Source organism: Spea bombifrons, chromosome 4, assembly GCF_027358695.1.
Source record: "Spea bombifrons isolate aSpeBom1 chromosome 4, aSpeBom1.2.pri, whole genome shotgun sequence".
Taxonomy (NCBI): Eukaryota; Metazoa; Chordata; class Amphibia; order Anura; family Pelobatidae; genus Spea; species Spea bombifrons.
This window is the reverse complement of record NC_071090.1, coordinates 111869081-111926081: the sequence shown is the minus strand read 5'-3', so window position 1 is coordinate 111926081 and position 57001 is coordinate 111869081. Positions and strand designations below refer to the sequence as shown.

At 49.2% G+C, this 57001-nt stretch overlaps 3 protein-coding genes across 3 annotated transcripts; 2 read left to right on the top strand and 1 right to left on the bottom strand.

The window, feature by feature from the left end:
• The first annotated feature begins 23258 nt into the window (after positions 1–23258).
• On the top strand, positions 23259–32136 carry NFAM1 (NFAT activating protein with ITAM motif 1). The gene is made up of 8 exons (XM_053464733.1): positions 23259–23359; positions 23745–24044; positions 24170–24303; positions 24763–24852; positions 25645–25719; positions 25872–25928; positions 30825–30887; positions 32009–32136. The coding sequence occupies exons 1-8, from the start codon at positions 23305–23307 to the stop codon at positions 32057–32059; spliced, it is 825 nt and encodes a 274-aa protein (XP_053320708.1). The 5' UTR covers positions 23259–23304; the 3' UTR covers positions 32060–32136.
• A 1808-nt stretch (positions 32137–33944) lies between these two features.
• Positions 33945–43551, top strand: RNF167 (ring finger protein 167). Its single transcript, XM_053464640.1, has 10 exons — positions 33945–34078; positions 35576–35677; positions 36127–36213; positions 36315–36437; positions 36654–36741; positions 36992–37082; positions 37939–38044; positions 40964–41057; positions 41608–41688; positions 41958–43551. Exons 2-10 carry the CDS (start codon positions 35588–35590, stop codon positions 42221–42223), a joined length of 1026 nt encoding a protein of 341 aa, XP_053320615.1. The 5' UTR covers positions 33945–34078; positions 35576–35587; the 3' UTR covers positions 42224–43551.
• A 3399-nt stretch (positions 43552–46950) lies between these two features.
• On the bottom strand, positions 46951–51822 carry LOC128490128 (profilin-2-like). The gene is made up of 3 exons (XM_053461869.1): positions 51588–51822; positions 47347–47536; positions 46951–47263 (listed from the first exon to the last, which is right to left on the bottom strand). The coding sequence occupies exons 1-3, from the start codon at positions 51711–51713 to the stop codon at positions 47166–47168; spliced, it is 414 nt and encodes a 137-aa protein (XP_053317844.1). The 5' UTR covers positions 51714–51822; the 3' UTR covers positions 46951–47165.
• Positions 51823–57001: the final 5179 nt, after the last annotated feature.

The following is a 57001-nucleotide window of genomic DNA, read 5'->3' as shown; positions in this document are numbered from 1 at the left end:
TAAGTTGATCGGCTTCACTGAAGAAGTGGGTATCAGGGAGACCTGGGAGAGTCGGATAAGCGGGGAAGGGCAGTCCAGAGGAGGGGGCAGCCATTGAGAATATATACTCGGCACATGCATTAATCACATTATACATCTACACGGTATATCCACGCAGAACACGCGTTACATGCACACACACCCCACGGCCTCAAACGCGCCCACATTCCACTTGTGTACCTGTTCCGGGCCCCAGCAGGACACACGCGGTCACTGAGTGAGGGGCCGGGAGGGACGACTGACAGCCGGACCAGGGTGGGGTCGGGGTATAAAATTACACATTCCAAAAACAACTGCCATTAACCCTTTCCAGCTACTAGTGTATAAATAAACACGTATGAGAACACGCAATCACACGGCACACGGGCAATGCGAGGGTATTCACTAACCCGGGAACCTGGAGGAGAGAACAGCATCTCCGGCCCCTGTATAATGTATAGATAAATCAGTGACCGGCCCTGTCACGGAGCTGGCTAGTCCGACCGACTACCTCCGCTGTCTTGTGCTCCCTTAGCCTGGGACACCACACTTTCCCCGGCTCCCCAGTCACTCGCCGAGACTCAGTGTAGGGTAAAACCAAACGAAGACTGATTTATTTCTCACACAGAGCTGAATATATCCAGCAAAACACACATTATATATATATACACACACACACACATATATATATATATACACACACACACATATATATATATATACACACACACACACACATATATATATATATACACACACACACACATATATATATATATATATATACACACACACAGACACACACACACATATATATCCAGCAAAACACACATTAACATAAAACAAGATATTGGGACACAAACCGCCCCCTTAATCTGCCTCCCAGAGACAACAGGGGCAGTAACGGGACTAACAATACAATAGAGGGGGGAAGACTTAAACTGAAACAATGGAGGCCTCTCCCTGGTGGCAGACCCTGGCTGTATGCTGGAGATAATCCCCTCAGCCAGTGATGAGATGATACTGCTGGGGGTAGCCACAGAAGTCTCTACAAACCCAGGGCCCATAGTCAATAGGGAGGAGGCTGGCATCAGGCTTCTCCAGTGGCCCCAGTGATGGAGGCTTCCGTCACAGGCCCCCTGTATAATGTATAGATAAATCAGTGACCGGCCCCTGTATAATGTATAGATAAATCAGTGACCGGCCCCCTGTATAATTTATAGATAAATCAGTGACCGGCCCCTGTATAATGTATAGATAAATCAGTGACCGGCCCCCTGTATAATGTATAGATAAATCAGTGAGCCGGCCCCTGTATAATGTATAGATAAATCAGTGACCGGCCCCTGTATAATGTATAGATAAATCAGTGACCGGCCCCTGTATAATGTATAGATAAATCAGTGAGCCGGCCCCCTGTATAATGTATAGATAAATCAGTGACCGGCCCCTGTATAATGTATAGATAAATCAGTGACCGGCCCCTGTATAATGTATAGATAAATCAGTGACCGGCCCCCTGTATAATGTATAGATAAATCAGTGACCGGCCCCTGTATAATGTATAGATAAATCAGTGACCGGCCCCCTGTATAATGTATAGATAAATCAGTGACCGGCCCCTGTATAATGTATAGATAAATCAGTGACCGGCCCCTGTATAATGTATAGATAAATCAGTGACCGGCCCCTGTATAATGTATAGATAAATCAGTGACCGGCCCCCTGTATAATGTATAGATAAATCAGTGACCGGCCCCTGTATAATGTATAGATAAATCAGTGACCGGCCCCCTGTATAATGTATAGATAAATCAGTGACCGGCCCCCTGTATAATGTATAGATAAATCAGTGACCGGCCCCTGTATAATGTATAGATAAATCAGTGACCGGCCCCTGTATAATGTATAGATAAATCAGTGACCGGCCCCTGTATAATGTATAGATAAATCAGTGACCGGCCCCTGTATAATGTATAGATAAATCAGTGACCGGCCCCCTGTATAATGTATAGTTAAATCAGTGACCGGCCCCCTGTATAATGTATAAATCAGTGACCGGCCCCCTGTATAATGTATAGGTAAAAGCACATGCGGGTGCTGTCTGCCCAGCGGGATTGAGAATACCAATATTTATGGTTATAAACTGTAAAAAGGAGAATAACCGGTTTATTCCGCCCCGTCTCACCCACTGGAAGGGGATTTTTTTTATTAGGAACTTCCTTGTTCCTCTGAACCTTCTTACTCCTCATGCCATTCCCTCATCCTTTACCCACCGGGGAGGGGGGGGGTCGCACGCACACACCCGAGGGGGGGGCTCACACACCGGAGGGGGGCTCGCACGCACACACCGGAGGGGGGCACCTGGCATTCACCGTTAATGGCATCATGAACACCTTGCACTTATTATACGGATTATACGGCATCATGGACAGCTAAACACATCTAACTGTTTAGACACCGCCCACATGTGGAACACACGCAGATACGCACACGCCTGCAGACATACACACGCCTGCACACGCAGACACGCGCACACACATAAACACACGCGTGCGCCCCGCAGGCAGCTCTTTTCCTGTAAAGGTTACTCATTGTATAATTATGAAGGAACTAACTCCCCCAACGCTCGGGACTTATGAGTAACAGGAACCGTCCGGGACGGGAATCATCGCCGCCCGTTTCTTTAGCGACGTTGCGAGGGCTGCAGTCCAGAGTAAATCTAGAAGCCCCTGCGCTATATATTCAACTCCCAGCATGCACAGTCCAGGAATATCGCTGACATATCATCCGCAAGGAGGCTCATAATACGATATGAGGCAGCACCCCCTACGTATACATCATTGCTCCTCCCCCACTATCCCACAGAGCCAATCAACAACCAGCAACTCAACAATAGGGAAGAGATAAGTAACTGGGGAGGAATAACCCTGCAGATCCTGAGAACAGGAAGTTAAGACGGCCGCTCCCACGGGATACACGAAGGGGGGGGCTCTTATACATATATACTCATTATAACCTGGTATTTAGCGCACCGACCCAGAGAACCCGGGGGGGGGGATAAGTTACCCCATGACATAAACTCCAATATCCAAAAGTATACTCACGAGGGGGGCAGGAGGGGGCTTCCAACGCCTTTTCCGCTTGCACCCCATTTCTTGCTGGGGTTTCCCCCCTCTCAGGTGGCGCCTTCTCCTCCTTGCACGAGAGCCCCGCTGGTTTGGGGGGTATGGCGGGGTGACACTCCTCTCCGAGCCTCGAGACATAATCCTTCTGGAAAAGGCCCACGATCTTCTTCACAGACACGGGGGGCACCGAGGGGTCGCCGGCTGAGGGTTCTGGGAGCTCCGAGCCGGTAGCCGCTGACAGACTCTGGGCACAGGGGAGCGGCTTCTGGGGTGGTTTGGGGGGCAGGTGGGGAGGAGGGCGTTTTGGGGGCTTCGCCTTGATGATACGCACGGGTTTTTGGGTTAGGGGGATAGGAGGGGGGAGCGCCTCGGTGGCCGACATCATGTTGGCGACGTCACAACGGCAGAGGTGGCATTATATGAAGTCCTGCAAGAAAGGAGGAAAGGGTTAATGATAAAAATGGGGGATTAGACCAATAATGAACACCTTCCGTCAGCGGGGTCACCCGGGGAGCTGGGAGTCTCAGGGATTCCACCCCAGTCTCAGGATTATGGGGCAGATTCTCAGTGTTTTACCCCAGTCACGGCGTAAGTCGGCAGATTCTGGGGTCACACAGTCTGGAGCCGACTGATATTCTCCTCTGATTTAGTGATATCCCAGCTGGAATCCCTGCTTGAATACAGGTGACTCCTTTCGGAATATCGTCACCTGACCAGTCACGGTTTCCATAACGACTGTTATTAGAGCCATTCGGCTGCCAGCGTCAGCGAGTCACTGCGGTGGGGTCTGTGTGACGGGGTATTAAAGGGTTAATATTTGGAGAGTCCCGGGGCATGGATACAGGACATCTATTGACTGGCTTGAAATCAGATACAGACAGATTCATTGAGGCACAGACATCCAATCTACCCCTAATGCCTCTCCCTCGGGGCAAATCAGTTGAGATCTTAAAGCTGTTATTTGCTGCCCTTTACACTGGAAACAGATAGAATAATATTCAAAATATTCAGGGGCAAAATTCCTGATGTGGAGCAATCACCACGGAAACCAGCAAGATGTTCGGAATCTTCCACAATAAGAACTTTGCACCACAATCGTTATAAAGACGGCACAATGTGTTTCCAGGAATATCCCTGACCCGCCACCAGACACACACGATTCCTCATATTATATATTATATATTATATACTCTCCCCCGTATAACTAATCCTGTCCTTATAACCCGTTATATCCCTGTATATTCCTCATATTATATATTATATACCCCCCCGTATAACTAATCCCGTCCTTATAACCCGTTATATCCCTGTATATTCCTCATATTATATATTATATACTCTCCGGCCGTATAACTAATCCCGTCCTTATAACCCGTTATATCCCTGTATATTCCTCATATTATATATTATATACTCTCCAGCAGTATAACTAATCCCGTCCTTATAACCTGTTATATCCTGTATATTCCTCATATTATATATTATATACTCTCCGGCCGTATAACTAATCCTGTCCTTATAACCCGTTATATCCCTGTATATTCCTCATATTATATATTATATACTCTCCGGCCGTATAACTAATCCTGTCCTTATAACCCGTTATATCCCTGTATATTCCTCATATTATATACTATATACTCTCCAGCCTGTATAACGAATCCCGTCCTTATAACCCGTTATATCCTGTATATTCCTCATGTTATATATTATATACTCTGTGGCCCGTATAACTAATCCCGTCCTTATAACCCGTTATATCCTGTATATTCCTCATATTATATATTATATACTCTCCGGCCTGTATAACTAATCCCGTCCTTATAACCCGTTATATCCTGTATATTCCTCATATTATATATTATATACTCTCCGGCCGTTTAACTAATCCCGTCCTTATAACCCGTTATATCCCTGTATATTCCTCATATTATATATTATATACTCTCCGGCCGTATAACTAATCCCGTCCTTATAACCCGTTATATCCTGTATATTCCTCATATTATATATTATATACACTCCCCCCGTATAACTAATCCCTTCCTTATAACCCGTTATATCCTGTATATTCCTCATATTATATATTATATACTCTCCTCCCCGTATAACTAATCCCGTCCTTATAACCTGTTATATCCTGTATATTCCTCATATTATATATTATATACTCTCCCCCGTATAACTAATCCCGTCCTTATAACCCGTTATATCCTGTATATTCCTCATATTATATATTATACACTCTCCGGCCGTATAACTAACCCCGTCCTTATAACCCGTTATATCAATGTATATTCCTCATATTATATATTATATACTCTCCGGCCGTATAACTAATCCCGTCCTTATAACCCGTTATATCCCTGTATATTCCTCATATTATATATTATACACTCTCCCCCCCGTATAACTAATCCCGTCCTTATAACCCGTTATATCCCTGTATATTCCTCATATTATATATTATATACTCTCCCCCCGTATAACTAATCCCGTCCTTATAACCCGTTATATCCTGTATATCCCTCATATTATATATTATATACTCTCCGGCCGTATAACTAATCCCGTCCTTATAACCCGTTATATCCCTGTATATTCCTCATATTATATATTATATACTCTCCGGCCATATAACTAATCCCGTCCTTATAACCCGTTATATCCTGTATATTCCTCATATTATATATTATATACTCTCCGGCCGTATAACTAATCCCGTCCTTATAACCCGTTATATCCCTGTATATTCCTCATATTATATATTATATACTCTCCGTCTGTATAACTAATCCCGTCCTTATAACCCGTTATATCCTGTATATTCCTCATATTATATATTATATACTCTCCCCAGTATAACTAATCCTGTCCTTATAACCCGTTATATCCCTGTATATTCCTCATATTATATATTATATACTCTCCGGCCGTATAACTAATCCCGTCCTTATAACCCGTTATATCCCTGTTTATTCCTCATATAATATATTATATGCTCTCCGGCCGTATAACTAATCCTGTCCTTATAACCCGTTATATCCCTGTATATTCCTTATATTATATATTATATACTCTCCGGCTGTATAACTAATCCCGTCCTTATAACCCGTTATATCCTGTATATTCCTCATATTATATATTATATACTCTCCGGCCGTATAACTAATCCCGTCCTTATAACCCGTTATATCCTGTATATTCCTCATATGATATATTATATACTCTCCCCCGTATAACTAATCGCGTCCTTATAACCCGTTATATCCTGTATATTCCTCATATTATATATTATTATACTCTCCGGCCGTATAACTAATCCCGTCCTTATAACCCGTTATATCCCTGTATATTCCTCATATTATATATTATTATACTCTCCGGCCGTATAACTAATCCCATCCTTATAACCCGTTATATCCTGTATATTCCTCATATTATATACTCTCCGGCCGTATAACTAATCCCGTCCTTATAACCCGTTATATCCCTGTATATTCCTCATATTATATATTATATACTCTCTGGCCGTATAACTAATCCCATCCTTATAACCCGTTATATCCTGTATATTCCTCATATTATATATTATATACTCTCTGCTGTGTAACTAATCCCGTCCTTTAACCCGTTATATCCTGTATATTCCTCATATTATATATTATATACTCTCGGGCCGTATAACTAATCCCGTCCTTATAACCCGTTATATCCCTGTATATTCCTCATATTATATATTATATACTCTCCGGCCGTATAACTAATCCCGTCCTTATAACCCGTTATATCCCTGTATATTCCTCATATTTTATTTATATACTCTCCGGCCGTATAACTAATCCCGTCCTTATAACCCGTTATACCCTGTATATTCCTCATATTATATATTATATACTCTCCGGCCGTATAACTAATCCCGTCCTTATAACCCGTTATATCCTGTATATTCCTCATATTATATACTCTCCGGCCGTATAACTAATCCTATCCTTATAACCCGTTATATCCTGTATATTCCTCATATTATATATTATATACTCTATGGCCGTATAACTAATCCCGTCCTTATAACCCGTTATATCCCTGTATATTCTGCACATTATATATTATATACTCTCCGGCCGTATAACTAATCCCGTCCTTATAACCCGTTATATCCTGTATATTACTCATATTATATATTATATACTCTCCCCAGTATAACTAATCCCGTCCTTATAATCCGTTATATCCCTGTATATTCCTCATATTATATATTATATACTCTCCGGCCGTATAACTAATCCCGTCCTTATAACCCGTTATATCCCTGTTTATTCCTCATATAATATATTATATACTCTCCGGCCGTATAACTAATCCCGTCCTTATAACCCGTTATATCCCTGTATATTCCTTATATTATATATTATATACTCTCCGGCTGTATAACTAATCCCGTCCTTATAACCCGTTATATCCTGTATATTCCTCATATTATATATTATATACTCTCTGGCCGTATAACTAATCCCGTCCTTATAACCCGTTATATCCTGCATTTTCTTCATATTATATATTATATACTCTCCGGCCGTATAACTAATCCCGTCCTTATAACCCGTTATATCCCTGTATATTCCTCATATTATATATTTTATATACTCTCCCCCGTATAACTAATCCCGTCCTTATAACCTGTTATATCCCTGTATATTCCTCATATTATATATTATATACTCTCCGGCCGTATAACTAATCCCATCCTTATAACCCGTTATATCCTGTATATTCCTCATATTATATTTTATATACTCTCCGGCCGTATAGCTAATCCCGTCCTTATAACCCGTTATATCCTGTATATTCCTCATATTATATATTATATACTCTCCCCCGTATAACTAATCCCGTCCTTATAACCCGTTATATCCTGTATATTCCTCATATTATATATTATTATACTCTCCGGCCGTATAACTAATCCCATCCTTATAACCCGTTATATCCTGTATATTCCTCATATTATATACTCTCCGGCCGTATAACTAATCCCGTCCTTATAACCCGTTATATCCTGTATTTTCCTCATATTATATACTCTCCGGCCGTATAACTAATCCCGTCCTTATAACCCGTTATATCCCTGTATATTCTGCATATTATATATTATATACTCTCCGGCCATATAACTAATCCCGTCCTTATAACCCGTTATATCCTGTATATTCCGCATATTATATATTATATACTCTCCGGCCGTATAACTAATCCCGTCCTTATAACCCGTTATATCCTGTATATTCCGCATATTATATATTATATACTCTCCGGCCGTATAACTAATCCCGTCCTTATAACCCGTTATATCCCTGTATATTCTGCATATTATATATTATATACTCTCCGGCCGTATAACTAATCCCGTCCTTATAACCCGTTATATCCTGTATATTACTCATATTATATATTATATACTCTCCGGCCGTATAACTAATCCCATCCTTATAACCCGTTATATCCCTGTATATTCTTCATATTATATTTTATATACTCTCCCCCCGTATAACTAATCCCGTCCTTATAACCCGTTATATCCCTGTATATTCCTCATATTATATATATTATATACTCTCCCCCCGTATAACTAATCCCATCCTTATAACCCGTTATATCCCTGTATATTCCTCATATTATATATTATATACTCTCCCCCCGTATAGCTAATCCCGTCCTTATAACCCGTTATATCCTGTATATTCCTCATATTATATATTATATACTCCCCCCCCGTATAACTAATCCCGTCCTTATAACCCATTATATCCCTGTATATTCCTCATATTTTATATTATATACTCTCCGGCCGTATAATTTATCCCGTTCTTATAATCCGTTATATCCTGTATATTCCTCATATTATATATTATATACTCTCCCCCGTATAACTAATCCCGTCCTTATAACCCGTTATATCCCTGTATATTCCTCATATTATATATTATATACTCTCCCCCCCGTATAACCCGTTATATCCTGTATATTCTTCATATTATATATTATATACTCTCCGGCCGTATAACAAATCCCGTCCTTATAACCCGTTATATCCCTGTATATTCCTCATATTATATACTACCCCCCCCCCCGTATAACTAATCCCGTCCTTATAACCCGTTATATCCTGTATATTCCTCATATTATATATTATATACTCTCCGGCCGTATAACTAATCCCGTCCTTATAACCCGTTATATCCCTGTATATTCCTCATATTATATATTATATACTCTCCGGCCGTATAACTAATCCCATCCTTATAACCCGTTATATCCCTGTATATTCCTCATATTATATATTATATACTCTCCGGCCATATAACTAATCCCGTCCTTACAACCCGTTATATCCCTGTATATTCCTCATATTATATATTATATACTCTCCGGCCGTATAACTAATCCCATCCTTATAACCCGTTATACCCTGTATATTCCTCATATTATATATTATATACTCTCCCCCGTATAACTAATCCCGTCCTTATAACCCGTCCCCGTCCCCTCACACACACACCATACACTGACAATCCCCTCACACACACCCTACACTGACAGTCTCCTCACACACACTGACACACACACCGTACACTGACAGTCCCCGCACACACACCCTACACTGACAGTCCCCTCACACACACACACATACTTACACTTGCCGTTGCAGCCACAAGCTTACTTGCACTTAGACACATTTTCCATAAAGTGCACACCCTTTCACAACCCTCTCTCTCTCTCTTCCCTTTTGAATTATCTATCCATTTCGTCACAATCTCGCCCCCTCTTTTCTGTCCCCACCCCTCTCCTTTCTCATTATCTCCTCTTTCTCCCCATCTCTCTCCTCTTCATTTTCTCTCTCGCCTCTCTTTATCTTTCTCTTTATCTCTCGTCCTCACTGTCTCTCCTCTTTCTCACTGACATCCCTCCCCATCTCTTACCTCTCTCTCTCCCCTTCTCATTGTGATTTTGTGTTGGGGGGGTGCAAGGTCTGTTCCCCCGCCGAGCTCCCCCAGCAGCGGGCAGCCGAGTCCGCCTCTGGGGAGAGCTGGCAGGGTGACGGGTGCTACGACGGGCCCTTCCTGGGTGCTGCGGCGTCCCGCTGATTACATCCCCCCAGGCAACCGGCCCCCGTGCAAGATCATCAATAAAGATAATAATAATAATAATAAGCGAGGAGAGCCCCCGCCGCACAGCACGGGATACCGCCTCTGCCTGCATGGCCAGCCCTGCTCGGAACTAAAAACCTGAAGCGTTGCCGGGAATCGTAGGCTCTGTTGTGAATTCGCAGCGTGATAGCAGTCAGACGCGTTCGTACCGGCATACCCTGGGTGTGACATAAACAAGACTGTATGAGGAATTTGCCCCATAATAAAGGCTTGGCGCCCCCTCCCTGACCCAAGCTTTGCCCCGTAGCGGTGGATGCGACGGAGACAGGAAAAGGTGAACTTCCTACGTCCAGGAAGGGAAAATCGTCCTAATCCCAGAGACGGCGGGGGAGGGGAGCACAAGCTGTACGCCAGTGACCTGCAGAGCTGACACTCTAATATACAGAGACAATGGATCAGTAACCCACAGAGCTGACACTCTAATATACAGAGAGAGGAGGGATCAGTAACCCACAGAGCGGACACTCTAATATACAGAGAGAGGAGGAATCAGTAACCGCCATAGAGCTGACACTCTAATATACAGAGACAAGGGATCAGTAACCCACAGAGCTGACACTCTAATATACAGAGAGAGGAGGGATCAGTAACCCACAGAGCGGACACTCTAATATACAGAGAGAGGAGGAATCAGTAACCGCCATAGAGCTGACACTCTAATATACAGAGACAAGGGATCAGTAACCCACAGAGCTGACACTCTAATATACAGAGAGAGGAGGGATCAGTTACCCACAGAGCTGACACTCTAATATAGAGAGAGAGGAGGAATCAGTTACCCACAGAGCCGACACTCTAATATACAGAGAGATGAGGGATCAGTAACCCGCAGAGCTGACACTCTAATATACAGAGAGAGGAGGGATCAGTTACCCACAGAGCTGACACTCTAATATACAGGGACAAGGGATCAGTAACCCGCAGAGCTGACACTCTAATATACAGGGACAAGGGATCAGTAACCCACAGAGCTGACACTCTAATATACAGAGAGAGGAGGGATCAGTTACCCACAGAGCTGACACTCTAATATACAGAGAGAGGAGGAATCAGTAACCGCCATAGAGCTGACACTCTAATATACAGAGACAAGGGATCAGTAACCCACAGAGCTGACAATCTAATATACAGAGACAAGGGATCAGTAACCCACAGAGCTGATGCTCTTATATACAGAGAGAGGAGGGATCAGTTACCCACAGAGCTGACAATATAATATACACATGGGATACAGTATGGAGAGGAGGAAGGATCATGACCTGCAGAGCTGACACTCTAATACATAGCAATGGGTTATTAGCACGCTATTGGGGTGCGGTTAATCCAGATATAGCGGCTGGTGACAGGGCTGGGGGTAGAAAGCACTGCCCTGCACATGTGTCACCCCAGGGGACTGTTACTGGGAAGTGCAATTAACCCCTACAGGGGTTTCCTATTGCAGTGTAGGTTTCGGTGGGGGCGCTTGATTTGGGACACCTGCCTCTGGCTCCTCTGATACCCCTGGCATGGGGGGCATTGGCATAAGGACAGGAGGACCCCAGTCTGGGATGATCTTCTTAGGGGCTGGCACTCACAGAGTTAAAACTAGACAGTGTCCCAATGATGTCACAGACCCAACCGATATCTGAATGACATCACCCAGGTCCTGCGCCTTAAATAAACCAGGTGTGATGGTCACATGACGCAGCCATACAGTCCCAAACATGTGACATCACACAGCGTCATTGCAGTGACATCACATAAAGGGTTTCTGGCAGCCAGGAATAAGGGCAACAACGTGTGGGTGGGGGAATTGCTGGGGGTCTTCAATGGCCCCCCCACACACACACAGCTGACACACAACGCCCCCCCCCCCCCCACAGCTGACACACAACTGCCCCCAGTCCTTACCTCTCCCTGGCTGGGTGCAGACTCCGGCTGCCTGGGGCTGGGGACACATCCTGCGTCTCATTCCCAGTATCCCTCCAGTATGACACTGCCAGTCCCAGTATCCCTCCAGTATGACACTGCCTGTCCCAGTATCCCTCCAGTATGACACTGCCAGTCCCAGTATCCCCAGTGCAGTGTGTGCTGGCTCAGTGCACAAGCTGGAGGGGGAGGAGAGCTGTATGTTGGGAGGGGCTGGCTGGGGTAAGGGAGGGCAGTCTATTGTTCTCTCATATGGACCTGGGAGAGGGAGGATACCAGTAACAGCAGCCGCTACACCCTGCCCCTATACACTGTGTATATACACAGTGTATATATATACCCTGCCCCTATACACTGTGTATATACACTATATATATACCCTGCCCCTATACACTGTGTATATACACTATATATATACCATACCCTGCCCCTATACACTGTGTGTATACACTATATATATACCCTGCCCATATACACTGTGTATATACACTATATATACCATACCCCTATACACTGTGTATATACACTATATATATACCCTGCCCCTATACACTGTGTATATACACTATATACCCTGCCCCTATACACTGTGTGTATACACTATATATATACCCTGCCCATATACACTGTGTATATACACTATATATACCCTGCCCCTATACACTGTGTATATACACTATATACCCTGCCCCTATACACTGTGTGTATACACTATATATACCATACCCCTATACACTGTGTATATACACTATATATATACCCTGCCCCTATACACTGTGTATATACACTATATACCCTGCCCCTATACACTGTGTGTATACACTATATATATACCCTGCCCCTATACACTGTGTATATACACTATATATATACCATACCCTGCCCCTATACACTGTGTGTATACACTATATATATACCCTGCCCATATACACTGTGTATATACACTATATATACCATACCCCTATACACTGTGTATATACACTATATATATACCCTGCCCCTATACACTGTGTATATACACTATATACCCTGCCCCTATACACTGTGTGTATACACTATATATATACCCTGCCCATATACACTGTGTATATACACTATATATACCCTGCCCCTATACACTGTGTATATACACTATATACCCTGCCCCTATACACTGTGTGTATACACTATATATACCATACCCCTATACACTGTGTATATACACTATATATATACCCTGCCCCTATACACTGTGTATATACACTATATACCCTGCCCCTATACACTGTGTGTATACACTATATATATACCCTGCCCCTATACACTGTGTATATACACAGTGTATATATATACCCTGCCCCTATACACTGTGTATATACACTATATATATACCCTGCCCCTATACACTGTGTATATACACTATATATATACCATACCCTGCCCCTATACACTGTGTGTATACACTATATATATACCCTGCCCATATACACTGTGTATATACACTATATATACCATACCCCTATACACTGTGTATATACACTATATATACCCTGCCCCTATACACTGTGTATATACACTATATACCCTGCCCCTATACACTGTGTGTATACACTATATATACCATACCCCTATACACTGTGTATATACACTATATATATACCCTGCCCCTATACACTGTGTATATACACTATATACCCTGCCCCTATACACTGTGTGTATACACTATATATATACCCTGCCCCTATACACTGTGTATATACACTATATATATATATACCCTGCCCCTATACACTGTGTGTATACACTATATATATACCATACCCCTATACACTGTGTATATACACTATATATATACCCTGCCCCTATACACTGTGTATATACACTATATATACCATGCCCCTATACACTGTGTGTATACACTATATATACCCTGCCCCTATACACTGTGTGTATACACTATATATATACCCTGCCCCTATACACTGTGTATATACACTATATATATACCATACCCCTATACACTGTGTATATACACTATATATATACCCTGCCCCTATACACTGTGTATATACACTATATATACCCTGTCCCTATACACTGTGTATATACACTATATATACCATACCCCTATACACTGTGTGTATACACTATATATACCCTGCCCCTATACACTGTGTGTATACACTATATATACCCTGCCCCTATACACTGCGTGTATACACTATATATACCCTGCCCCCATTCACTGTGTGTATACACTATATATACCCTGTCCCTATACACTGTGTGTATACACTATATATACCCTGCCCCTATACACTGTATATACCCTGCCCCTATAACTGTATATACACTATATATATATATATATACCCTGCCCCTATACACTGTGTATATACACTAAATATACCCTTCCCCCATACACTGTATATACACTATATACCCTGCCCCTATACACTGTGTGTATACACTATATAAACCCTGCCCCTATACACTGTATACACTATATACCCAGCACCTATACACTGTGTATATACACTATATATCCTGTGCCTACACACTGTACATATATACACTATATGTCCTGCACCTATACACTGTATATATATATTTATATATACATTATGTACCCTGCCCCTATACACTGTATGTATGCACTATATCCTCTGCCACTATATATACACTATGTACCCTGCGCCTATACACTGTATATTTATTTATGGATACACTATATACCCTGCGCCTATTCAATAAAAAGGCACTAACTCCGCCACCCTGCATACTGTATACATTTATAAACTGCCCTCATATACATGATGCATGCAGTTCCGGGCGCCGGGCGGGTGCTTTTTTTCTTTTTCATTTAGCAGGCTGAGGATCCAGATCCCTGCAGCACTGCTATATGTTATATGACATTCTGGTGCACCACCATAGAAGCCCCGGCGGAAGTGCCGGCAGCAGCGGAGGTTGTCTGAGTGCATCACACAGACTTCCCCAGGCTGCCAGAGATGAGGATCCCCCGCAGCGCTGCAGGGGACCTGTATCCTCCTCTCTGTCAGCCGGGGAACGTCTGCGTGATGCGCAAAGACAACTTCCGCTGCTGCCGGCACTTCCGCTGGGGCTTCTATGGTGGAGCGCCGGCATAGAAGCCCTGGCGGATGTGACAAGCAGCAGAAGAGGCTGTCTTCGCGCATCACGCAGACGTTCCCCAGCTGCCCCCACAAGCACCACTGGGGGTGCATTGGTAAGTCGGGGGGGTCAGAGTGGCATATGGGGGGAGCAGAGTGTCATATTAGGGGGGAGAAGAATATCAGTGGAGCAAAGTGTCATATCAGGGGGCATAAAGCATATCTGGGGGGCAGAGTGGCATATCTGGAGGCATAAAGCATATCTGGGGGGGCATAAAGCATATCAGGGGTTATAAAGCATATCGGGGGGCAGAGGGGCATATCTATGAGTAAGGTGCATTATGAATTAAGGGGGGACCTTAAAATAACTATGGGTTTTCTGTCTGTATAATAGATACCAAAAATATTAAAATACATGGATTCCTGTTCATGACATCGTTCCAAAAATAAATACTCTTTAAAATAACACCAAACTTTAAGGGTGCGGTTTATAATCCAGCCAATACGGTATAACGGTAATTAGCATGAATTCATTAATGGTAATTAAACGTATGCACTGGTGCATTTTAGATTATTGATTGGGATTTTTTTATGTGACAAATGCAACGGATCAAACATCAAAAGAGGCATCACAGATGTGTAAAAAATATATACTGAACAGCTTTAGCACATTTTTACAGTAAAGTTTACTTATTTATGTGTGACTGCCTGAGTCTGTGTGTGTGTGAGAGAGACTGCCTGAGTCTGTGTGTGTGAGAGACTGCCTGAGTCTGTGTGTGTGAGAGAGACTGCCTGAGTCTGTGTGTGTGAGAGAGACTGCCTGAGTCTGTGTGTGTGAGAGAGACTGCCTGAGTCTGTGTGTGTGAGAGAGACTGCCTGAGTCTGTGTGTGTGACTGCCTGAGTCTGTGTGTGTGAGAGAGACTGCCTGAGTCTGTGTGTGTGACACTGCCTGAGTCTGTGTGTGTGTGAGAGACTATCTGAGTCTGTGTGTGTGTGAGAGACTGCCTGAGTCTGTGTGTGTGTGAGAGACTGTCTGAGTCTGTGTGTGTGAGAGAGACTGCCTGAGTCCGTGTGTGTGTGAGAGACTGCCTGAGTCTGTGTGTGTGTGAGAGAGACTGCCCGAGTCTGTGTGTGTGAGAGAGACTGCCTGAGTCTGTGTGTGTGAGAGAGACTGCCTGAGTCTGTGTGTGAGAGACTGCCTGAGTCTGTGTGTGTGAGAGAGACTGCCTGAGTCTGTGTGTGAGAGACTGCCTGAGTCTCTGTACCTGTGAGACTGCCTGAGTCTGTGTGTGAGAGACTGTCTGTGTGTGAGAGACTGTCTGAGTCTGTGTGTGTGAGACTGCCTGAGTCTGTGTGTGAGAGACTGCCTGAGTCTGTGTGTGTGAGAGAGACTGCCTGAGTCTGTGTGTGAGAGACTGCCTGAGTCTCTGTACCTGTGAGACTGCCTGAGTCTGTGTGTGAGAGACTGTCTGTGTGTGAGAGACTGTCTGAGTCTGTGTGTGTGAGACTGCCTGAGTCTGTGTGTGAAAGACTCTCTGAGTCTGTGTGTGTGTGAGAGACTGCCTGAGTCTGTGTGTGTGTGAGAGACTGCCTGAGTCTCTGTACCTGTGAGACTGCCTGAGTCTGTGTGTGAGACTGCCTGAGTCTGTGTGTGTGAGACTGCATGAGTCTGTGTGTGAGAGACTGCCTGAGTCTGTGTGTGTGTGAGAGACTGCCTGAGTCTGTGTGTGTGAGAGAGACTGCCTGAGTCTGTGTGTGTGAGAGAGACTGCCTGAGTCTGTGTGTGTGTGTGAGAGACTGTCTGAGTCTGTGTGTGAGAGACTGCCTGAGTCTCTGTACCTGTGAGACTGCCTGAGTCTGAGTCTGTGTGTGTGAGACTGCATGAGTCTGTGTGTGAGAGACTGCATGAGTCTGTGTGTGAGAGACTGCCTGAGTCTGTGTGTGTGAGAGAGAGACTGTCTGAGTCTGTGTGTGTGTGAGAGACTGCCTGAGTCTGTGTGTGTGAGAGAGACTGCCTGAGTCTGTGTGTGTGTGTGTGTGAGACTGCATGAGTCTGAGTCTGTGTGTGTGAGAGAGAGACTGCCTGAGTCTGTGTGTGTGAGAGAGACTGCCTGAGTCTGTGTGTGTGAGAGAGACTGCCTGAGTCTGTGTGTGTGTGTGTGTGTGTGAGACTGCATGAGTCTGCGTCTGTGTGTGTGAGAGAGAGACTGCCTGAGTCTGTGTGTGTGAGAGAGAGACTGCCTGAGTCTGTGTGTGTGAGAGAGACTGCCTGAGTCTGAGTCTGTGTGTGTGAGAGAGAGACTGCATGAGTCTGTGTGTGTGTGAGAGAGACTGCCTGAGACTGCCTGAGTTTACTTATTTATGTGTGACTGCCTGAGTCTGTGTGTGTGTGAGAGAGACTGCCTGAGTCTGTGTGTGTGAGAGACTGCCTGAGTCTGTGTGTGTGAGAGAGACTGCCTGAGTCTGTGTGTGTGAGAGAGACTGCCTGAGTCTGTGTGTGTGAGAGAGGCTGCCTGAGTCTGTGTGTGTGAGAGAAAGACTGTCTGAATCTGTGTGTGAGAGACTGTCTGAGTCTGTGTGTGAGAGACTGCATGAGTCTGTGTGTGTGAGAGAGACTGCATGAGTCTGTGTGTGTGAGAGAGACTGTCTGAGTCTGTGTGTGTGAGAGAGACTGTCTGAGTCTGTGTGTGAGAGAGAGACTGTCTGAGTCTGTGTGTGTGACTGCCTGAGTCTCTCTGTGTGTGAGGTTTGTATTTTTTAGTAAGAAAGCTCAGAAGTGGTTACATAAAAAAAAAGAATCCCCTACAGTATATACCCCTCATACCCAGCAGGGGGCAGCAACATGCAAACACCACACCCAGAAATCACGTCTGGCATCACCCTCATGTATACGACATATAAACTATATACGGGCACCCAACACGTCACACGGACACAAGAGGCACTTTTATTTCAGGGTGTGGTTGGAGGTGTGGCCAGGGCGGGGCTATTAGAAGGAGAATAATGGGTTAATTTATGAAGCCGTTTCCTGCTGTTTCTATACACATTATCGGGGCTTTTATGGCTGTAGAACCCTGTGATCCCCTCATACCCAGCAAACATTCTCACCTCCTAGAAAAGAGGGGCATCGGGGGAGGGAAGGGCATCAGATTGTAGATTGTAAGCTCACGGGAGCCGGGCTCTCTTCTCCTTTTGTATCAGTTTATTATTGTTTGTGATCTGAAATTTATCCTTCTGCCTCTGATTGTACATCGCTACGGAATCTGCTGGCGATATATCAATAACTGTGATGTAATCAGGGGAGGAAAAAGAGGCATTGGGGACAAGATGCTGCTGTACACAGTGATGAGCACACTGCGGGCGGTGCCTGCACACTCTGTATGTTTTGTGACCCAGGGCAGGCAGCGCGCAGCTGGCAGTGATCTCCGGTACACACCCTGCGCTGTACACAACATTAACCCCTCTCATCCCAAACCAGCACCAGGGCATCACACGGAGACACGCCCCCTCCCTTTATATATCGCCGTCATACTCCGCAGCGCTGTACAATGTGTGTTATTATTATTTATATATCGCCGTCATACTCCGCAGCGCTGTACAATGTGTGTTATTATTATTATTTATATATCGCCGTCATACTCCGCAGCGCTGTACAATGTGTTATTATTATTTATATATCACCGTCATACTCCGCAGCGCTGTACAATGTGTTATTATTATTATTATTTATATATCACCGTCATACTCCGCAGCGCTGTACAATGTGTGTTATTATTATTTATATATCGCCGTCATACTCCGCAGCGCTGTACAATGTGTGTTATTATTATTTATATATCGCCGTCATACTCCGCAGCGCTGTACAATGTGTGTTATTATTATTTATATATCGCCGTCATACTCCGCAGCGCTGTACAATGTGTGTTATTATTATTTATATATCGCCGTCATACTCCGCAGCGCTGTACAATGTGTGTTATTATTATTATTTATATATCGCCGTCATACTCCGCAGCGCTGTACAATGTGTGTTATTATTATTTATATATCGCCGTCATACTCCGCAGCGCTGTACAATGTGTGTTATTATTATTATTATTTATATATCGCCGTCATACTCCCCAGCGCTGTACAATGTGTGTTATTATTATTTATATATCGCCGTCATACTCCGCAGCGCTGTACAATGTGTTATTATTATTATTTATATATCGCCGTCATACTCCGCAGCGCTGTACAATGTGTGTTATTATTATTTATATATCGCCGTCATACTCCGCAGCGCTGTACAATGTGTTATTATTATTATTATTTATATATCGCCGTCATACTCCGCAGCGCTGTACAATGTGTGTTATTATTATTATTTATATATTGCCGTCATACTCCGCAGCGCTGTACAATGTGTGTTATTATTATTATTTATATATCGCCGTCATACTCCGCAGCGCTGTACAATGTGTTATTATTATTATTTATATATCGCCGTCATACTCCGCAGCGCTGTACAATGTGTTATTATTATTTATATATCGCCGTCATACTCCGCAGCGCTGTACAATGTGTGTTATTATTATTTATATATCGCCGTCATACTCCGCAGCGCTGTACAATGTGTTATTATTATTATTTATATATCGCCGTCATACTCCGCAGCGCTGTACAATGTGTGTTATTATTATTATTTATATATCGCCGTCATACTCCGCAGCGCTGTACAATGTGTGTTATTATTATTTATATATCGCCGTCATACTCCGCAGCGCTGTACAATGTGTGTTATTATTATTATTATTTATATATCGCCGTCATACTCCCCAGCGCTGTACAATGTGTGTTATTATTATTATTTATATATCGCCGTCATACTCCGCAGCGCTGTACAATGTGTTATTATTATTATTTATATATCGCCGTCATACTCCGCAGCGCTGTACAATGTGTTATTATTATTATTTATATATCGCCGTCATACTCCGCAGCGCTGTACAATGTGTTATTATTATTATTTATATATCGCCGTCATACTCCGCAGCGCTGTACAATGTGTGTTATTATTATTATTTATATATCACCGTCATACTCCGCAGTGCTGTACAATGTGTGTTATTATTATTTATATATCGCCGTCATACTCCGCAGTGCTGTACAATGTGTGTTATTATTATTTATATATCGCCGTCATACTCCGCAGCGCTGTACAATGTGTGTTATTATTATTATTTATATATTGCCGTCATACTCCGCAACGCTGTACAATGTGTTATTATTATTATTTATATATCGCCGTCATACTCCGCAGCGCTGTACAATGTGTGTTATTATTATTTATATATCGCCGTCATACTCCGCAGCGCTGTACAATGTGTGTTATTATTATTATTTATATATCGCCCTCATACTCCGCAGCGCTGTACAATGTGTGTTATTATTATTTATATATCGCCGTCATACTCCGCAGCGCTGTACAATGTGTGTTATTATTATTATTTATATATCGCCGTCATACTCCGCAGCGCTGTACAATGTGTTGTTATTATTATTTATATATCGCCGTCATACTCCGCAGCGCTGTACAATGTGTTATTATTATTATTTATATATCGCCGTCATACTCCGCAGCGCTGTACAATGTGTTATTATTATTATTTATATATCGCCGTCATACTCCGCAGCGCTGTACAATGTGTTATTATTATTATTTATATATCGCCGTCATACTCCGCAGCGCTGTACAATGTGTGTTATTATTATTATTTATATATCGCCGTCATACTCTGCAGCGCTGTACAATGTGTTATTATTATTATTTATATATCGCCGTCATACTCCGCAGCGCTGTACAATGTGTGTTATTATTATTATTTATATATCGCCGTCATACTCCGCAGCGCTGTACAATGTGTTATTATTATTTATATATCGCCGTCATACTCCGCAGCGCTGTACAATGTGTGTTATTATTATTTATATATCGCCGTCATACTCCGCAGCGCTGTACAATGTGTTATTATTATTTATATATCGCCGTCATACTCCGCAGCGCTGTACAATGTGTGTTATTATTATTTATATATCGCCGTCATACTCCGCAGCGCTGTACAATGTGTGTTATTATTATTATTTATATATCGCCGTCATACTCCGCAGCGCTGTACAATGTGTGTTATTATTATTATTTATATATTGCCGTCATACTCCGCAGCGCTGTACAATGTGTGCTATTATTATTTATATATCGCAGCCCACGCCACGCTCTCCCCGGCACGGTTTTCTGTACACCCGTGTGTGATGTTAATGCGTGTCCGGTGTCCTGACGCACTTTGGAAAGTGATTCCATAGTTATTTAAAAAAAATGAACCAATCAGCAACTTAACAGTAGGGGAGAGATAACTTAATGGGGAGGAATAAGCCTACAGATCATAAAAAAAAAACAGGAAGTTAAGACGGCCGCTCCCATATGACACACAGAAGGGGGGGGTTTCCAATATCTAACTATTATACCCGGTATTCCTCTCTCGCTGCTAAATTGAACCCTTTCTGCAATATTAAAACTATCATTCAACGCTACAGAATATGATGGCGCTATATAAAACAATAAATAATAATAATAAGTCCAGCCGATTCACAAATATTTCCCAGAGATTTTTATTATTTTCCCAGAGATTTTTAATTTTTTCTGGCAACAAAAACCGTTGTTTTGATGCAATTTAACCGCCAAAGTTATGAATCAAACGACCGGGTTTATGCAGCTGAATGCACCGGAGAGGGCATTGTACATCTCACTGTCGTGTCTGAGTGGGACAGCAGCTTTAACGAGCGGTGCCCGGGGAGCAGCGCAGGAGGCTGCGGTTCCTCTGATTTATCACTAGATGGCGACAAAGTCCTACGGATGGACAAGAGAGAGGAATCAACCAATCAAAAGCTTTCTGTGTCCTGCAAGTCCACTAATTATGCAAATATTTAAAGGCACACTGCAGGGTCCCGGGGGGGGGGTACAGCTGAGTGGCTCCCTGGCACCTCCATTGCCCCCATCCAAGTCACATACACTCACTATAACACACGCTAACACTAACACACGCTAACACACACTCACACTAACACACGCTCACGCTAACACATGCTCACACATGTACGCTCTCTAAAATACACGAAAAGCTACTTGGTCACACCTCACCACCGTTAGCACAGGGTCACGGAACGTCACTTTACGTGACCCCGCTGCACTCCTGCCCTCCTCCAGTGGAGGAAAGAGGGGTATCTGGGGGGGGGCATGAAGAAGGACTGGGCACACCAAGCAGGAAGCGTCGTAGTGGAGTAGGTATTGGGGCAAATTGTTATGGACACCACCATAATTCAGGGGTATTTAAGGGACCCCCACAAGCTGAGGTCTGCATGAGTACCGAGAGCCAATCTAGAACCTTGTCTCATATCTCTGCCTTTACATTGTATCCTACCCTGACCTAGAACCTTGGCCCATATCTCTGCCTTTACATTGTATCCTACCCTGACCTAGAACCTTGGCTCATAGCCCCGTCTTTACATTGTATCCTACCCTGACCTAGAACCTTTTCTCATATGCCTATATTTATATTCCATTCTGCTCTAACCTAGAACCTTTGCTGAGACCCTTCTTTAAATTCCATCCTACCCTGACCTAGAACCTTTGCTGATACCCCTGCTGTTATCCTGACCCAAACCCTTGGCCTCAGAAGCCCTTGGTTGCTAACATTCACCCCCCCCCGTGTAATAGGTAGGGGCAGCTGTGTCCGTGTGCTTCACAGGAGGGGTAGGAACGTTCCCCCTCCGCCCCGAGAACCCCGCGCTGTTTTGCATCATCGCAGAACTCGCCCCGTGGCCACAATTTCCTGATTTTAGAAAAGGGGAAGCGTCCGGGAGAGCAGGGGCCGTCGGAACGCGCAGGACTCCGGGGGATGGCGCTCGCCCTGTGTACGCTGGGCTTCCTTCTGTGGGCCCCCACATCCCAAGGTAAGGGCGACTTCACCGGGGGCCACACCTGGGAGAGGCGCCAACGCAGGGGGGATTTTTCTGCGTCTTGGTCACAGCAGGACTTGTTCTCCGGTTCCGGGATGTTACGGAATCTTGGCGATCACATGATCCGGATCCCGCTGTAGATACGGCACAGTAAGGGCTCCGGGGTAAAACTGCACATGGCGGTCCGTGGGGGCCACATGTCTGACGGACAAAAGTGTTCCCTGCTGATCCATTATTAGGGGGTCCCTGGTTTTGGGGGGTCGGCCCCTTACTGAAGCTTCTTTTATACCAGTTAGAGCCCCGCGGGTGTATCCAGCCTGTCCCCCAGGGGCCACAAACACTCTGCTGACCCCCGCTGATACCGGTTTGTGCCCCGCAGGCTGCATCCAGTCCGTCACGCAGGGGCCGCCCGTCTCCGTGGCGCTCACTGGTGAAGTTGCCTCCATTACGTGTACTATAACCGTCTCCCCCGTTCCTGACGCAAAGTCGGTGAGCGTGTGCGTGCTGCGGGAGAACACGCCAGTGACATGCCAGCAAGTCACGCCCACTGCGCCGGCGGACAACATTATCAAGAAGAGGCTGATGTTTCAAGTGGACGGGCGGACCAACAAATACCTCTGCAACGCGTCATGTGACAGCACATGGGTGACAGGGGAAGGAACCTACATACATGTGAGAGGTAAGTGTCACCCCGCAGTGGGAGGGGCAGACTCCCAGCTCCCTGTGTCACCCTCAGTGGGAGGGGCAGGCTCCTGTGTGACCCCGCGGGGGAGGGGCAGGCTCACGGCTGTCATTATTTTTCAGACTCCGGATACGCTGACCCCAGTACAGACTCCTCCAGTCTCCTCTGCGGCCTCATCGTTCTGCTCGTGCTCCTGCTGCTCCTGTCCGGGGCCGGGACGCTGCTCCTGCTGCACCCGTTCATCTGGAAAAAACAGGTGACCCCGGGGCCCCCCTCCACACATAGGGTTAAAGGGCATGTTCCAGCCCCTCGTCACCCGATGCCTGCCGCTATAAGGTGGCTCTGTTACCCCCAAACTCCCACCCCCGCCTTTTTCTGCCTCCGCAGTATGGATTTTGGGCGAGATCTACAGGCCTATAATTGCCAGGACAGCCAGGACTTTGTGACTGTTGGCAGCTATGACAAGAATAAAACCCACGTATGGTGAAGCCCTACTGCCCTTAAACTATAGGGGTAACGTATAAGCGAAAGATCCTTACTGCCCCCCTCGTTACATCGGAATGGTGTAACGGGTAATGCCCCGGGCAGATTCCGAGGGGGGGGTACTGAGCACCCAACGCTCTTCTCGCCCTATCGCCGAGCCATGTGCCAAATCCGCGGGGCGAGGAGCCGACGGAGCTCGCGGTCTCACCATGTGCTTCTCTGTCTACCGCAGGGGGGACTGAGGGTCTTCAAAGCAGCCGGTAAACCCCCCAAAGCCCAGGGCGACCCCGGCGGCCAGGAGAACACCGGCTCTCTGTATGCTGTGAGTCCAGGGCACCACGCATCATACACACACACACACACCACACTCAGCCATGCACACACACACCACACTCAGCCATGCACACACACACACCACACTCAGCCATGCACACACACACACCACACTCAGCCATGCACACACACACACCACACTCAGCCATGCACACACACCACACTCAGCCATGCACACACACACACTCAGCCACACACACACCACACTCAGCCATGCACACACACACACCACACTCAGCCATGCACACACACACCACACTCAGCCATGCACACACACACACCACACTCAGCCATGCACACACACCACACTCAGCCATGCACACACACACACTCAGCCATACACACACACACACCACACTCAGCCATGCACACACACACACTCAGCCATGCACACACACACACTCAGCCATGCACACACACACACCACACTCAGCCATGCACACACACCACACTCAGCCATGCACACACACCACACTCAGCCATGCACACACACACCACACTCAGCCATGCACACACACACCACACTCAGCCATGCACACACACCTCACTCAACCATGCACACACACACACCACACTCGGCCACACACACCACACTTGGCCACACACACACACCACACTTGGCCACACACCATACTTGGACACGCACACACTACACTCGGACACACGCACACACACGCCATACTCTGCCACGAGCACACACCACACTCGGACACACACACCACACTCGGCCACGCGCACACCAGGCGTATCATACATCTCACTGAACCTCCGTCTCCCTCAGTCTCTGCAGCCGCAGCTGGACGACGTGTACCACGTGCTGGATGACGAGACGCCCCCCTCCAGAGCCCAGGACAAGGTGAGACCCCAATTACTACCCCAGGAGACCCCATAGCCAGACCCATACCCCCCCCCCGCTGTATAGTGATACAGAGTATCTAGCCCCATACCGGGGTATAACGATCACTGATACCCCACGACTCACTTCTCCTCCTACCCTGCTGCTTACAGAAACACCAGGTGCAAATCCACGAGAATCAGAGCCCAGCGAGGAGGCCGAAGCCAGCGGTAAGCAGAGCGCAGCGCCGTATAACGATACCGAGTATCTATACCCAACCCCCGCGCCGTATAACGATACCGAGTATCTATACCCAACCCCCGCGCCGTATAACGATACCGAGTATCTATACCCAACCCCCGCGCCGTATAATAATACCCAGTATCTATACCCAACCCCCACGCCGTATAATAATACCGAGTATCTATAACGAACCCCCGCGCCGTATAATAATACCGAGTATCTATACCCAACCCCCGCGCCGTATAATAATACCGAGTATCTATAACGAACCCCCGCGCCGTATAATAATACCGAGTATCTATACCCCCCGCGCCGTATAATAATACCGAGTATCTATACCCCCCGCGCTGTATAATAATACCGAGTATCTATACCCCCCGCGCTGTATAATAATACCGAGTATCTATACCCCCCCGCGCTGTATAACGATACCGAGTATCTATACCCCCCGCCCTGTATAATAATACCGAGTATCTATACCCAACCCCCGCGCTGTATAATAATACCGAGTATCTATACCCAACCCCCGCGCCGTATAATAATACCGAGTATCTATAACGAACCCCCGCGCCGTATAATAATACCGAGTATCTATACCCCCCGCGCCGTATAATAATACCGAGTATCTATACCCCCCGCGCTGTATAATAATACCGAGTACCTATACCCAACCCCGCGCCGTATAATAATACCGAGTATCTATACCCCCGCGCTGTATAATAATACCGAGTATCTATACCCCCGCGCCGTATAATAATACCGAGTATCTATACCCCCCGCGCTGTATAACGTTACCGAGTATCTATACCCAACCCCTGCGCCGTATAATAATACCGAGTATCTATACCCCCGCGCTGTATAATAATACCGAGCATCTATACCCCCCGCGCTGTATAATAATACCGAGTATCTATACCCCCGCGCTGTATAATAATACCGAGTATCTATACCCCCCGCGCTGTATAATAATACCGAGTATCTATACCCCCGCGCTGTATAATAATACCGAGTATCTACACCCCCCCGCGCTGTATAATAATACCGAGTATCTATACCCCCGCGCTGTATAATAATACCGAGTATCTATACCCCCCCGCGCTGTATAATAATACCGAGTATCTATACCCCCGCGCTGTATAATAATACCGAGTATCTATACCCCCCCGCGCTGTATAATAATACCGAGTATCTATACCCCCCGCGCTGTATAATAATACAGAGTATCTATACCCCCCGCGCTGTATAATAATACCGAGTATCTATACCCCCCCGCGCTGTATAACGATACCGAGTATCTATACCCCCCGCCCTGTATAATAATACCGAGTATCTATACCCAACCCCCGCGCTGTATAATAATACCAAGTATCTATACCCAACCCCCGCGCCGTATAATAATACCGAGTACCTATACCCAACCCCGCGCCGTATAATAATACCGAGTATCTATACCCCCCGCGCTGTATAATAATACCGAGTACCTATACCCCCGCGCTGTATAATAATACCGAGTATCTATACCCAACCCCCGCGCCGTATAATAATACCGAGTACCTATACCCCCGCGCTGTATAATAATGCCGAGTATCTATACCCAACCCCCGTGCCGTATAATAATACCCAGTATCTATACCCAACCCCCGCGCCGTATAATAATACCAAGTACCTATACCCCCGCGCTGTATAATAATACCGAGTATCTATACCCCCCGCGCTGTATAATAATACCGAGTATCTATACCCCCCGCGCTGTATAATAATACCGAGTATCTATACCCCCCGCGCTGTATAACGATACCGAGTATCTATACCCAACCCCCGCACCATATAACGATAACGAGTATCTATACCCAACCCCCGCGCCGTATAATAATACCGAGTATCTATACCCAACCCCCGCGCCGTATAATAATACCGAGTATCTATACCCAACCCCGCACCGTATAATAATACCGAGTATCTATACCCCACGCGCCGTATAACGATACCGAGTATCTATACCCAACCCCCACGCCGTATAATCATACCCAGTATCTATACCCCCCGCGCTGTATAATAATACCGAGTATCTATACCCCCCGCGCTGTATAATAATACCGAGTATCTATACCCCCGCGCTGTATAATAATACCGAGTATCTATACCCCCCGCGCCATATAATAATACCGAGTATCTATACCCCCCGCGCTGTATAATAATACCGAGTGTCTATACCCCCCGCGCTGTATAATAATACCGAGTATCTACACCCCCCGCGCTGTATAATAATACCGAGTATCTACACCCCCCGCGCTGTATAATAATACCGAGTATCTATACCCCCCGCGCTGTATAATAATACCGAGTATCTATACCCCCCGCGCTGTATAATAATACCGAGTATCTATACCCCCCCGCGCTGTATAATAATACCGAGTATCTATACCCCCCGCGCTGTATAATAATACCGAGTATCTATACCCCCCCGCGCTGTATAATAATACCGAGTATCTATACCCCCCGCGCTGTATAATAATACCGAGTATCTATACCCCCCCGCGCTGTATAATAATACCGAGTATCTATACCCCCCGCGCTGTATAATAATTCCGAGTATCTATACCCCCCCGCGCTGTATAATAATACCGAGTATCTATACCCCCCGCGCTGTATAATAATACCGAGTATCTATACCCCCCGCGCTGTATAATAATACCGAGTATCTATACCCCCCGCGCCATATAATAATACCGAGTATCTATACCCAACCCCCGCGCCGTATAATAATACCGAGTATCTATACCCCCCCGCGCTGTATAATAATACCGAGTATCTACACCCCCCCGCGCTGTATAATAATAACGAGTATCTATACCCCCGCGCTGTATAATAATACCGAGTATCTATACCCCCCGCGCCATATAATAATACCGAGTATCTATACCCCCCGCGCTGTATAATAATACCGAGTATCTATACCCCCCGCGCCATATAATAATACCGAGTATCTATACCCAACCCCCGCGCCGTATAACGATACCGAGTATCTATACCCAACCCCCGCTGTATAATAATATCGAGTATCTATACCCCCCCGCGCTGTATAATAATACCGAGTATCTATACCCCCGCACTGTATAATAATACCGAGTATCTATACCCAACCCCCGCGCCGTATAATAATACCAAGTATCTATACCCCCCGCGCCGTATAACGATACCGAGTATCTATACCCCCCGCGCTGTATAATAATACCGAGTATCTACACCCCCCGCGCTGTATAATAATACCGAGTATCTATACCCCCCGCGCTGTATAATAATACCGAGTATCTATACCCCCCGCGCTGTATAATAATACCGAGTATCTATACCCCCCGTGCTGTATAATAATACCGAGTATCTATACCCCCCGCGCTGTATAATAATACCGAGTATCTATACCCCCGCGCTGTATAATAATACTGAGTATCTATACCCCCCGCGCTGTATAATAATACCGAGTATCTATACCCCCCGCGCTGTATAATAATACCGAGTATCTATACCCCCCGCGCTGTATAATAATACCGAGTATCTATACCCCCCCCGCGCTGTATAATAATACCGAGTATCTATACCCCCCCGCGCTGTATAATAATACCGAGTATCTATACCCCCCCGCACTGTATAATAATACCGAGTATCTATACCCCCCGCGCTGTATAATAATACCGAGTATCTATACCCCCCGCGCTGTATAATAATACCGAGTATCTATACCCCCGCGCTGTATAATAATACCGAGTATCTATACCCCCCGCTCTGTATAATAATACCGAGTATCTATACCCCCCGCTCTGTATAATAATACCGAGTATCTATACCCCCCGCACTGTATAATAATACCGAGTATCTATACCCCCCGCGCTGTATAATAATACCGAGTATCTATACCCCCCGCGCTGTATAATAATACCGAGTATCTATACCCCCCCGCGCTGTATAATAATACCGAGTATCTATACCCCCCGCGCTGTATAATAATACCGAGTATCTATACCCCCCGCGCTGTATAATAATACCGAGTATCTATACCCCCCGCGCTGTATAATAATACCGAGTATCTATACCCCCCCGCACTGTATAATAATACCGAGTATCTATACCCCCCGCGCCGTATAATAATACCGAGTATCTATACCCCCCGCGCTGTATAATAATACCGAGTATCTATACCCCCCGCGCTGTATAATAATACCGAGTATCTATACCCCCCGCGCTGTATAATGATACCGAGTATCTATACCCCCCGCGCTGTATAATAATACCGAGTATCTACACCCCCCCGCGCTGTATAATAATACCGAGTATCTATACCCCCCCGCGCTGTATAATAATACCGAGTGTCTATACCCCCCGCGCTGTATAATAATACCGAGTGTCTATACCCCCCCGCGCTGTATAATAATACCGAGTATCTATACCCCCCCCGCTGTATAATAATACCGAGTATCTATACCCCCCGCGCTGTATAATGAATCGGGACATGCTGGGGGAGGGTCTAGATGAAGGGGGAATAATGGTCGGTGGGTGTAGAGATGGATAGGGTGATAATGATAAGAGATGGAATGATGGTGGGGAGGAATATGGTGGTTGGGAGACATGAATTATAATGTGGGTGGGTGTTATGATGGTCAAGGGCAGCTCTACACTTCCACACACACATTCTAACACACACATTCTAACACACACACACACATTCTAACACACACACACATTCTAACACACACACACATTCTAACACACACACACATTCTAACACACACACACATTCTAACACCATACACTTACACTTTTTATTAAGACTGTAACTGAGTATTAAGCCGGTGTTACAGGCATTTCCGGTGATCTTTTCTTCACAGATAAAACCCACCAGTTACCCAGAGAAGATCCAACAGAGGCCAGGAAAGCCCCCGCAGAAACAGGTGACAGCAGCTTAACGGGGGGGGGGACTGCCATGAGTGCGCCCTCCCCCACTCTCAACATTAAACTGCAGCCGCCGCGCTCTCCCCCATTCTTCTAACATTAAACTGCAGCCGCCGCGCTCTCCCCCATTCTTCTAACATTAAACTGCAGCTGCCGCGCTCTCCCCCATTCCTCTAACATTAAACTGCAGCCGCCGCGCTCTCCCCCATTCCTCTAACATTAAACTGCAGCCGCCACGCTCTCCCCCATTCTTCTAACATTAAACTGCAGCCGCCGCTCTCTCCCCCATTCTTCTAACATTAAACTGCAGCCGCCGCTCTCTCCCCCATTCCTCTAACATTAAACTGCAGCCGCCGCGCTCTCCCCCATTCTTATAACATTAAACTGCAGCCGCCGCGCTCTCCCCCATTCCTCTAACATTAAACTGCAGCCGCCACGCTCTCCCCCATTCTTCTAACATTAAACTGCAGCCGCCGCGCTCTCCCCCATTCTTCTAACATTAAACTGCAGCCGCCGTGCTCTCCCCCATTCTCCTAACATTAAACTGCAGCCGCCGCACTCTCCCCCATTCTTCTAACATTAAACTGCAGCCGCCGCGCTCTCCCCCATTCCTCTAACATTAAACTGCAGCCGCCACGCTCTCCCCCATTCTTCTAACATTAAACTGCAGCCGCCGCGCTCTCCCCCATTCCTCTAACATTAAACTGCAGCCGCCGCGCTCTCCCCCATTCTTCTAACATTACACTGCAGCCGCCGCGCTCTCCCCCATTCCTCTCACATTAAACTGCAGCCGCCGCGCTCTCCCCCATTCCTCTCACATTAAACTGCAGCCGCCGCGCTCTCCCCCATTCCTCTAACATTAAACTGCAGCCACCGCGCTCTCCCCCATTCCTCTCACATTCTAGCAGAGAGGCCGACCTTGGCATTAAAAACTTCTGTATTATAACAAAAAATATTTAAAAGTACGAGTCCTGAAACTCACCCCTGAATAAACCCCAATAACCCCAACCTTCTGCCCCCTGTCACTCAATGTGACAGATAGACCCTGCCTACATCCCCTCCCAGGGGTATCCGATTACTGATCCTCCCGTTGCTATAGTAACGTTCTATTATTTCGCAGGCAGCGCATACAGCCGACGACTTGTACGAGAATCTGTCTCTTGGACAGTGAGGATTCGCAGGATACGTCCCGCTCCATCCCCGCGCATGTTCTCCACCCCAGGACACTCCACCCACGCGCATGTTCTCCACCCCAGGACACTCCACCCACGCGCATGTTCTCCACCCCAGGACACTCCACCCACACGTATGTTCTCCACCCCAGGACGCTCCACCCACGCGTATGTTCTCCATCCCAGGACACTCCACCCACGCGCATGTTCTCCACCCCAGGACACTCAATCCCCGCGCATGTTCTCTACCCCAGGACACTCCATCCCCGCGCATGTTCTCCACCCCAGGACACTCCATCCCCGCGCATGTTCTCTACCCCAGGACACTCCATCCCCGCACATGTTCTCCACCCCAGGACACTCAATCCCCGCGCACGTTCTCCACCCCAGGACACTCCATCGCCGCGCATGTTCTTCACTGGGGAGGCGCTCCATCGCTACGCATGTTCTCCACCCCGGGACGCTCCACCGTCACGCATGTTCTCCACCCCAGGACACTCAATCCCTGCGCATGTTCTCCACCCCGGAACGCTCCATCGCCGTGCATGTTCTCCACCCGGGATACGAAGGCTTTATGTGTTATTTTCAAATAAACTATTACCAATAAATTGTAAAAAAATATATATTTCCTTTATGATTTTTTATTGCAATCGCTACAACTTCCGCTATGCTGCTTAGTGATGTAATTATAGATTATACAGGGGCCGGTCACTGATTTATCTATACATTATACAGGGGCCGGTCACTGATTTAACTATACATTATACAGGGGGCCGGTCACTGATTTATCTATACATTATACAGGGGCCGGTCACTGACTTATCTATACATTATACAGGGGGCCGGTCACTGATTTATCTATACATTATACAGGGGCCGGTCACTGATTTATCTATACATTATACAGGGGTCGGTCACCGACTTATCTATACATTATACAGGGGCCGGTCACTGATTTATCTATACATTATACAGGGGGCCGGTCACTGATTTATCTATACATTATACAGGAGGCCGGTCACTGATTTATCTATACATTATACAGGGGGCCGGCTCAGTGATTTATCTATACATTATACAGGGGGCCGGTCACTGATTTATCTATACATTATACAGGGGGCCAGTCACTGATTTAACTATACATTTTACAGGGGGCCGGGTCACTGATTTATCTATACATTATACAGGGGCCGGTCACTGATTTATCTATACATTATACAGGGGCCGGTCACTGATTTATCTATACATTATACAGGGGGCCGGTCACTGATTTATCTATACATTATACAGGGGGCCGGTCACTGATTTATCTATACATTATACAGGGGGCCAGTCACTGATTTAACTATACATTTTACAGGGGGCCGGGTCACTGATTTATCTATACATTTTACAGGGGGCCGGGTCACTGATTTATCTATACAGTGTACAGGGGGCCGGGTCACTGATTTATCTATACATTATACAGGGGGCCGGTCACTGATTTATCTATACATTATACAGGGGCCGGTCACTGATTTATCCATACATTATACAGGTGGCCGGTCACTGATTTATCTATACATTATACAGGGGGCCGGTCACTGATTTATCTATACATTATACAGGGGCCGGCTCGCTGATTTATCTATACATTATACAGAGGGCCGTGATAAATGGGGCTGTACGGTATAAATAAATACCCCGCAATACGGGGGTGGGGAATTTGCCCCCTTGGAAGTATGGGGGGGGGTTGATCATTATAAATATGCAGCATGAATGAGGGGAGAACGTGAGGGCAAAAGGAGGTTACATGGACACCGTGACGGTGCACAGACCCGGGTTCCGCTCCTGGTTCAGGGGTCAGATCAGAGACCGGAAGTAAACAACAGGAAGCGAAGGGGCGGGGCTACAGAGACAGACTGACTGACAAGACAGGAGCGCTGACAGAGTGATAGAGAAGAACCGGAGATACAGACAGACAGACAGACAGACGGCCTGGATCTGGATCCAGAATGTAAACAGAGCGGATAGACAGGGTGAGACAGCGGGCTATACATTATTTTATACCCTCCTGTATATACACTGTGCCCACCCCCTGTATATACACTGTGCCCACCCCCTGTATATACACTGTGCCCACCCCCTGTATCTACTCTGTGCCCACCCCCTGTATCTACTCTGTGCCCACCCCCTGTATCTACTCTGTGCCCACCCCCTGTATATACCCTGTGCCCACCCCCTGTATATACCCTGTGCCCACCCCCTGTATATACTCTGTGCCCACCCCCTGTATATACTCTGTGCCCACCCCCTGTATATACACTGTGCCCACCCCCTGTATATACTCTGTGCCCACCCCCTGTATATACTCTGTGCCCACCCCCTGTATATACTCTGTGCCCACCCCCTGTATATACACTGTGCCCACCCCCTGTATATACACTGTGCCCACCCCCTGTATATACACTGTGCCCACCCCCTGTATATACACTGTGCCCACCCCCTGTATATACTCTGTGCCCACCCCCTGTATATACTCTGTGCCCACCCCTGTATATACTCTGTGCCCACCCCCTGTACATACTCTGTGCCCACCCCCTGTACATACTCTGTGCCCACACACCCCCTATATGCACTGTGCCCACACACCCCCTATATGCACTGTGCCCACACCCCCTATATGCACTGTGCCCACACCCCCTATATACTCTGTGCCCACACTCCCTATATACACTGTGCCCACCCCCTCTATATACACTGTGCCCACACACCCTCTATATACACTGTGCCCACCCCTCTATACACTGTGCCCACCCCTCTATACACTGTGCCCACACACCCCCTATATACTCTGTGCCCACACACCCTCTATATACACTGTGCCTACCCCCTCTATATACACTGTGCCCACCCCCTCTATATACACTGTGCTCACCCCCTATATACACTGTGCCCACCCCCTTTATATACACTGTGCCCACCCCCTTTATATACACTGTGCCCACCCCCTGTATATACTCTGTGCCCACCCCTTCATATATACTGGACTCCACCCTGTATAGTGTGTATACGTATTATGACACGCTTGATGTCCTGCTGGCACCCGTGTCCGTGTTCTGTCCGCGTGACGTTGACGTGTTCCTGTGTCCGGCTTTATTCTGCTTTCTTTGCCAGTATTTTGTGTTTGAGAAACACCTGCGGCTGGGAATAGATTGTAAGCTCTTGTGTGCGCGGCCCTGGAATGTGTGTGAATGTAAAATGTTTTCATTTATGTGGCCCCCGAGTGATGCGGCCCCCGTTAATCTGCGGCCTCTCCTCCCGCTATCTGGGTCCGGCCCTCCCTGATAAGGCTGTTTGTTCCCACACCTTGTACCTCCCCCCCGTCTGTATTGTGAGCTGCGTGGAGTAGACCGGGCCCTCCCGGAGACATCTGCTGTGCCGTAGCAGGAGATCGCTTTACGGCTGCCGTAAAACCCCCTCATAATGAATAATTATTGATTGCCTGCCGGGTAAAAGCTTCCGTTCTGTTGAAGGGATTTCCGCTCATGATGGAGACGCAGCCCCCGCCGCACGCCGTGGGGACCCTCATTCTCCTCCTCTGCAGCCTGCCAGCCACTGACGCCATCATATGGGCGGTAAATATACACATTACAGGGTACTTCCTATACGTTATACGGGCAGTGACCCCCCTCTGATGGGGTGAGGGGGCATCTCATACACACAGGGGTACTTCCTATATGTTATACGGGCAGTGACCCCCCTCTGATGGGGTGAGGGGGCATCTCATACACGCAGGGGTACTTCATATACGTTCTAGGGGCAGTGACCCCCCCCTCGGATGTGGTGAGGGGGCATCTCATACACACAGGGGTACTTCCTATACGTTCTAGGGGCAGTGACCCCCCCTCTGATGGGGTGAGGGGGCATCTCATACACACAGGGGTACTTCCTATACGTTACACGGGCAGTGACCCCCCCTCTGATGGGGTGAGGGGGCATCTCATACACACAGGGGTACTTCCTATACGTTCTAGGGGCAGTGACCCCCCCTCGGGTCCGTTATGGGGTTGCTTTCTCGTTTCAGTACTCGGATCGGAACAGCACCCCCCCCCAGGTATTCGATGACCTCCCGGCCATGTTTGGGTCTCCGTTGCCAATCGATGGACTTCGGGTGAGTCTGACGCCGTGCTGTCACATAATGGTACCGAGTATCTCTATACGGACACGGAACGAGCTGCACTGTATACCGACACTGACTTTTTACCCCTGCAGGGGTATCTGGTTGAGGCCGAGCCGACCAATGCCTGCACCCCCATTCTTCCCCCTCCGGTGATGGACAACAAAACCGTGTTCTTCGCTCTCATCCGGAGGTTTAACTGTAACTTTGATGTCAAGGTAAGTGAGAGTTATCAGTTTCTGCCCGCCCCCTGCGGGGTAAAACAGGGAGCTATGGGTAAGCCCCTCCCCCTGCGGGGCAACACCAGTGGCTTAGTTTACTTCCCCCTGCGGGGTGACGCAGGAAGCTATGGGTAAGCCCCTCCCCCTGCAGGGTGACGCAGGAAGCTATAGGTCAGCCCCTCCCCCTGCGGGGTGACATCTCTCTCTCCGTAGGTGTTGCACGCCCAGCAGGCCGGTTTCCGAGCCGCCGTGGTGCACAATGTTAATTCCGAGAAGCTGCTGAACATGGTGTGGAATGACGGTGAGTTTGGGGCCGCTGCCGGGGTTTCTCCGTCTCTTACCCCTTTCCGCGCTCTCCTCGTGTGTCTGCCCCCCCGTGTCTGTCTGCCCGTCCTGTGTCTGTCTGTCCCCCCCCGTGTCTGTCTGTCCCCCCCATGTCTGTCTGTCCCCCCCGTGCCCCCCGCGTCTGTCTGTGCGTCCGCAGCCCTCCTCCCTTGTTACTCTCTTATTCCGTTCTCTGTGTCGCTCCTCCTCTCCATCTTTTATCGCAGACGATATCCGGAAGGAAGTCACCATCCCGTCCGTGTTCATCGGCGAGTCGTCTGGGAAAGCTCTGCAGAGCCATTTCTCCTACCATGACAAGTAAGAAGGGGCGGGGGGGTGAGGAGGGGCAGATACTCAGCCGTGGGGGCGTCCCCGATCCCGGCTCATTCACCCGTATTCAGCATTACGTTTTCATGTCTTTATTACTATAAATCGCCCGTCGCCCTGAGATATCTGTGATAATAGCGATACGGAGAACCTGCGCGGCCGGAAACAGTCTCTAGCGCTAGAGGCTCCTGCGCCGTCTGCTAAAACCACACTGGGAGAGAACAGGAAGCAGCTTCCAACTTCCTGCTCGGGCTGACGGAGGGAGAGAACAGGAAGTGGCTTACAACTTCCTGATCGGGCTGATGGGAGAGAACAGGAAGCGGCTTACAACTTCCTGCTCGGGCTGACGGAGGGAGAGAACAGGAAGCGGCTTACAACTTCCTGCTCAGTCTGGCGGAGAACAGGAAGCGGCTTACAACTTCCTGCTAGGGCTGACGGAGAAGAGAACAGGAAGCAGCTTACAACTTCCTGCTCAGTCTGACGGGAGAGAACAGGAAGTGGCTTCCAACTTCCTGCTTGGGCCGACGGAGGGAGAGAACAGGAAGCGGCTTCCAACTTCCTGCTCGGGCTGACGGGAGAGAATAGGAAGCGGCTTACAACTTCCTGCTCGGGCTGACGGGAGGGAACAGGAAGTGGCTTTCAACTTCCTGCTCGGGCTGACGGAGGGAGTGAACAGGAAGCGGCTTCCAGCTTCCTGCTCGGGCTGACAGGAGGGAGAGAACAGGAAGCGGCTTCCAACTTCCTGCTCGGGCTGATGGGGGTGATTCCGATACACTCGCTGCGCTGAGGGATGATGGGAATTGGAGGGGAATTTGTGTGAAAGCGGCTGTTTTTGGTGTCTCCGCAGCGCCGTCCTCTACCTGGTTCCGGAATACTACTTCCCGCTCGGATACTATCTCATTCCGTTCATCGTGGTTGTGGCCCTCGTCATCATCATCATGTGCATAGTGATGGTAAGTGGGTGCCGAGGGCCCTTGGCTCCTGGTAGTGGATGCCCGCTTCACTTTTTATCTTTAAAGGGCCGCTTGGCTTAGATTATTGGGAGTTTTTAAGACGTTTGCTGCGTAGATTCATCGTCTCTGTTTTAGTTTCTCAGCTTCTAAATTCCCCGGGGTATTCCGCTTCGTAAAGGGCCACAGAGGCCCCGGGGGGCCCGATCCTTCCCTGCCGGGGGTAGAATAACGAAATCATGCCCTGAGACGTTGTATATATACGTTTCTATACATCGTGCGCTGTTGATAAGCGTGTCTGCGTGTCTGTATATGTATGTAGGGTGTATGTATATATAGCGGGGCGTCCGGCCGAGGCTTTAATAATTCATGCTGATTGGTCGGTGCTCTGTGTACAGGGGGGTTTGGGGGTATGCTGGCCCCGCCTGCCGCTGGCACTCTGTATTTACTTCTATATATTTATACACATACACATACATACATGCGCACACGTGTATATAGAGACACCGCGTGAGACGCGCATCTCCGGGATTAGAAGGATCCAAATATTTTGTCGTAGAACGGGAAACGCGTGATATACGTTCCTCCCCGGCTCTGCTTATATTCCACTTTAACCCCTTCACTCCCAAGTATATAAATAGTCTACCAACTCCACACACGCACGCATTCTAACATTATATACCGGTATATATGTATACACACACTCTAACACTATATATATACGGTATATACATATACAGTATCTCCCAAAAGTGACCCCTCCTCCCACATTGTTGTAAATATGTTATTATATCTCATGTGATAACGCTGAAGAAATGACTCTCTGCTGCAATGTAACGCAGCGAGTGTACAGCCTGTATAACAAAGTAACTTTACTGCCCCTCAATATACCCCAACACACAGCCATTAACCCCTCAAATATAACCCAACACACAGCCATTAACCCCTCAAATATAACCCAACACACAGCCATTAACCCCTCAATATAACCCAACACACAGCCATTAACCCCTCAAATATACCCCAACACACAGCCATTAACCCCTCAAATATACCCCAACACACAGCCATTAACCCCTCAAATAACCCAACACACAGCCATTAACCCCTCAAATATAACCCAACACACAGCCATTAACCCCTCAAATATAACCCAACACACAGCCATTAATATCTAACACCTCGGCAACAAAAGTGAGTACACCCCTAAGTGGAAATGTCCAAACTGGGCCCAAAGTGTCAATATTTTGTGTGGCCACCATTATTTTCCAGCACTGCCTTAACCTCTTGGGCATGGAGTTCACCAGAGCTTCACAGGTTGCCGCCGGAGTCCTCTTCACTCCTCCATGACGACATCGCGGAGCTGGTGGATGTCAGAGGCCTTGCGCTCCCCACCTTCCGGTTGAGGAAGCCCCACAGATGCTAAATAGGGTTTAGGTCTGGAGACATGCTTGGCCAGTCCATCACCTTTACCCTCAGCTTCTTTAGCGAGGCAGTGGTGGTCTTGGAGCTGTGTTTGGGGTCATTCTGTTGGAATACTGCCCTGCGGCCCGGTCTCTGAAGGGAGGAGATCACGCTCTGCTTCAGTATGTCACGGTACATGTTGGCAGTCATGGTTCCCTCAATAAACCGTAGCCCCCCAGTGCCGGCAGTACTCATGCCGGCCCAGACCACGACATTCCCACCACCATGCCTGACTGTAGGGAAGACAGACTTGTCTTTGTTCTCCTCACCTGGTTGCCGCCGCACTCGCTTAACACCATCTGAACCAAATAAGTTTATCCTGGTCTCATCGAACCGCAGGACATGGTTCCAGTAAGATAGCCTCTGGATATGAGGCTGAGCGCGTGCACTCAACTTCTTTGGTGGACCATGGCGAGGCCTGTTCTGAGTGGAATCTGTCCTGTGAAACCGCTGGATGGTGTTGCCCGCCGTGCTGGAGCTCAGTTTCTGGGTCTTGGCGATCTTCTTATAGCCGCGGCCATCTTTACGTAGAGCAACAATTCTTCTTTTCAGATCCTCAGAGAGTTCTTTGCCATGAGGCGCCATGTTGGACTCCCAGTGACCGGTGTGAGAGAACCTGCTCCCCATTCACACCTGAGGTCTTGTAACACTAACGAGTCACATGACACCGGGGAGGGGAAATGGCTAATTGGGCCTAATTTGGACATTTCCACTTAGGGGTGCACTCACTTTTGGGAGATACTGTATATACACCCGCACATCCAAACAATATATATATCTCTACACGCACACTATACCGTCCCTCTCCGTCTTACTTCCTGTCCACCGCTGCCCCTCGGGGTCACTTGCCTCAGCATCCCCCCCATAGCTAAGCAGGGGGTCCCGGTCGGGCCTGATAGACCCGTACCAGGAGTACCTCCCAGGCCAACAAGTGATTTCTAGTTGCCATGGCGACCTGGCGTCCAGGATAGGTTATATATATATATATATTCATATATAATAATTTAGTGTGCGTAAAATATGGTTAAGAAGATTAAAAAAAAAATTTGTGTAGAATGTAAAACCTTATATTTTTTTTACACATTTTCTCTTGTTTTCTTAAAACGGGATCTTCTCTTTTCTACTTGTGCCCCCCCCCAAACCAACAAAAATTAAATACCCCCAGATTAAAAAAAAACAAAACAAAGCAGATGGACGAGACTCGATTTTTGTAAAATAGAGCTGAAGGAGTTAAAAGAATTGGGGAGTTTATTGAAGCCGTTTCAGGACTTTGCCCGGCGCGGTGTCCTCGTGATAAAGGGGTTAGGGGGCCGTCGCCGGTACTCCCGGTGTGTGCGGGGGGTGATCCATGCCTGTGCCGTGTATCCCGCTTTTGTCCGTTAACCCTCGCCTGGCCGAGTGTTGTCTGCCGGGGGCCGCGTGTTGTCTGACGGGGGCTGCGTATCTCTGTCCCGCCAGGTGGCGCGCTGCATGCAGCACCGGAAGCGGATGCGGCGGAATCGCTTATCCAAGGAGCAGCTGAAGAAGATCCCCGTCCACAAGTTTAAGAAAGGTGAGGAGCGAGGGGCGGGGTGAGGAGTGAGGGGAGGGGTGAGGAGCGAGGGGCGGGGTGAGGAACCGGGTGCAGTTACTGCTCCTCACCACCAGGTGTCACGTGACCTGTGCGCACACCAAATGGGGGAAAAAATTCTGCTTAACACGCAACACGTGTGGGATGGCGCACTTATACACACATGTTCACATATATATATGTAATCAGTGGTCGGAGCCGTATGCCTAACCCATGCGTGTTTAACTTCCCTCTACCGCTTCTGCTGGGAGGCTCTTCCACCTACCTACTGCCCCCTGTTATCGATTGTTTTGTGATTGGAGCTTTTGACCCGCAGAGGTTCCGCCCAATCTGTTACATTCTGGAATCTGAATTCAAATAATAACCCTTTGGTGGCCAGACTAGTGCAGAACCAGCACTGTTCAGATTATGGGGGAGGGGGTACGTGCGAAGCCCCCCGGCCTTCAGGATGTGTAAGCGTCAGAATGAATATATTGTAAATAAATGTCAACGGCGAGCGGCCGGAGCCTAACGAGTCCTCGCTTTCTCCTAGGGGACGATTATGACGTCTGCGCCATCTGCCTGGAGGAATACGAGGAAGGGGACAAGCTGAGGGTGCTGCCCTGCTCACATGGTAAGTTACCCAGCCCCCACCCGCCACCCTGTGTCACCCCATGGGGGGAGGAGCGGTCACCCATCCCCCTATGTCACCCCGCAGGGGGAGGAGCGGTCACCCAGCCCTCTATGTCACCCCGCAGGGGGAGGAGCGGTCACCCAGCCCATTGTGTCACCCTGCAGGCGGGAGGAGGGGTCACCCGGCCCCCTGTGTCACCCCGCAGGCTGTTCTGCCCGTATCGCCCGTCCCCCCCCCCCCCCGGTGACCCCGTGTCCCTCTCTCGGCAGGGTACCACTGCAGCTGCGTCGATCCCTGGTTGACGAAGACCAAGAAGAGCTGCCCCGTCTGCAAGCACCGCGTGCTGCGCTCACCGGACGACTCCGACTCGGAGAGCGGCGAAGGCGATGGCGGCGAAGGCGAGCACCGAGAGGAGAGCAGCGACAACGAGAACACCCCCCTCCTCCGACCCTCGCCCACTTTCGGCAGCATGGACGAGTCGCCCCCCCTCCGCCTGGATGAAGAGACGGGCGTCCCCCCGTCGGTTGCCGTGTGATCGCCGCCGCCTCCCGCCATCTGTGTTTCGTGTGGACTGTCGATCCCGGAATCCTTTGTGCCCCAATGGCCGACGCGCGGTGACAGATCGGCTCCCAGAATCCTCTGCGGCGAGGCGCTTAACCCTCCATGATTGCTTTGCTCTGTGATTTCATTCCGTAACCCTTTCTTTGCTGGGTCCTATTTTTTTTTCCCATAATCCCCTGTAAAATGTCATTGTTTCCCCGATGCGACGCTTACCATTCTCCTCTATGCTTTCGATCCTCAGAGGCGGGGACCCGGCCAGAGCCGGCCCTTTAAATTACCAGGCGGTGGGCGCCGGGGCAGAAACCCACCTTTAGGGCTCACGTGGGGGCGCAACCATGAGGGCGCCCCATGAGGGCAAATAACCCCACCCCGTACGCTGCTTTCTGTGACCTGTATCTAATTACCCTCACAGGTTCTGTATCAACCAGTTAACTAACTGCCCCGGGGGGGGGGGCCAGTCCTGCGACAGCAGCGGGAGGAGAGGGGTTTCCTTGGACGTCAGGGGCGGGGGGGCGCCATGGACTTGCAGAGGGTATGATAGCCGAGACCCCCAGCCTGGTGGGCATTTACACCAGTCCTAGATCCGACGCAGTGGCTGTATTGTCCTGGGGGGGTGCTTCAGGCTACGGGGCAGGTTTTTGTGGGGGGCTGCTGCCCCGGCTCGGACCCCCGCGTATGTCGGTATCACGGCGGTGACAGAACGCGGCCGGTGCTGACAGGGTGTGTGGGGGGGGCCTTCTAAATAACAAAAGTATTTCTAGCCAATGGGGGGGTCAGTTTGCCAAGTTTTACAATTAACCCAGTGTGTGCCTGCTGACGACGCAAAGCATTCGCGGTTTTCTCCCCGCTGCGGTGTGAAAAGGGTTAAATTTTTGGGAGGAATGGTTAATACACAAAAAAACACTAATATTCGAGATCCCCAAAAGCAGCTTTTCTGTTATTTTTACACCGAACGCTGCAGGCGCAAGGAACGTTCATGCGGAATGGGGGGGGATTGGCGACGCTTCCTATTGGCTAGAGCAAAACAACCAAAGCCGCCGCCTCCCCACCAATAGGAACTTCCCTGCTGAAAACGCTGATTTCACTGCTTTTCGTTAATTTTTGGGGGCTAAAAATGAAATGTTTTTTTTGCCAAAGGCGCCGATTGGTCTGTAACCTGCTAATTAACATATTAACCCCGCCTGGTTTTATATTCTGTTTCTACACGTTTAACGACTGTAAGTAAAGTCATTATTCCTAGAATTTCCTGATTTCATGTTTATTTCAGAAAAAGATCGTTTTAATAAAGAAATAAATTGTGAATTTCCAGATCCTGGGGAAAAAAAATAAAAATTAAAGGTACAGTCACTCAAAAAATCTACGGCGTTAAGGGGTTAATATTTCTTATTTATTTCCGGTATTCGTTATTCTGATTATTGCCGGAATTATGCTTTTTCTGACTTAGCGGTCGCCGTTTTGGTTCTCCTTGTCCCCTGATTGGCTGCTCTTTGTCATGGTAACCAATCACAATACAGAGTTCGGGATGTTTCTTTTCTTCTGCGTGTGTTTTTATTTTTAACCCCTTCGTGACAATTTATTTCTTCACCCCTGTTCACTTTATAACACTTAAAAAAATAAATACATTTTTTTTAATTTAAATATGAATAATATGACAAAAACAACAAACATTAAGAAAAAAAAAGGAGTTTGTTTTTTTCCAAATTTTATTTAGGATTTCTCCCCCAAACTAGGTGCCAGTGATTTAAAAAAAAAAAATTGATCCCCCCCCCCGTGGAATAATACCCCACATGCTTTTTTTGTGACTGGAGATCCCTTTCGGGGTCCTTCAAAACCTCAGGGGTCTCTTGGAACAGGATGGTACCCCTTATGATGTCATCGGGGCATCACCGGAGTCCATTTAATTTCATTTTTGTTTTTCCCTGTTGCTGCTGATCACAGCGCGATCAGTAAGCAGTCCTCCATTGCCCGGCATTGCTGATCACAGCGCGATCAGTAAGCAGTCCTCCATTGCCCGGCATTTCTGATCACAGCGCGATCAGTAAGCAGTCCACGTTGAGGTTCTGAAGACCGGAGGGTAAGTAAACCTTACTGCCCCAGGCAGGGGAGGGCTGTGATCAGGGGGTAGCTGGTTGGGGAGCCGGACGCCCGATCCCTCGGATGCTGATTGGAGGACGAGCTTCCCGTGAGAGCAGCTGTCAGGATCCGGTGACGTCTCCGGACCACAGTCTTGAACCTCCAGAGCTGCTGCCGGCCGGCCATGCGCGAGGACCGACCGGTGCTTTCATGGTCATCCTTAACCCTTTAATACCCCGTCACAGACCCCACCGCAGTGACTGACGCTGGCAGCCGAATGGTTCTAATAACGGTCGTTATGGAAACCGCGACTCGTCAGGAGCTCACAATATTCTGAACGGATTCACCTGTATTCAAGCAGGGACTCCAGCTGTGATGTAGTAGGGAGAAAAGAGCCAATCAGGATCCTCGGCTATCATTAAATCAGAGGAGAATACGAAGGAGTCAGCTCTGGACTGTGTTACCCCAGAATCTGCCCCTTCACCCCGAGACTGGGGTAAAACACTGAGAATCTGCCCCTCCACCCCGAGACTGGGGTAAAACACTGAGAATCTGCCCATTCCCCCCTGAAACTTGGGGTGAACCCAGGCACCTCCAATGCATAGTGATCGGGGTAACGGCCTCTCGGGTACAAGGTAACGCCTCTCACGGGTCCGCGGTCTGTGTTAATCCCCCCCCAGTACTCTCACATCCCGCAGCTTTACCGCACAGCAAAGAAAAACTGCAGGGGGATTTATTGAGGACACATTCCAGCAACAGCGAAGCAACGAAAACAGGAAACTTTTCTCCACCGCAAACCCCGCAGAGGAACAGGAAGTAGAACCTTATTATTTCTAGAACTTTCCTCCCCATAGAACGGCTCAACAATAAAAAAAAAAAAATGGCACAAAGTCCACTGGGAGCCGCAGACCCCCAACAGTCACACCCGGGCATCGAGCAGGACTCGCTTATATTGCGTATAAAGACGTTTTACTTCCCTGAGCAAGTGGTAGATAAGTGGAACAGCCTCCCAGTGGTAGAGGGTAATACAGTGAGGGAATTTAACCCCTTCGTGACCAGGGCAGTTTTACCACTTCTGTCATTTTCTCCTCACTCATTCACAGAAGCCGCGCAAATTATGTTTCTTTCAGGGCAATAAGTTTTTGTTTTAAGATCCCATTATTTTGATCAAATCGTCTCATTTACTAAAAAAAATATGGTGAAAAACTGGACAAAAGTCTTTTATATAGAAAATATATATACACACACACACACGCCAAGAGACTCCCCTAGCGTGCCCAGCGTTTCTTCGCACGGTGTCAGGCAGTAGTTAGTATACGGCCATTCCATAATATTTTGACATCATGGAGTTTTTTTCATTTTAAGTCTGATTTTATTTGTTAAGCTATTTGTTAAGCTGAGCGCAGTACCGGTGACCGGCCGGCAGGGGGAGCTCAGGGGTCCAACCAGACCCTTTTCGGTTCCGTCAGTTCCGACCAGCAGAACGGCGCCGCCATCTTGGTGCAGGCAGGGGGTTGCTGATCACTAAGCTCATTGAACCCCATTGCCTGACATGCGGTGCACCGGCCTCGGCTCCGTACAGGCAGCCGGTGAAACGCCGGCAGACTTAGAGTTACAGGGCAGTGTGGCACCTGAGCCGGGGTAATTATATCTGCCCCAGTCACCTCCACATCCATGCATCGAGACAGCAAGTCCCGGGCTGTGTCAGCAAGATGTTGTATACCCCAGCATGATGTGTACATCAATATCATCCCCAGCACACTGTATACATTAATACCCCCCCCCTCATTTTGCTCCAACAAACAATAGGACGATGGAAGAGCCAACAGCAGAAGCTTCTTAGCCATATTTCCTGCCACTGGCAGCCCTGTGCAGTGTATAAGTAAACTACTCCCATTTCATTATACACGACACAGGGCTGTTTGTCTCCAATAACTGTTAAAAATAAACTCCATTTGGCGTCGGATCCGTGGCTGAGAGTTATGAGAGCAGCCGGGCGCTGTTTGTAGGGAGTTCCCCAGACTTTGCCCCCAGCCTCTCTCCCGGTAACCCCTGGGGTATTATGGGAGAAGCCTTGGGATTTTTAGGGAAATTCACCCAGCCCCCCCCCAGGGATTGGTGCATCCACATCCCTGCACTTAAAGCGTCCTAGACGCGTGGCACAGTAGACCAGAGTCTGTTTAAGATTCTTGCCAAGCCCAGCCTCACGGCTCTGCTATTACTGTACAGGGCAGAACGCCGCGCATGATCTCAGTATGGTATCAGCCAGAGACTGATGCACACCTAGCTAGGCAACACCTGCCACTTACCCCAGGGTAAAAGTTCTTGCCCTGGGGTAGTTGGACATTCACACCTTTCTCCCCCCAGCGCAGTCTTCCACCCCCACCCATCACATGTAGCAGCAGCCACAAGGATGAAAGCCGCACACTCTGGCGTGTCCCAGATATGGAGTACTCTGCGCGCGGCACCGCCGACCCACCCACAAGGCAAACACCGCCGAGCACTGATAAGCAGGATAAAGACAGACGGGGCAGAGGTTGCGCGTCGTCACCGAGGACACGCATCACACCCATGAAGCCGAGCCGGCCAATCCGCACGCACGCAAACATGAAACACGGCCAATCAGCATACAGCGTACTTTTTTTTTATTCTTAAATCAGATATAAATTCTTTCCCTGAAAAAATTTACGTTCATTCCGATGAGCAGGGCAGCAAAAAAACATAAGTGATAAAAAAAGAACGGGGCGAAAAAAGGGGGCGACGGGAGGAAAACCGTGGATTGGTCCAATGTTGGCAGCTGGAACAGGCGACTGAATCAGTAGTAACGGAGGGGGGCCGGGGGGTCAGAAGTTTAAATCCCGCAGGTACTTGGCCATTTCATGCGCTTTAGTGTGGAGGGTGCCGCCGTGGACGCCTTCTGCCCCCACCACGATCACCAGAGCTGGGGGAACAAGACGAGATGTTAGATGGGGTACTAGGGGGGGCAACGGGTACCGAGATCCCATCCCCCGGCACACAACCTACCGGTCTTTGCCCTGCCGATGGCCACGTTGTAGGTGGGTCCGTCGGGGTTCTTGGTTTTCACGTCCATCACCATGATGTCGGGGATGTTGAACTGATCCCGGATGACGGAGCACTTCATGCCGCCCAGCGACAGGCCGTTCACCAGGAGCCCCGAGCGGTCGTCGGCGATCAGACTGGAGACCTCGGCGGGCTGTGGGGAGAGAGGGGGGGGGTGAATGCAAGATCATTAAAGGGTTAATTATCAGCCTGTCAGTGTCTGGCACCCCCTGGAGGGGCAGGGGGAGAAGTGCATGCAGCTACAGCCCGAGGGGGGGGGGCAGGTCCTAAAACCATGGGGCTTCACACCCACCCCCCCATAAAGTGCCACGAGCCGGAGCCACCTGCCCAAGATCTAACTAGAAGGGCATCTGCCACGGGCTGCAGGGGCTTCATGCCGATAGGGGGGGCATCGCAGTATTTAGCGGCCGTGTCTTCAGGCATGCGGAGGGATCCTGTCCAGTCACGTCCCTGGAATGCGAGGTATTTGGGGGCCCCCCCTGGGCTCCTGAAGACAAGACACGGCAGGGCCCCGCTAGGCAGCAGCGGCACATGACGTGGGAGGTCTGCGCAGGGATCTGCCTTACAGCTGCCTTCAACTGTGCCAGCAGCGGAGTCCCTGAACCACGTGTCAGCGAGACAGGGCTGAGCCGGCCCCGTGTAGTGTATAGTTAAATCAGACCACTTTCTAGCATTGGCACAGACCGGCAGCCGAGCCGGCCCTGCATAGTGTATAGTTAAATCAGACCACTTTCTAGCATTGGCACAGACCGGCAGCCCTGCATTGTGTATAGTTAAATCAGACCACTTTCTAGCATTGGCACAGACCGGCAGCCGAGCCGGCCCTGCATAGTGTATAGTTAAATCAGACCACTTTCTAGCATTGGCACACTAGCAGCCGAGCCGGCCCTGCATAGTGTATAGTTAAATCAGACCACTTTCTAGCATTGGCACAGACCGGCAGCCGAGCCGGCCCTGCATAGTGTATAGTTAAATCAGACCACTTTCTAGCATTGGCACAGACCAGCAGCCGAGCCGGCCCTGCGTAGTGTATAGTTAAATCAGACCACTTTCTAGCATTGGCACACACCGGCAGCCGAGCAGGCCCTGCATAGTGTATAGTTAAATCAGATCACGCCAGGAGCGTCTGCCGGCCATTTCCCCGCCGGTGCAAACTCCTCCGAGTACACAGGCGTGGCGCGGACGGCTGAGTCACCGCATGACCTCAGCACACGCAGCCGGGGCCCCCGGTCTCCACGGGGCAGGGGGGGCATGTGACTGGCGGCAGGGAGCTGCGCATGCCCCGGCCGCTCTTCTGCAATTCACTTCCCGCTGCAACAACCTGCAGACTTTACCAAAAATGGACATACTTCGCAGCCCCTCCCCCGCTTCCTCCCGGCAGAGCGAGACCACCCGGCACGCGCCGTCACCCCGGCAGCGAGTAACCCCTTCAGTACCTGCAGATGGAGGGTTAACCGGCCCCCAGTAAGGGGCAGAAATCTTCCTGGTTAAAGGGACAGCAGGCAGATTTACTGCAATTCACAGCCATGGACCTTTTAATGCCCCCCCTTAAAATACATTAACCCTTACAGAGCCGAACTGCATGGAATGTTGGAACAGAGCCCCCCACACACCACCCCCTGCCCATAGGAGGTTGGACTGTATTGTGGGGCAGAGATGGGGCAATAGGTGGGGGGATGGGCATTACATGGGTACCGTACAGTACATGGCAAAGTTAACCTTCGGAGGTCTGGGGTCACGCAGCGTTTACACGCAGTGAACATGTATGTACACGGCTTCTGGCTGTAGGAAGCGCACCGTTACAGGAAGTTGCCCCACAAGCACTTCCTCCTTCCCGTAGCCACTCATTCCCACCCAACATTTCAGCAGCTTTTTTTATACAGCTGCCCTGACCGCGGGGCGACTAACGCCTGCCAGAGGGGGCAAATAACTAAACGCTGCCCCAGTCTACAGCGGCTCGAAAAGCACGGCTGTCACGAGGCAGGCGCAGCACAAAGCACACTGCCAGAACAGTGTGGCCCCTTGCGGCTATCTGGCCAATCCAACGACAGAGGGTATTACCGGGGGGGGGGCATTTAAACACAAGCCGTCGGATCTGTGACGGATCATTTACTATTAATGCACTGTGGCCCCTGGGTGCTAAGGGCCCCGGCTCCAGGACACAGCGGCTGCACACGGGCCGGCGGCGGCCACCGGGAGCCATCTGGGGCTCATTAATCAGCGCTGACGGAATTGAATGCAGAAACGGGGCTTTCAGACGTTTCCTTTTTCGGCCTGAAAGTCAGTTTTTCCTCCCCGTCCCTCCTCTGGGAGGGCCCGCAGCTCCCTGCCATTTTGTTACAAACAGGAAGTGAGGCATCGGCTGAGATTTTACAGCCACAGCTGATGTTACTCAGGAGCCGGGTGCAGGGCCCGGGCCCCACGTAAAGGACACAATAGGCACTAACAGGGGCCCCTGACTGCATGGAAACCCAGCGCCCGCATCGCTGCCAGTAAGCTGCCCGGCACACTGTCCAGAGGGCCAAAATCTGTAACGGTTACCCCTATGCTCCAATTATATACGCCCCGGGGCAACCGGCACGAGACTGAGGAGCTTGTGACGAGCGCAGCAGCTCAGGGGTTAAGCAGCGATTTAAATACCATTTACAAGGCAGAGAAGGGAGTGAGCGGCAGTTGGGAACCTACACGTGGGGGGGGGGGCGGCAATGAACATTAACTACCCCGCTTCAATGTATTACTTCAAATGTCACTTTACTGAGGGCAGTGGTTAAGTGGAGCAGCATCCCAGCAGAAGTGGTAGAGGGTAATACAGTGAGAGGATTGAACACACATGGGACAGGCATATGGCCCCACTGGACTGGGGGGGGTATTGGGTCCTGATCCAGAGTTCCCATTAGTTGTTTCCACCAGTGCCTTTATCTGGTTGGGAATCTGCCCCTCCCGCGCAGCTGCCCCGGGGTATATAACTAGTGGAAGGGTAACTGTTACAGACCTTGGACCTGGATACAGTAACCAGGGAGCGGCGGTGTGCCGGGCGGCTGTCACCGCAGACAGGCGGCTGTGGGATGGAGATAATGCGGCCGAGGGACCCGCACCAGATAGCGCTGACACCGGCAGGAGCGCAGGCTACCCCCCCCCCCCCCCGTTACTCAGCTGCCACTTCCTGCAGCACACAGGAAACCGCGGCAGGGAGGGGAAGCTGAGCAACTGGAACAAAAGCTGGCGGTTCCGGGGCCTGACCCCCCCCCCCGCCACAGGGCTTCCAATTAACCATCTCAACCAGCACCCATGCAGGGCGGAGAGCACTAAAGGGTTAACCGACTGCCCCAGAAAGACCACCCTGTACAGCAGCCAGGAGGAGGGACACAGGATCTGGCACCCCCTGCCCCCCCAGACCAAGCAGCAATATACCCCCCAACAGTGTGCCCTACAGCACCATGCCCCATTTACTCAGGGGAAGAGCACCGCGCCCCTCAGCACAGGGTCCCGGGATACCCCAGCACACGGAATACCAGGGGTTAACACACCAGCACTATATATTTATGGCAGCTACAGGACTGTCACAAGGGCAAGATCCGGTCCTACTTTACAAAAACGGTAGTAGTTACTGGGGAGGGATGACCAGTACAGGCAGAACAGCTAAAGTGCAAAGTAAATAGAAAGCATTTGGAGGGCATGAAGTTATCTAGAACAGGGAACAAGAGGGGCCAAAGCGGGCCAGGGGGTCTTACCTACAAGAAGAGGCATCAACACTACACACAGGGGGCACACTGCAGGGGCAGATGGGGGTATGTGCTGGGGGACATGTTACCACTGCATGGTGCAATAGCCATTATACCCCCAAGACACCCCAATACTCATTACCAACATATTCAGGTTGGCACCCCCGCCCCAGTGGGTTAACCGGCTGCTGACCGGGGTTTATTACAGGGAATGGGTGCACCCAATACCTCAACGGTGGGGGTCAGAATTGCAGTAACCACTGTGGGGGGTGGGGGTAAGTTTGAGCACTGGCAGCAAGGGGCCTGTCTGGGGTGAATTACCGTGTGGGAGGGGGAGGTAGCGCCTGTCAGAGGGGGCAACAAAGATGGATAACGGCGGGGTAATTCGGTAAGCTTAAGGGTTACAAACCCCGCAAGCGGGGAATTTAATTGCCTGAGGCAGCCCCCAGGCGCAGGACTCACCGAGAGGGTTCGGAGCTGTCCCCCCGGGTGGGCGGCCCACACGCACGGGGTCCCGCAGATTCCCACTATGGCGGCGTCCTGGCAGTTCTTGTCCATGAGGTTGCTGACATAATCGTCCCAAGACATGTTGCTGGCGGGCTGTGTGCGGGGAGGGTTTCGCTAACGATGTTCGCCTGGCCCGGTGGTCGCGAGCTGCTGCTGCTGCCTCGTGCTCGGTATGCGCGCGCAGAGTCCAGTCCCGCCGTCCCCGCCCTTTATATAGCGCGCGCTGACAGGGCCTAGGCAGATGGGTGGGTCGGGCTGTAACTGCGCGTGCGCAGATGGGCGCGACCGAGTGTGTGGGCGTGGTGTCTGCGCGGGCTGCGGGGCAGGGCGCGGCTGAGGCGCCGAGTGCGCGTGCGCGGAGCAGAGGCGCGAGGCGGCACACGGAAAATAGGGCGCCTGCGCTGCAGTGATGTCAGCAACGGAGGGGCATGGTGCGCGTGCGCGGAAGCGGTGAGCTGGCTGCTGCGGATTACTCCGCCCAGCTACAGGGCGAGGCAGCAGCGCATGCGCAGTGTGAGGTATCCTTCCTCCAACAGCTGTAATGTACATGTAGGCCCTGTCGCTGGAAAGCTGCTGCATGGCAGATGTGTGTGTGCGGGGTAACGGCACGTGTGTGTGTGTACTCCACCGGCACATGTATGTGTGTATGCAGAGTATACATGTACATGTGTGTGTGCAGAGTACCGGCACATGTATGTGTGTATGCAGAGTATACATGTACATGTGTGGGCAGAGTAATGGCACATGTATGTGTGAATGCATAGTATACATGTACATGTGTGTGTGTGTGTGCGCAGAGTACCGGCACATGTATGTGTGTGCAAAGTACTGGCACATGTATGTGTGTATTCAGAGTATACATGTACATGTGTGTGCAGAGTACTGACACATGTATGTGTGTGCATAGTAATGGCACATATATATGTGTGTGTGCATAGTATACATGTACACGTGTGTGTGTGTGCAGAGTACCGGCACATGTATGTGTGTATGCAGCGTATACATGTACATGTGTACGCGGAGTAACGGCACATGTATGTGTGTATGCCGAGTATATATGTACATGTGTGTGTGTGTGCAGAGTACCGGCACATGTATGTGTGCGCGGAGTAACGGCACGTGTGTGTGTGTGTGTATGCAGAGTATACATGTACATGTGTGTGGGGTAACGGTACATGTATGTGTGTATGCAGAGTATACATGTACATGTGTGTGTGGGGTAACGGTACATGTATGTGTGTATGCAGAGTATACATGTACATGTGTGTGTGGGGTAACGGTACATGTATGTGTGTATGCAGAGTATACATGTACATGTGTGTGTGGGGTAACGGTACATGTATGTGTTTCCTCTGGCCCCTAGGATCTTGTCAGGCAGAGTGAGGGCCAGTGGGTGGACAGCCTCTGCTTATTGCTTGCCTGTGGCCCCCCAGTAAGCCAGGGATCTGCTCCGCATCATCTTCCATGCTGATCCCGTATCCCCTAACTGCCCCGATTTCATCCAGCAGTCCCGAAGCCGGCTGAGAGTCACGGGAGTCACATCTACAGGAGAGATTTCTCTGTTAAACTCATTGAACCCCCACCCCCCCCAGCTCTGCCACCCTGTAGATTAATACAGCCCCCCCTGTAACAGATACCCCCTGCCCCCCCTCCGTAACTGATACCCCCTGCCCCCTCCATAAGAATGACCCCCTGCCCCCACCCCCGCTCGGCTTTCTGGATAACGATATTACAAATAAACATTTCTGGTAGATAAGGATCAGGGGGAGGGGGGGTCGGGGGTCCTCACCGCATTCCAGGGGCCACTGAAACAGATAAACCGGCAGGGGGTGTAAGGTGGGCCCCCCAAGGGACCCCATAGTTAAGGGCTCTTTCTTTTCATTGTGATCAAAGCGGCTCCGTTTAAACCTTTCATGGCGCCACCTGGAAAGACCCCCACCCTACGGCGGGTCCATATTATCACAGAGCCCCCCCGGCAGATCGGCCCCATCCTGTAAAGACTACGACCTTACTCAGTTGTTGGTCTCGTCTTAGATTCGGGAGCCGTATGTCTGTCCCATTCATGTTTAATACCCTCACTGTATTACCCTCTACCACTTTTGCTGGGAAGCTGCTCCACTTATCCACTACCCTCTAAATTGCGTCTCCACAGAACTCTTAATCCAGATGTGGATCCGCCTGGAAGGGACGCCGGGAGTGATGGATCTGGATCAGAGTTATAAACATCAATCACGGGGGGTCAGGGGTCATGTGGGCTCTTAGGGAAGCCGAGGGCAAAAGGTCAAAGGTCAGCCCCGTGTAAGAGAATGCTACGCCATAACATGGGGCGGGGGCTGGCGAGGGGTTTCCATTTGCTCCAGTCTAACCCCTCGCGGGGGCAAATGTGTTGGGACGTGCCCTTCTCAGGTGTTCCTCCCACCTCTGGAATCTCACAAGCCCCCGGTAACCGACGGCAACCAGATCTCCAGAACTGGCCCAAAACCCCCCTCCCCGGGGCAGATACCCCAGTCAGGTGACACACCCGGCTTGTGCTTTATTTATGCCGTATCGGGGGCCGCGCTCGGACCCCATGAATAAGATGTGTGTGTGGGGGGGTAAGACTGTCGTTCCTGCCCCGGGCCCGGGAAATGATTCTACCCCCACAGGCCGGGGCGTGATGCTCTGCGGGTGATCATCCCGGGGCCACGCGTCAAGCACCAGGTCACGTGACAGCGAAGTCTTAATAACCCCGCACCGGGGCAGTTCCCAGGCTGCCGTGTTCTGGGGCTCTTTCACCTAAATAAGCGGCAGGCCAGGGATAGGAAGCTGCGAGGCTCGCCAGTTTTGTAACTTCCTGGCCGCGGTTGCCGGCGGTGACTCGGCGGCCCCTTCGGCCCGTATATGGCCGTCTGTCTCGCTGCCGGAAGCCTGCGGTTCCACTTCCCTTCTGAGGACGTTTTTATCTTCAATTTTACAGAAAGTTCCCAAAATACAAGAAATTCCACTCCTCCCCTCCCTGTATATATTAGAGCGTCAGCTCCGCGGGTTACTCGCCCTCCTCTCTATATACTGTATCCTCTCTCTGTATATTAGAGCGTCAGCTCTGCGGGTTACTCGCCCTCCTCTCTATATACTGTATCCTCTCTCTCTGTATATTAGAGCGTCAGCTCCGCGGGTTACTCGCCCTCCTCTCTATATACTGTATCCTCTCTCTCTGTATATTAGAGCGTCAGCTCCGCGGGTTACTCGCCCTCCTCTCTATATACTGTACTCTCTCTCTCTGTATATTAGAGCGTCAGCTCCGCGATCTCAACTCTCTATATACTGTACTCTCTCTCTGTATATTAGAGCGTCAGCTCCGCGGGTTACTCCCCCTCCTCTCTATATACTGTATCCTCTCTCTCTCTCTGTATATTAGAGCGTCAGCTCTGCGGGTTACTCGCCCCCCTCTCTATATACTGTATCCTGTCTCTGTATATTAGAGCGTCAGCTCTGCGGGTTACTCGCCCTCCTCTCTATATACTGTATCCTCTATCTCTGTATATTAGAGCGTCAGCTCCGCGGGTTACTCCCCCTCCTCTCTATATACTGTATCCTGTCTCTGTATATTAGAGCGTCAGCTCCGCGGGTTACTCGCCCTCCTCTCTATATACTGTATCCTCTCTCTCTCTGTATATTAGAGCGTCAGCTCCGCGGGTTACTCCCCCTCCTCTCTATATACTGTATCCTCTCTCTCTGTATATTAGAGCGTCAGCTCCGCGGGTTACTCGCCCTCCTCTCTATATACTGTATCCTCTCTCTCTCTGTATATTAGAGCGTCAGCTCCGCGGGTTACTCTCCCTGCTCTCTATATACTGTATCCTCTCTCTCTGTATATTAGAGCGTCAGCTCTGCGGGTTACTCGCCCTCCTCTCTATATACTGTATCCTCTCTCTCTGTATATTAGAGCGTCAGCTCCGCGGGTTACTCGCCCTCCTCTCTATATACTGTACTCTCTCTCTCTCTGTATATTAGAGCGTCAGCTCCGCGGGTTACTCGCCCTCCTCTCTATATACTGTACTCTCTCTCTCTCTGTATATTAGAGCGTCAGCTCCGCGGGTTAGTAGTGGGCGGGACCGGGTAATATGTTCCGTGTAATGATAATGTGTCTGTACTGCGCCGCGGTATATGTAGGCGTTGGATGCGCCGGCCGTGTGTAAGCCGTGTCCGGAATCCCGCATTCTTTAATCAGTGAGCTGCCAGCAGCTGCCCCGCATACCCCTGGCCCCCGGGGGCCGGCAGGCAGGTCTGGGCAGATCGACTAAACAGCCCCCCCGGCGTTTCCAAACTCTGTCCTGCACCGCGTTCCAACAAGAATAACGGCCCCATCAGCCCTCCCCACCCCCACCCGGGGCAGATTCTCAGAGTATTACCCCAGTCCCGGGGGGAAGGGGCAGATTCTCAGAGTATTACCCCAGTCCCGGGGGGGAAGGGGCAGATTCTCAGAGTATTACCCCAGTCCCGGGGCGAAGGGGCAGATTCTCAGAGTATTACCCCAGTCCCGGGGCGAGGGGCAGATTCTCAGAGTATTACCCCAGTCCCGGGGCGAAGGGGCAGATTCTCAGAGTATTACCCCAGTCCCGGGGGGAAGGGGCAGATTCTCAGAGTATTACCCCAGTCCCGGGGCGAGGGGCAGATTCTCAGAGTATTACCCCAGTCCCGGGGGGAAGGGGCAGATTCTCAGAGTATTACCCCAGTCCCGGGGCGAAGGGGCAGATTCTCAGAGTATTACCCCAGTCCCGGGGGGAAGGGGCATCAGGAGTTTGGGAGAAGGTAAAACAGGGACACTTGGCAGGTATGCGTTGCTGTGGGTGAATTTGCTGGGGGGGGTGAGAGAGAAGGATGGGGTGAAAGAGGAAGGGAGGGGGAGGGGGAGGGGGGAGGAAATGGGGAGGGGGAATGAGGAAGGGGGAGGGCAGCATCCACATCATGTACTGTACACACACTCATAGCTGCCAACATTCCTCAGTTTGCCAGGGCAGTACTGACAGCCAGGTTTATGCCCGGAGGAGAGGAGGGGCCGGGGGACTCTTTGGGGGGATAGCCATATTTCGTTACAGTAAAGGGGTGGGGTGACAGTATGTGGCCCCCGGGTGCCCCCCTAAATCTTAGGTACTATTTGCCCCTGCTACGCATGATGGGAGTTATATTGCAGAAACATTGCTGGTCACGGCAGAGATTCCAAGCAGGGAACGGTATCCTTTACTGCGTGGTAGATAAGTGGAACGGCCTCCCAGCAGAAGTGGCAGAGGGTAATACAGTGAGGGGATTAAACATGCATGGGGTAGACGTCCGGCTCCTGGGTCTGGAACTGGATTTATCTCCGCAATCTGCGGCGGCTCCACTTAATA

Bases quoted from the DNA above. Each gene is read 5' to 3' on its own strand.
- NFAM1 (XM_053464733.1), top strand. From the start codon at position 23,305: ATGGCGCTCGCCCTGTGTACGCTGGGCTTCCTTCTGTGGGCCCCCACA. The intron at 24,045-24,169 runs GTAAGTGTCACC...ATTATTTTTCAG, and splicing joins AACCTACATACATGTGAGAG to ACTCCGGATACGCTGACCCC. The intron at 30,888-32,008 runs GTGACAGCAGCT...ATTATTTCGCAG, and splicing joins GAAAGCCCCCGCAGAAACAG to GCAGCGCATACAGCCGACGA.
- RNF167 (XM_053464640.1), top strand. From the start codon at position 35,588: ATGATGGAGACGCAGCCCCCGCCGCACGCCGTGGGGACCCTCATTCTC. The intron at 35,678-36,126 runs GTAAATATACAC...TTCTCGTTTCAG, and splicing joins CTGACGCCATCATATGGGCG to TACTCGGATCGGAACAGCAC. The intron at 41,689-41,957 runs GTAAGTTACCCA...CTCTCTCGGCAG, and splicing joins GGTGCTGCCCTGCTCACATG to GGTACCACTGCAGCTGCGTC.
- LOC128490128 (XM_053461869.1), bottom strand. From the start codon at position 51,713: ATGTCTTGGGACGATTATGTCAGCAACCTCATGGACAAGAACTGCCAG. The intron at 47,537-51,587 runs GTGAGTCCTGCG...CTCTCCCCACAG, and splicing joins GACAGCTCCGAACCCTCTCG to CCCGCCGAGGTCTCCAGTCT. The intron at 47,264-47,346 runs GTAGGTTGTGTG...TTGTTCCCCCAG, and splicing joins CATCGGCAGGGCAAAGACCG to CTCTGGTGATCGTGGTGGGG.